This window comes from Saccostrea echinata, unplaced genomic scaffold (assembly GCF_033153115.1).
Source record: "Saccostrea echinata isolate AGI-Se365-2 ecotype Australia unplaced genomic scaffold, CSIRO_AGI_Sech_v1 ptg000015l, whole genome shotgun sequence".
Classification (NCBI taxonomy): domain Eukaryota; kingdom Metazoa; phylum Mollusca; class Bivalvia; order Ostreida; family Ostreidae; genus Saccostrea; species Saccostrea echinata.
Genome location: NW_026889764.1, coordinates 9,275,102 through 9,347,190, shown reverse-complemented (window position 1 = coordinate 9,347,190; position 72,089 = coordinate 9,275,102). Strand labels below are relative to the sequence as shown.

The 72,089-nt window shown below is 33.7% G+C and overlaps 3 protein-coding genes and 1 long non-coding RNA gene across 4 annotated transcripts in view; 1 reads left to right on the top strand and 3 right to left on the bottom strand.

Moving 5' to 3' along the window:
* Positions 1-7,713, bottom strand: part of LOC133188074 (glutathione S-transferase P-like) — an 11,535-nt gene extending 3,822 nt beyond the window's left edge. Inside the window, exons 1-5 of the mRNA XM_061323462.1 lie at positions 7,581-7,713; positions 6,895-6,987; positions 6,369-6,598; positions 4,839-4,974; positions 2,207-2,359 (exon numbers count right to left, since the gene is read on the bottom strand). Coding sequence (XP_061179446.1) covers positions 2,207-2,359; positions 4,839-4,974; positions 6,369-6,598; positions 6,895-6,987; positions 7,581-7,713 — 745 coding nt within the window. The remainder of the gene's footprint in view (positions 1-2,206; positions 2,360-4,838; positions 4,975-6,368; positions 6,599-6,894; positions 6,988-7,580) is intronic.
* A 4,378-nt stretch (positions 7,714-12,091) lies between these two features.
* LOC133188072 (medium-chain acyl-CoA ligase ACSF2, mitochondrial-like) lies at positions 12,092-13,786 on the top strand. Its single transcript, XM_061323461.1, has one exon. It carries the CDS (start codon positions 12,092-12,094, stop codon positions 13,784-13,786), a length of 1,695 nt encoding a protein of 564 aa, XP_061179445.1.
* Positions 13,787-17,541: 3,755 nt separating this feature from the next.
* Positions 17,542-43,032, bottom strand: LOC133187493 (phospholipid-transporting ATPase ABCA3-like). Its single transcript, XM_061322893.1, has 19 exons — positions 42,726-43,032; positions 41,370-41,591; positions 38,510-38,754; positions 38,146-38,374; positions 37,596-37,769; positions 37,243-37,424; positions 36,603-36,731; positions 36,289-36,418; positions 36,051-36,205; positions 35,502-35,657; positions 34,374-34,584; positions 31,108-31,357; positions 28,621-28,751; positions 26,695-27,711; positions 26,065-26,271; positions 25,116-25,609; positions 23,745-23,932; positions 21,412-21,582; positions 17,542-21,111 (listed from the first exon to the last, which is right to left on the bottom strand). Exons 1-19 carry the CDS (start codon positions 43,009-43,011, stop codon positions 20,628-20,630), a joined length of 5,061 nt encoding a protein of 1,686 aa, XP_061178877.1. The 5' UTR covers positions 43,012-43,032; the 3' UTR covers positions 17,542-20,627.
* Positions 43,033-56,668: 13,636 nt separating this feature from the next.
* Positions 56,669-59,829, bottom strand: LOC133187822 (uncharacterized). The gene is made up of 3 exons (XR_009721255.1): positions 59,663-59,829; positions 57,769-57,886; positions 56,669-56,778 (listed from the first exon to the last, which is right to left on the bottom strand). It is a non-coding gene; the product is annotated as an uncharacterized LOC133187822 (long non-coding RNA).
* Positions 59,830-72,089: the final 12,260 nt, after the last annotated feature.

Below are 72,089 nucleotides of genomic sequence, written 5' to 3'. Positions count from 1 at the left end.
CCTGATGATGCTTCCATATCAAAATGACTAATCATGGCTTTGCAGTTCTTCATCAGAAGAAATCTTCCTATATATTTCTATTTCAGACTTTGATCCTCCATTGTGGCCCCACCCAACCCCAGGGGGGCAACATTTGAACAAACTTGAATCTACACTACCTGAGTATACTTCCACATAAATATGATCAATCAGGGCTTTGCTGTTCTTGAGAAGAAGATTTTTAAAGATTTTTCCTATATATCTCTATGTAAAACTTTTATCCTCCTTTGGGGCCCCATCCTACCCCCAGGGGTCATGATTTGGACATACTTAAATCTATACTACCTTAGGATGCTTCCATATCAATATGATCAATCATGGCTTTGCTGTTCTTGAGAAGAAGATTTTTAAAGGTTTTTCCCATATATTTCTATGTAAAACTTTGATCCTCCTTTGGGGCCCCGCCCTACCCTCAGGGGTCATGATTTGAACAAACTTGAATCTACACTACCTGAGGATGCTTCCATATAAATATGACTCATCATGGCTTTGCTGTTCTTGAGAAGAAGATTTTTAAAGGTTTTTCCCATATATTTCTATGTAAAACTTTGATCCTCCTTTGGGGCCCCGCCCTACCCTCAGGGGTCATGATTTGAACAAACTTGAATCTACACTACCTGAGGATGCTTCCATATAAATATGACTCATCATGGCTTTGCTGTTCTTGAGGAGAAGATTTTTAAAGGTTATCCCCATATATTTCTATGTAAAACTTTGATCCTCCATTGTGGCCCCGCCCTACCCCCGGGGGTCATGATTTGAACAAACTTGAATCTACACTACCTGAGGATGCTTCCATATAAATATGACTCATCATGGCTTTGCTGTTCTTGAGAAGAAGATTTTTAAAGGTTTTCCCCATATATTTCTATGTAAAACTTTGATCCTCCATTGTGGCCCCGCCCTACCCCCGGGGGTCATGATTTGAACAAACTTGAATCTACACTACCTGAGGATGCTTCCATATAAATATGACTCATCATGGCTTTGCTGTTCTTGAGAAGAAGATTTTTAAAGGTTTTTCCCATATATTTCTATGTAAAACTTTGATCCTCCATTGTGGCCCCGCCCTACCCCCGGGGGTCATGATTTGAACAAACTTAAATCTACACTACCTGAGGATGCTTCCACATGAGTTTCATCTTCCCTGGCTTTGTGGTTCTTGAGAAGAAGATTTTTAAAAGATGCTATTAATTTTTCACTAATTCTTTATTATCTCCCCTTGAAAGAGGGCGTGGCCCTTCATTTGAACAAACTTGAATCCCCTTCACCCAAGGATACTTTGTGGCAAGTTTGGTTGAAATTGGCCCAGTGGTTCTTGAGAAGAAGTCGAAAATGTGAAAAGTTTACAGACAGACGGACGGACAGACGGACAGAGGGACAGACGGACTACAGACAAAATGTGATCAGAAAAGCTCAGTTGAGCGTTCGGCTCAGTTGAGCTAAAAAACAGTATGCAGTATGAAGCGATGCTTACTTTTTTCAGAAATGATTTTTTTTTATGTCAGATCGTAATATGAAGAAATTATAACACAGAGAAGAGGAAGAGTAATAATTTATTATCACAACATAAAATTTAAAATATGAAGTGTATATGAAAATAATATTTAGTGTCATGCGGAGTTTATCTACACAATCTGATTAAAATTTTATCTTCTTATCCCCTCACGGGATTAATGTACTTGAGTAGCGATTTACGTGACAGGATGGGTGGGAATTTTTTAAGAATTTTCGAATGGAATATATATTGTAAATGTATTTTAGAAAACTAATTTATCACAAAAAGGCCAAAATATTAGGAAGAGCGTATCTAAAAAAAAAAAGAAACAACAAACTTTAATTAGCCCTGTATAATAACATGTAGGTACATGAATGTATCTGATTTAACTTTGAAGTTAAGGGTACGAAAACCCTTAAATTTTTATTGCGTCTTAATTGTGCAATAATATTTCATGATAACAAACCGACGTCCGACATAAGGCTACAAAAATGGCAATAGAAGAAGATTTTTATTGAATATCATGTTTATTTGTTAAATTAAAGCCCTAAAATACTTTACAAACAACCTCTATATATAGAACTGATACTTTTAAGCATTGGACAAGCATTTAACGCTTTCAAGTTTATTACAAGAAATACAACACTTAGCAGTGTCAATAGTACTTACTTGGTTTGACTTCCAGCCATTCTTCTCTTGTAAACCTCTTGTCCTCGAACTCCTGTCCTGCTGCTGTTAGGGCTAGTCTAATCACCTCGGCACGCCCTTTGCCTTCAAAGTACATCAGTTTATAGGTCGGCATCTTGAGCGTTACACACTTACCTGGTCAATTTATTTTTGCTCTATTTAAATTCTCTGTTCTGTGTGTTTAACCTTTGCTACAGGGTGGTACAAAGATCATAGTTTTTCTTTTTATATATAAAGATCTTTATATCCCTGTGTAAATAGAAATTGCTAATTTTTGGTTGTACAGAGCAGAGCGACATCTATGAATTACTTTGCTAAGCGTTTTTCTTTCTGTTCATTTAGTATATTCAGAACAGTGAGGTGAGACAAATACGAGTTTTTCTATATGGCTTATTTTCATTGGCTATAGAATAACCTTTTTAATTCATAATATTTTTTTAATTGCGTACAAATGATTAAAGTATATTATATATTTTGTAAAACTTACAGTATTTCTCGAAAGTAAGAAACTACACTATAGTTAATGTAGCACTTTTACAAGTACATGCAAATGAAGAACACGAGATCTCATTAAAAAGTAAATTGAGTTTAAGAAATTCTGCACATTTAAGTATTTTGTTTTCCACTTTTCAAGCGGCAGTGGTGACTTTGGAGAGGACACCCCCTCCTCCTAATACTAAAAAAGTTTTGATAAAAAATATGCTACAAACTTATATTATTTACAAGTATTGCCAGTTTTTGCTGTTATTGAACTTTCCCCATTTTCACATTAATATCTTATTACTTATTTCATAAACTATTTCGAGGGATTTATTCTCTATTGAGAAAAAAAATCACACAGTATGTAGTGAAAAATTAAAAAAGAAAAAAAATCCTCAAAGCTTTCTTTGGATCTGACTGTTGTTAGTGAAATAAAATACTAAGGTGTTTATATAGGGTATCTGGACCATTCATAAAAGTAAAACAAAAAAAAAAAAAAAAGGAAATAAAGCTAATAAAGCAATATTTACAAATCTTTAGGAAAACAAGCTTGTTTATATAACCTATTAATACGTTTTCAGTTAGATTTATTTGATAGAATTGCTCAGTCTATATTGTTATGGATATGAGGTATGGGGATTTTCGAACACTGCCAATGTACAAGGAGTGTATTTCAAATTTTCCGAATTATACCTGAACCTTAAACAATCTACTACCGACAGTATGGTGTATACCGTATAAGCAGAATTTATAGCGAGAATCTAATTTTGGCATTATTAGCAAGGGTGCTGAGATTGCTAAAATTGAATATAGCTAACAATTAATTGCGTTTTATTTGTAATAGCTTCTTTAGTGAGCATTTTAAAATCGCTAAAATTACTTCTCGCTAAAAATAAAATACCAATTTTTAAAGACAAATCGCTAAATTTGCATCTCGTTAAAATTTCCACATATACGCTATTATGAAGTTGGCCGACATCCTATGTCTATTAATACAAACTCGTTTTATTTCTGATTGTTGTAAACTGGAATAAGAAACAAAGATACTGAATGTACTCTTCAAATTGATTGATGTAATATGAAGATATAACGACCAGTATTCAAGCTCAGAGTCCATTAAAACAATACACATCGGGAGCAGAGCAAACACGGACTTCCAGAAACATCAGAGGTGGGATTAGGTGCCATGGAGGAGTGAACATCCCCTGCCGACAAGTCACATCCGCCGTGTTCTCCTTGTCATGATCGGGAATTAACGAAAAAATCCGTTTACAATTCAGTGTGTAAATAATGGTCTAACTGTTAGTATGAAAACGCATTGGTATTATAAATGAATATACTAATTGCTTAAATAAATACTCTAACCAAAATTTACTTTGATTCTTTGATTTACTTTGGAACTTTACTCTAGAAAATTTTTAGACTTCGGTCCTTAGCATTTCTTAATTATCCGCCAATGTTATAAATTTTAGCAATAACATGACTCTTAAAATACTGGTAATGTTTCCTTTAATATTATACAAAAAACTTGCAAGTTAGACTTCGAGAAAATTATATATAACAATCGAAAATTCATAGTAAAAATACTTTAATTTACAATAGTTAGAACTTTGATACTGTAGTAAATTATAGTAATCATATATATGTAGAGAAGTTATGAATTAAAAAAAATAACAATTCTTTTTAAGAAAACAGTGTACATTTATTAGGAATATTACTAAAACATGTTCCCCGATCTAATGAATACATAATCAATCACGCTATAAAATCTGTTTTAATTTGTCACCATTGTTTTCGTTATTCTCTGTATACAATTGTAAAATTGTGTTGAGATTAATAAATTGAGTTTAGATTTTGTTGTGAGCGATGGTAATACAGTATGAACACTGGAGGTGTCGAAGTCACGTTGGTGATGGGTGAGTTGCGTTGAAATTTATGGTGGGAGAGTAGTGTTACAAAGTACCACTGAAGATAAGTGAATTTCGAAGAGATCGGTGATGTCTGAGTTGAAGGCTGTAGTGTCCATGTTGGTTGATTGCAATTAGCGATTTGTGGTGATGTCTGATGAAAAAGCTGGCAGTGTTACAAGAATACTTTGATGGTTAACGTCTTTTTAATTATGGTTTTGTTAGAAAGTTCTCAATATTTGGAATAGCTCTAAATCTTTCCATAAATGCATTTATTTTCGATGGTAAGGTAAATGGATGTTCGGGAAACAGATCTTGCATCCAGTCTATAATACTAAACAGATGGACATCTGCTATTGATACCTATACCATAAAAAATACATATGCCATTATGTATTAATGATGGTCAATCCATCCGCCATTGATGTTTATCTGCGAGAACTGTAATGCTAATACAACTGATATTGCCTAACCTAAGCTAATAAATTCTATATCAACTTTAAAAATCTTAATTTGCATAAAATTATTATTATTATTATTTTAAAATTACATGTACGCTTTTAGTCAAAGTAGCAAGTCATTTATTACAAGAAAATGCTCAGTGATCTCTTAAAAAAGATTCTATAGGTATCCCTGTCTTTTCATTGAAATCAGTACATACTAAGTTGTATCAGTTGCTGTAAACCAAATATACTGAATTTCTTTAGGTATATCAACTGAAATTGACAGACACACAGTCAGATGCTTCCTGATGTATCAGACATTGTTTGCTTGTTATGAAGATTTCCGAATCAATGTGTTTTAAACTGAAATATATTTTTAATGTTCATAACATACTGCCATTATATAAATTTAAAGAAAATTTCTCGTTTATCTTTTAAGTTTCAAGCAAGAGCTATAATGAGAAAAGTTACCACCGGGATAACTGGCTTGTGGCAGACAGGCAAATATATATCTATCCTAGAATTAATTTTTGTCCATTTTCCAAAAACAAAAGGTTGATTAAACTTTTTCTGAGCACCTTATCCTTTTAGTTTGAACAAAACTTTCTTCAAGTGTAAATTTCCTAACACCTATGCTCTGACTATTATTTTAAGTGTTCAATCATATTTATAATTACAACTTCTACAAAATTCTTATAAATTCAATCGATTATAGCGAGCGCAGCGAGCTCAATAGACTAACGTGTAAGAACAGAGAAAATTCGGAATGAAATCTGTACATACGTCAGGCAAATTTTCTGGTGCAACATTCCCAGAATTCCTTCGCTACCAGGGTTCCATGCGAAATTCTTACAAAACATTCAAAAGACCAAGGATAATTATTCATTACCGAGAGATACGTTTACTTTTCTTTCTTTACAGAGGGCTTAAAAGAAATAAAAAATAATTACATCCACTCTACAACGTATTTCATTTATTATTGCACAAGATCTTCAGTCTCGTTCAACCAGACACTCGGCTGTCTCCGTAAATTCCGACGTCATGTGACGTCATAGTCTTGACTGTGTCTCTGCGGTTTGACGTTTGAAGAGGCGGATCCATCAACGTTAGAAGTGTAAGCTTTGTATAGGTTTTTGATGGTACAACTGCGCTCACCCCAACGGTCACACCGTAAAACATATTAATTAGGTCTAGATATTGAGATACTTTAAAACGCAAATTCAGCTTACTCTTATTCAGTTGACTTATCGAAATAACTACGTTGAAATATAATTTATCAATCAGCTAACTACCTATAAGTAATTGTATGAATACCTGATCTCCAACAAAGAAACTGTCGCCGGCCTTATTTTCTTTGAGTGCACTTTCCATGATGTCTAAGAATTCCGGAAGTCGCCATGAGAGAATTTCCTGTCTGAGTATGATCCTTGCCTCCTCAACTCGCTCAACGTAAAACAAGCGCTCAAGGATATACACCATGTCCTCAACAGCACCGGATATGACGTCGATTCTTGTACTTTCCTTGTTTGTTTTGCCGTACAATCCTTCCAAGGAATAAACTAGTCAATTAATATACACATACCAACTTAGCAATCTATCTCCCCCCCTAACGACAACAGTCAAAGCTGAACATCTGAAAGCAGATTTCTTTCATCCATCACTCGAGATAGGATTTTTGATATATGTTTTTTCATATATTGGCAGAAAAAGTTTTAAAATTTACATAACCAGTTAGTGTTATCACAAGTTAACTTTGTGTTCTTGTCCTGCATATACCAAAAGCTTTATACGTGCCTTATATATGAATTACTAGCATACTTCATGATTTTAAAGAATTTACCGTACTCCCTGCCCAGGTATCGTAAAATTGCACCACTTTGTGGAATGATCATTCCCTCAACCTCCAGAACAGGCAATCTCCTCTGAGGCATTGCTGTCGAGAAGGAAATAAAGACATGATACTACATCTTATTTGTATTAGCTGCCAATCTAGAAAAATAAAATTCAGTCTTATTTTTTTTATACAGCTGTTTGAACCTACAGGATTCAACAATAAAACTGTGAACGGCGACATCTGTGTATGTGTGTGTGTGTTTTAAGGGATATAATTGTGGCCTATATTGGTGATACAGATTCATCAAATAAAATTCACGAAATTTAATTATTTTGATATGCATGTACACAATGACAATGCATTCCAAATAAATGGGAAAGCAACCGCCAAAAATGTATCCTTTAAAATTAATAGACTCTACCCGTCATGGTTATCGTAACAGAGATTTAGAAATTTTATCAGGTAATTCTTATTTTTCATTTTCTAAAATTGAACTTGGGTCTTGATATGATTGAATTCGAAACTTTAAAGTAAAAAAAAAAGATTGAAAATAAAGTTTCAGGAAGTACCTGCACATGTATCTGTTGTACCAAACTGGTAGGAGAATATTAGGCGCATCCTCGACAAATAATGATTTGAATGGTGGCAATTTGGAATACAGTTAATATTTCATAAACTAAACAAATACTTACTTTGTTTAATTGTTTCCCATGTCTCGTGGCTTATTCTAATGTCCTGAAATTCCACACGAGCTAGGTGGAACAATAAACGAATTGCCTGTCCACGACCTTTGCTGTCAAAATAGATTAGTTTATATTTCGGCATATTGATTGAGATGCTACTATGTGTTTTAAGTCAAAAACAGAAATCGATCATTTCATACATGTACTTACAGTAGCTTACAAAAGATGGTGGTTTAAAATGCATAAATGAATCTTTTTTCTTATTATTCAGACAATCAAAATCCAGGGTTTAAGGATTGATTTCTTTTAGTTTTATATTTCAATCCACTTACCCATTTTTAAGACGATGGTTTGAGTTTGTAATTTGCGTTAAGTACTTTAGGATAAAAACTTTAGAGACCATCTGTAACACACAGACCAATAAACTTTCTTTGAATTCCTTTAAATCACTGATGTGTTGTGAGTGACATAGATCATACAGTATCAACACACTTTTTATTTCCTATATGTGTCAATTCTGCTCGTAATTATCAAATGTCAACAAGTTAAAAAAAGTAGATTATGTAAACATTTAAAAATCAGATGTTTTACGCTAATTTTTAGACATAAATACGCAATTTAGGTTCGATCCGCAGCTAGATTAAGGACAAACATAGGAAATGCGCCTTGAAAAATGAAAACTGTTGATAATAAGTTTTGATGAATGGGAATTCTCCTATATACATATGTATGTATTGGGTATATACATACACATGTATGTATCTAGTGCGACCACAGCGACGTCACTTATATCAGCTGTTTGTCACGACAAGCTTAAAACTAGAAAAAAAAACTGATAACGGCTACATAGACCGTAAAAGTTCATCAATATACGGATATCATTTCGCTATGAAATTGATTGTGTTTTCTTTGAGACAAATTCCTTAACCTGAAAAGTGCTGGGAGCAACTTCCTTTTGCTCAGGAATTATGTAAAATTTAGACGTCTTTCGATTACGTCCTATATGGAAATACTGTTACTGAATAAACCAATACCACAGAAACAGCTCCCAGCAGTTTTCAAAATTGCAGGGATAATAGCTACACGTGTTTAAAACCCATAATTTATATAAGATCAGGCCCCAAGACCATAAACTGAGAATAGACTTAAGTCAAAATTTTGATTTTTAATATCTTGAGTTTTATTTAATGTATTTGCTTAAAAATTTGTAATTTTACATAATATTTAAATTCAAATATATGATAAAAATTTTGTTTCATTATCAAAATTATTTCAAAAGTTATATTGGTTTAAAATTCTGACTTAAGTCTGTTCTCAGTTTATGGTCGTGGGGCCGGATTTCGTTGAACTTTTGACATTTTCTAGGGGCTGTGACTGCCATTCTAGTACGTTACTATACAAGTGTGCCTTCCTACGGCTTTGTATAAGGTCTATACATTTTCAATTGAATTGGACTATAAAAATATTGATTTGAATTGGACTATAAAAATATTGATTACTACATTGAAAAATACGTCTCTATTTTGGCCAGATCACGCTTGATTCATTTTAATTTTCATATTAACAAGATATTATGATAAAACAGTCATTCTACGATAAATGGACCAATTCAGAGTGTAAAACATGAAAAAAAATAATTGTTTCAAATAGCAAAATGAACATAATTATATGAAGGACATATCAGTGAACTCGAAAACAAAGAATTGTCCACATATCTGGTATCTTTAACTTTTTACAACAATTTCAAGATACCATTGATTTTAAGGTTATGTTTCGGAAGTTAATGCTTGAACAAGCCTTATTATTTTTTTTAACAAAGCTGAATTTGACCAATTTTTTGTGTCTGATGTTCAGTAAAGAACGCTAAAGTATGATTAATGAAGTCTCGCATGAATCCGAATTTAAATTAAATTTTCGGGAAAAATATCGTTACGGAAGTTAATCGTTACAGAAGTTAATTCCCAGCAATAAAAGCTAAAATCCTCTTCAATAGTTAAAATCAAAGTTTGTCTTAGGATATTAAACAAAAGTATGAAGCATTTCGCACCCAAAATAATAAAATTTTTTATACCTTTAATGCAAAAACTTTCCTGAATTACCGTTACGGAAGTTAAATTTTTAAGAGAGACAACTATTTTTGTCTTATTCATTTTGTTATGTCGAAAATGTAATCGTCTAAAATTGCTGACTCGCAACTAGAATCGATGATTTAAGGTTCCGTTATCACTTTCAGATAAGTTTCAGTTCTTTTTGAAATCTGCATTCTATGCGTGAAATTTAAAACAAAATCGTTACGGAAGTTTATCGATTTTAAGCGACATGCTTATTATTTCGCATGAAAGGAGATCCATGCATTTCTTTGCGAGAAGTGGGTTGATTTCATTTTATATAGGATAAAAGACATTTTTAACATTCATTGCAATCTATTCGGAACGATTTTACGACTGAAAATTTAATCTTGAAATTTGTAAATAAATGAAGCGACATTAAGATTTGCGGTGGAAAACGTTTTTCAACATTACGTTATGTTCATATTAAAACTTTAACTGATTATATATCGGTGAATATTAACAAAACCATGTATGTTAAGTCTTAGAGTTGAAATCGACCTTCAAATTTATAGTTTAGGTATTACAAGGGTAAATTTGTAAGCGACATAAAAAATTCTTTATTGGTCATCTTTTTGTAGAATGACTGAATAGCTTGATCCACGCCTCAGTGAGGCAATAGTCAGTGACTTCATCTCAGTGCAGCGAGATCAAGATGCCTTTCATTCTGCATTCGGATAGTGTTATTATGGCAAGATAAATTACACATCGATTTTTCTCTACCTTATTTATCAGAAACAAAGTATTTTAGTGTGTCTAAAAAGCGATAAATATTTTAGCTCAAATAGATGACTAAGGTGGTAAATATTCTAGTATTCTTAAAAATGAACGAATCAGCAATAAATGCAAATTTTGTGTTATAGGAAAGCAGATCCATTATTAATTAATAAATTTTTAATAACAGAAAAAACTGTTTTTTTTATTTTTTAAAAGAAAAAGTACATTATTTGAACAAAATTTTTTGTACTTTTTGGTTCTGAAGATATATCTACTTTAAATTTAATCGGAAATGTATTTTTTTTAATAATAACTTGGTCAAGTGTATGTTTGCAACTGTTATATGTTCTTTTCTTAATCATGAATTCTTCTATTTTAATCCATATTGTTTTCTTTTTATATTCATGTTTTATTATCACATGAATCGGAGTACCAATGGCTAGTTAAAAGGTGAATATACGTTAAGATAACCCGGGTGACAGTCTACTGCATACCTAAAAGTTCAGACAAAAGTTCAAACAAAAGTCAAGAACGTTTGAGGCAATTTTTTTTTTTTTTTTTTCAATTGGAGAAGAAAGAGGTAAGAATAGTTTTTTTTAAAAATATAGTTAGTTTGAACAGAATAATTCTTTAAATTTATCTTTGGGCATTAAAAGAATAGAATCAACGCAATTTATGTATTTTGTATCTTTTGATATTCATATCTATTACTAGTATCTTTGAATCGACTCCCAATATTCACTGTCTGAATCCATTATCATTGTAAAAGGAACACATATTGATAATGTGTAATTGTTTGCTGAAGGTTCAGGCTAGTAGCCTCAGTAGATACATGGCCTTTAACACAGTTGATAATTTCCGCGACCTTTAAAGTTAATGTGAAATTTAGCTGATTTAGAGCATAAAATCCAGGCCTCTTTGAGTCACTTCCACAAATAAGGACGACTGAATATAAAACGGTATGGTCATTTCTTTATTTCTATCAATTCCTTATTTTGCTTATAAATCTATTTAATTTTTGTTAAAGGATGGATTAAAACGTGCAGTAAACATCACAGTATTAAGAAGTACATTTTCCTTGAAAAAATCATTATAGGAATATAAGTCGTCAAATTGAAATTAAGTGTCACGTTCTTTAAATCAATAAATTTCACTGAAAAAAATTCCCTGTTCATCTACTTAAGATGATGTATTTATTCGCATTCTTTCATGGTGTTGTTAAACGTTGAAAATATCAAAGAAAAATCTTTACGTCAAGATTTCTTCGAAATTTGGACCTTCCGCCATCACCTAAAAAATCATATTCTATCAAAGAATTTTGTCATTTTAATAACAGTTCAGATCCATCACGTGTTATGGATCACGTGCTAAGACTAGCTTTTGCTTTATGACTACAGAGACTTGAAACAATTTTCGTAAAAACAATGAAAATGAAAAAGAAAAAAAATCTGCAAAGGTTCTAGACCACAACCAAGATTCGGTTGAGCATTGTTAAAGCTGCCACTTTTACAGTATATAATGTTTCTCACTTATCTGCGTTCAGCGGCTACATGTATCATTATATCTAGTAGGTTACTTCCGGAAGACATCAGAATTATCCTTATGATGATACGCTAGTATATCCAATCTGAATGTACATGTACCTTTCATATTCCCGTGCTAGTTAATCTCTTTTTCAGAACTAAAGTATTCGTAATGACTGAATTCAGCTATCTGTCTGCTCCAAGGACTACCCCATATATTTATAGAACTGTCATTGACGTGTTCAATGAGACATCAAAGGCATATCCGGACAAAGAAATTCTGATATACCGAGGAATAGATGGGACCAGGGAAATTCTGACTTACCGCCAACTACAAACGGAGGCAACAAAGTTTGCCCGTTACCTAGTGACCAAGGGAACCAAAAAGGGGGATAAAATTGCCCTCTTTGGGCCAAACACACTTGAATGGGTGGTCGCTGAATTAGCCATCATCATGGCAGGCGGTGTTGTTGTTCACGTGACACTCAGCATCACTGACGTCAGAGACTTATGGGAAATATTTTCAATTGCAGAATGCAAAGCTTTCCTGATTGATCCTGGAAAAGGTGAAAAATATTTGGATATGATTTTTCAGCTGATTGCACTATTTCGTCGACGACGTCCTTCAAGAGATTACAAGGACATAGATTCAAACGATCCAACTCTAGTATTCCTAAGAAAGAGTGAACATTTGGCATCCTACGAAGACCTCCCTGGGGTACTACAGATGAAAGAAGAACAAGTTGAATTTCCCTCACTTTTCCCCGAGGATGAAATTATGATATTTACAACATCTGGAAGCACTGGAAAACCTAAAATGGTGTCCCACACGCATTTTGATGTTAACAACGTTGAATTAGGACCTGAAAGACCCAAGGATATTATCCTGGCAGGGAAAACATACAACGATCGACCGTTTGCGTGGGGAGCAGGTTCTCCAATCTTAGCTGTATGTAAGGGGGAAACTAGAGTATTTTGTGATTCTTCGATAGCCATTGAAGGAAGCAGTGCCATGAAGATATGGGAAATAATCAAGGAAGAGAAATGTACCTCAGCACTTTTAATGCCTTACTTCCTTGCAGATCTCGTCGCCCAGAAAGAGAATTATAAAGATTTGTTCAAACTTCAGGCAATCATCACAACTGGACAACCGATTGACAATCACCACACTCATGTAATTGGTGCATTCACTAAGTTACTTATTTTGGGATACGGATCAACAGAATGTTCGATGATATCCATTCTTCCTCCGATTACCTCTGTTGGTAAAATACTTTACGGTGATGTCGGAAAACCTATACCAGGCACAGAGGTCAAAGTCGTTGATGAAAATGGCAACGTTTTGAGAAAAGGCGAAACTGGGGAACTTTGCATTCGAAGCAGATATCTCTTTAATGGATACTACAGGAATAAAGACTTAAACGGTGAAGCTTTCTTGTCAGGAAAGTGGTTCCGTTCCGGCGACACTGGTCACGTAAATGAAGAGAATCATATTGTGATAGAGGGGCGGATCAAAGATGTCATATCTCGAGGTACGAGAAAAATTATGCCGTGCACGATCGAAGAAATCATTATGCAAATGAATGGTATAAAACGTGTAGCGGTGGTGGGGGTACCTGACAAGCGTTTATATGAAGAAATTTGCGTCTGCTACGTCACAGAACCAGGTAATGACATTTCACCATCCAATGTCAAGCAATATTGCAAAGAAAATTTTGGGGTTTACGAATCCCTAGATGGGCTCGGGGAAATGCCAGCATACTTTCTCCGATTCTGTAAACTCCCTATGTTTGAAGTTGGGAAAATCAACAAAAGGCGCGTGCGATCCGATGCTATTCAACAACTCAAAACTCAAGGTCTAATGTAGGTGTCTTCTCAGCTACATTTGAATTTAGCAAAAGTAACGAAATAGTAGGACTATTCTTGATCTGTTGAACGTATATATTTAACATATTTTGTATTTTCCGCTGTGTAAGTTAAGTACATTGTTCATGTTTTATGTATATAATTGTATTATTCAAATGTTGTAAAACTTGGTAGTAAACTAATGTCTGTTCTCTCTACTAGCTCCGTTTCCAACAACTACACTTAGTTACGAGTATTTTATATTTAGGCCATTCAAAGTTTTTTTTTTCTCTCTTGAGCGTCAACCCACCTTTCAAAAACCTACCTACATGTACCTATTCACAAAACATAACACAAGCCAAAAAGGATGTATTCGTTATAACAAAAGATTTGACCTTTGGGAAAGAACTATTTTCCGGAAAAAGTCACATTTAAAAATCAATGTTCTTTAGTTGTTTTCTATTGTATATTTGTCTAAATTTTTCAAATTTGCATTTTAAACGTAATTTTTATTATTTGCAACTTTGAAATTAACCTCTAAAGTTGGTCAAAACAATATTTTGTCCGTTAAAGCACTAATTTTTGTGTGAATTTTGGCATAGAAGTCCTTCAGGGCAGGCCTGCCCCTAAATTAAATTATGAAATTTTGATAGATTTTGATCTAAAGAATGATTTAAAACGAGATTTTTTTAGGGGCACCCCTGCCTTAGGGTCGAAATTCGTGAAAAACCTACAAAAATGCGAAAAACCTAGTTCTATCATACTAGATTACATTTATGGAGTGCATTTTCATAGTCATTATAGCACAGAGAGATAGACCGCAGATTCTTACAATGGACCTTTTTTATGTCCTGGTTCGAATCCACCTGTTGGCACACTTTTATTTTTATTTTTTTCAAATTTTACACCTGTATAAACACGAACTTAAATTTTTTATACAGGCTTTTGCATTTTACTTCCACTTTCTTCTTTAAATGTATGTTTGCTGTTGATATAAAAGACATTTATGGAAATGCAGATTATAAATTCTCTTTAACTAAACGCAATCACCGGAACTGTATACCTCAGTGTAAGCACACTTTGTTCGAGGACACGAATCATTCACTTTGTGTTACTCGATACTGCAGGTGTCCCGAAAAAAAAAATCATGCCGAGCAAAAATTGCTGTGTTTGTCTTTCAAGAACATCTCTGGTTAGTAGAAGTGTTGTGCCAGTGGGAGAGATACTGCGCTATGCAGAGTAGATGCAGTTCATTCCTCGGGAAAATTGAGTGCATTGGCGACATGTTATGTCAAAAATGCAGGAGGAAGGTTTACATATTAGAAAAGAACGTGGTAAGGTCAGTTAATGTTTTATGTCCTGTTGCCATTACCCAGGCATCAAGTAAGGATCCTCATACAAAGGATGTATATGTAAATACCGATGTAGGGTCATATGAACACACAGTTGGCTAGAACTAAAACGATACATGAGAAACAAGAAACTACACGCATGTGGCCTAAAGTCAGCGACCGGAACGGATGTCGATAAGCTTTTTCTAAAGAATGAAACCAATATCGGCCTTATAGGTCAACGCATATATATACCTAGAAGTGATCCTTTAAACCGAGACTTTATAGTCAGAAAAATGGCATCATTTAAAGGATTTGATTTCATTAATCTAGTTTTCCAATAGAGAGATCTATTCCTTAGCAAAATTAAGGTATTAAGTGCATAAAATATACCTAATATGACAGATTTTTAGACAAATGTAAAAAAAAAAAATGACAGAATTTAAAGGATTCGACAAAATGAATCAATGTTAAGACTCACTTTTTTTGGTTGTTTTATTTTCTGATCAGGGGTGTCAAAAATGTAAAAGGTAAAGATAACGAATAGTGATCGATCTCAAAAACGCACAAAGAATACAAATATTGGAAGAGGGCATTAAACACGGACCCCTGGAAATTGCAGAGGTGCCTAGGAGGAGTAAGCATCCGCTATTGATCGGTCACACCCGCCATGAGCCCTATGTATTGATCAGGTAGACGAACTATCCGTAGTCAATTCAGTACAGAAACAAAGCCTAGCAATTGTTTTGAAACAAGACAGTCAAAATACTATGGCATGTCAAACGTTGCAATATTTGATCTTTTCCATTTGCATTGTATAATTTTTATTTGTATTGTTTAATTTTTCATTTGTATTGCATAATTTTACATTTGTATTGTATAATTTTTCATTTTTATTGTATAATCTTTATTTGTATTCTATAATTTCCCATTTGGATTCTATAATTTTCCATTTGAATTGTATAATATTTATTTGTATTCTATATTTTCCATTTGTATTGTAAAAAAAATCATTTGTATTGTATAATTTTTTATTTGTATTCTATATTTTCCATTTGCATTGTGTAATTTCTTATTTGTATTGTATAATTTCTTATTTGTATGTGATAATTTTTCATTTGTATTGTATCCGCGGATTGTTTATTTATTTCGTTACGAATGACTTCATTGGTCATTAGTCTGTATAAAGTGTTCAAAATGAGCGAGATGTTTCAAGTGCCCAACACAAACTTAGTCTGGTACCCTTCCACATTCCAACAATTCCGTTCGCGCACTCTCTATAAATACAAACTAAGCTCCACTATTTGCATGCATGCTAAGGGACGACCATTTGATTCTTCCGGTGTGGGGGGGGGGGGCTTTTGTCGAATCCGATTATTTATTTTCATTCTCTCGCAGGAGAGAATGTTTATTACCAATATGACCAGAGACAAGGAGAAAAAGGAAAAGGAAAAAATCTGCCCAAACCCGAAAACTCAGTTTCCTAGGGGTGGGGGTAGGTACCACCACTCAAGGTAAATTTATATATTTTCTCGGTCAACATTTCTAAGGACATATTTTTTATTTGCCATCTGCCAGCGCTTCCTTTTTAGAATCCAATGGTAAATACATATGAGCCCGGTTTGCTTTGAGCACCCGGAACATCTCGATCGTTTTCAACCCGATACAGGCTAAAACTTGACCAATGAAATCCTTCGTAACGAAACAAATAAACAATCCGCGGATACAATACAAATGAAATATTATCGCATACAAATAGGAAATTATACAATGCAAATGGAAAATTATAGAATACAAATGGAAAATTATAGAATGCAAATGGAAAATTGTAGAATACAAATGGAAAATTATAGAATACAAATAAAAATTATACAATACAAATAAAAATTATACAATACAAATGAAAAATTATACAATACAAATAGAAAATCATAGAATACAAATAAAAATTATACAATACAAATGGAAAATTATACAATACAAATAGAAAATTATAGAATACAAATAAAAATTATACAATACAAATGGAAAATTTTACAATGCAAATGGAAAAGATCAAATATTGCGACGTTTGACATGCCATAAAATACAACCCAATGATAGGTTATATTTGCTAATAAGATCATAATAAGGACCATAAAATTTACGAAATGATGACTTTAAACGAGGTTGTTGAAATCCCTGTAACATCAACTTATCAATGAGTAGCCTGCCTCGCTTTAAATGAGTTTTAATATATTACTTTCAATAACACCATATTTACTGAAGATTGTGTACTTTCACTTGCACTCTAAATATCAACGGTTATTGCATGTTGTCGCTGTATATGAGCTTAACTCACTCTTCTTGTATGACATGTACATTTTAAGATGATCCTGAAAACTTCCGTGTTTGTAAAATACAAGTCCATTTGGATCTTTTCTGCGGTGAACAAAAACAACATATACAGCATTTGCAAGTATTTATTTCAAATTACAAGCGTTCTAAATGTTCATAAACATTCTGGTAAACATTGATCAAATTTCACGCTAATTTCTGACCCTCCCTTCTTTTCCTATACACAGAAACAATGGCTTTCAAATTTTCTCTACATTTATTATTTGTTAGGCTTCTGCTGGTGGACTGTTAGTCCTCGAGGGTTTCTACAGCCCAGTAGTTAAGTACTTTGGTACTAGCTTGAACATATGGATACTAGTATATATTTAATTGCTAATTGGATCTTTTCTGCGGTGAACAAAAACAACATATACAGCATTTGCAAGTATTTATTTCAAATTACAAGCGTTCTAAATGTTCATAAACATTCTGGTAAACATTGATCAAATTCAGGAGAAAACTATTGTTCACCCTTCTAAATGTTGCCAATTTCACGCTAATTTCTGACCCTCCCTTCTTTTCCTATACACAGAAACAATGGCTTTCAAATTTTCTCTACATTTATTATTTGTTAGGCTTCTGCTGGTGGACTGTTAGTCCTCGAGGGTTTCTACAGCCCAGTAGTTAAGTACTTTGGTACTAGCTTGAACATATGGATACTAGTATATATTTAATTGCTGTGGTAAAGTTTAGAAATTTATTTCAATATTAAGGATTATCGCCCTCATGCATAGCTCTTATCCTTCGACGTATTTGGCTCCAGTCTTTGGCACCCCCTTTTTTCACTTCTTCAGTTTTTTTTAATTTAAATATTTCGGATTTCCAACGTTTCGGCATGAGCATCTCTGAAGAGACATAATTTGTCGAAATGCGCATCTGGTGCATCAAAATTGGTACTGTATAACATTTACATTGCTAAAAATGTTTACGATTGAAAGTAACAGACCCTGTCTTGTAATACAGAAAAGTCTATCGCAATACAACACCCATTAAGTATTTAAATTTTTAAAATAGGCAGTTGAAAAACTAGAAGTCTCTGACGAGACTGTAGCTCTACTGGTTGTATTTATAAAGGAAGATAAAAGTAGCACTTAGACTTGAAACTTTGCAACAGCAAAAAATAGAACAATGATCTTTGGTTTAATCTTTTTTGTGGCAAGATTTATTATTATATCAGACTAAAAATGTAGTAGGAGTAGCCTTTTAAAACAATTTTACAGAAATTTTGATTTAAGTAACTATGGCAACATCATTCAACAAAATCAAAAAACAGTAACACCAATTATGTATCTCTGTAGTCTACTTGTATGCCATATTATACTGAAATCAGACAAAAAGTGTAGGAGGAGTAGCGTTTTGAAAGTATTTCAAGAAAACTTCTATTTTTAGTAACCACGGCAACACTGTTCATCAAAATCCGAAAGTGGTACAGAGAATTATATATCTTAGTGTAGTTTACTTGTGTGCTAAGTAATACTAAAATCAGACCAAAACTGTAGGGGTAGCATTTTGAAGGTATTTCAAGGAAATTTCTATTTTTAGTAACCATGGCAACAATGTTCATCGAAATCAGAAAATCAATATAAAAAATTATCAATATAAAGAATTATGCATTTTAGTGTAGTCTACTTGTTTGCCAAGTTATACTGAAATCAGATCAAAACTGCAAGAGGAGTAGCATTTTGAAAGTATTTCACAGAAATTTCTATTTTTAGTAACCATGGCAACACCGTTCATTGAAATCAAAAACCGATATACAGAATTATGTATCTTACTATAGTCTACTTGTGTGCCAAGTTATATTGAAATCAGATCAAAACTGTAGGAGGAGTAGCATTTTGAAAGTATTTCACAGAAATATATATTTTTAGTAACCATGGCAACACCATTCATCGAAATCAAAAACCGATATATAGAAATATGCATCTTAGTATAGTCTACTTGTGTGCCAAGTTATATTGAAATCAGATCAAAACTGTAGGAGGAGTAGCATTTTGAAAGTATTTCACAGAAATTTCTATTTTTAGTAACCATGGCAACACCATTCATCGAAATCAAAAACCGATACACAGAATTATGCATCTTTAGTATAGTCTACTTGTGTGCCAAGTTATATTGAAATCAGATCAAAACTGTAGGAGGAGTAGCATTTTGAATGTTTTTCACAGAAATTTCTATTTTTAGTAACCATGGCAACACCGTTCGTTGAAATCAAAAACCGATACACAGAATTATGTATCTTATTATAGTCTACTTGTGTGCCAAGTTATATTGAAATCAGATCAAAACTGTAGGAGGAGTAGCATTTTGAAAGTATTTCACAGAAATTTCTATTTTTAGTAACCATGGCAACACCATTTATCGAAATCAAAAACCAATAAACAGAATTATGCATCTTAGTATAGTCTACTTGTGTGCCAAGTTATATTGAAATCAGATCAAAACTGTAGGAGGAGTAGCATTTTGAAAATATTTCACAGAAATTTCTATTTTTAGTAACCATGGCAACACCGTTCATTGAAATCAAAAACCGATATACAGAATTATGCAGCTTAGTATAGTCTACTTGTGTGCCAAGTTATATTGAAATCAGATCAAAACTGTAGGAGGAGTAGCATTTTGAATGTATTTCACAGAAATTTCAATTTTTAGTAACCATGGCAACACCGTTCATCGATATCAAAAACCGATACACAGAATTATGTATCTTAGTTTAGTCTACTTGTGTGCCAAGTTATATTGAAATCAGACCAAAACTGTAGGAGGAGTAGCATTTTGAAAAATTGTTTACAGACGGACAGACAGACAGACAGACAGACAGACGGACGGACGACGGACACCTTACTATCGCATAAGCTCTTCTGGTCTCTGACCAGTAGAGCTAAAAACAGCTTTTATGCATTTGACATCATAAAAAGTATTTGTATTAACATTGATTGATCAAAAAGGCAATTCCAACAATTTTTAAATTGCTTGCGAAGAAAAAAATTATTAAAAATTGCAGTAAAAAAGATGATGCAAAAAATAGCAAGGATCTGTGATCGAAAGATGATTTATCAGCATACCGTCACAGATTCCTTCCCGTTAAGGCAACACTAAGGAGAACCCGCCTGAAAAAATACAAGCAGCACACGATACACCTCCTAAACTAAGCCTTCATACAATTTGTCCACCTGGAACACCGATGACTTGTCCTTGAAAAGCAGGTTTTGATCGACAACAGAAACAACAAGGACAAGCCCCTTTTTTGTCTGCAGGCGGCACCTGCATCCTCGTGAACCCAAGAAAAACCTGCTCCAAGGATGTCTGATGTACTGAATAATCTTCTACGTTATATTCAGATTTTGTTTTCTCCATTTCTTTGAAAAGTTTTGCAAGCGATAAATTCCTATGCGGAATCTGAAAATCTAGGTAGCCCTGCTGGTCATCAAATACTTCGGTTCCTGGAAACTCTTTGACTATATGATTACGTAACGGACCAGAATCCACTGCGTTTCCGTTATTGTCACGTGCTAGTCTGACGGTCAAGGTATAACCCTGTGCAAATTTGTTCTTCAAGTGTTGAGGACTGCCAAAGCAGACAAATCTTCCATTTACCATGATGACTATCTTAGTACAAAGAGCATCACACTCCTCCATACTAAAGACAAACAAAAAAAAGAAATAGTTTAATTTTTTTCACATATCTTCCCGAGATGAAATCAACGTTATTATGGCAGCAAGTTAAGACGTAACCTTTTCAAATAAATTTATTAGTTGAACATAATTAGTTACTTTGATGCTTATCAAAATATTCTAATTTTTACATACATTACAAATCTTATCTACTTTATATTATTTGATATTATTGCCAGTCCTTTTAAAATATCAGAAATTTATTTTATTTTATCTGAAAAATGAAGGAAACTTATTTGCCAAAGTCAAAATCAAAACCGCTGACCTGTGTGATGTCAAGACAAGAGTTCTCCCACTTGCTCGGACTTTAGAAAGAACATTCCACATCTGTCTTCGTGCCGCTGGATCTACGCCTGTTGTGGGTTCATCCAACATCAAAAATGGAGGATCTCCAATTAGCGCAATCGCAGTGCTCAACTTTCTTTTGTTTCCCCCACTGTATGAAAATAGCACATCAACAATAACTTATTTCAAAAGGGTAAAAATCAAACCCAGGAGATAAGTTACAAAAATTCTTGATAAACTCCTTTTTTCCTAACATGTAACATTATTGAGTACAAAGGAAAATGCAGCACACAGGAAAATGTAACACAAAGTCAACCTATTATTTAGATGGACCTGCATGTTACTTTCAGATTTCTATTAAGAACAACATATTTTTCACTTACATCCACAAATATTGGTCACTTTCAAAATATTTTTTTTCTACAATCTAAACTAACGAAAAGAAACAACAGTCCTAAAGATCTCAAAATCTCTAAAGATTTCAAAATTATTGCGTGTTCGTCTTATAAGCACTTTTTAATCACATTCATTTTTCAGCTGCTCTATTACATTTCATATTTGTAACTTTCCCGTCTTCTTGACCTAAACCAGCAATTGGGACATTGCTGTGCCAGAACAAAATAAAAATCTTTGTAATACGTATACGCAGCATTAATTTAATTTCTATTTTGTTAAACATTCCACCTTTAATGGAAAACAGACATGTTTGTACATAAATGTGAAAGATATGTAGACTCTTCATTGAGTTTATAGGGATTTTAGTATTTAAAGAAGCATTTATACATACAATTGTGCCAAGTTTTAGAACTTTTAATTGTTTTTTCCCAGTGTGTGTCACCTAGAGATTCACACTTTCAGCTTGACGTTGTACTTTTCATTACTTTGATGAAGAGTTGATTACGCATATTGTCTGTCTACTTTAAAATATAGTCGTGTAAAACAGCAAACAAGATTTTTCAAACATTAAATCCATTTTCTGTATACAATCATTATTTCCTGTCCGCACTCTTGGATATTAGCCCTCTGAGGGAAAAATGTGTGGAATTCGACATTTTGGGTATCAGAGGGTTGCTTATTTTCCAGCAAACATTTGATTTATTAAAGTTATCAATCAAATATACTTTATATCATTGTATTTAAGATGGTAACTCTATACATCTTGTTTATATACTTGATAGCATTAAATTGTTATTTACTAACATAAAAAAGGACAATTGAAATAAAAACCAAACAATATTCATTTTAGAAATGTTATCCAGTAGAAGTCTTTGAAAACCAATGTTGTTATATCTATTAACGTCTACATGTATCACAAAAATTATTTACTGTAGTAATAAATTTTAAACTTTCAATTTCTAAAATTTACATTTGCCAATGTCTTTCCTTATCTTGAAATTCAATTTTCAATGACATGCAGTTGGTCACATGATCAGACTTTGTTGCGTATGGAAAGCAAACTGCACGAGACATTTGGAAAGTTTCGAATGTGACGTCACATGACGTCGTAGGTACGACATATTGGATTTCCATAGCAAAGTCTAAATAGTGCCTATATTTCTTTGTAACACGAATAAAAAAGTAAAATATAAATATAAGAAATAAAATATCATTTTTTAGAGTTTCATTGGGTTATGACATGAAGTCGGTACGTGATCAAATCTACTATGATATCTTATTTCTTAAGAGAGTTCATGTCGAAAACCTTTATAAACCATAATGCTGACTTTGAAACTTAAATATGAAATAGTATAAACGTTGACACTTTGATTTATCATAGTGATCACTATGAAACCTTTGATTTACTACAGTGTTCACTGTGAAAACTTTGATTTACTATAGTGATTTTAAAAACTCTGATTTACTATGGTGATAACTTTGACACTATTTGATTTACTAAAGTGATAACTTTGAAACTATAAAAACTTTGATTTACTATAATGATTATAACTTTGACACTATAGTGATAACTTTGAAAACTTTGATTTACTAAAGAGATAACTTGGAAACTTCGATTTACTATAGTTAACTATAGTTTTTTTTGTTAGGAATAGTCTATTGTTCATTATATTTATTCCGTTACTTTGGATTCATGAAAATAACATTTCGTATAATGCTTGTCAGCCATCAATAATGCGTAGAAAAATTAATCAAAATTTGTATTGCTGTTTTGAAAAATGAGAAAAAAATTAAAATGTTTATAAAGATTGATTGGAACAGGCTATGATAGAAATTTTCATAGTTCGTGCAACAACAAAAAGTCCGAAGGAAGAGTACACGTATAAACTTTTAAAACACTGCTCAAGGTACATGTACCTGTATGTGCCGCACAATTTGTCAGCATATTCTGTAAGGGTGACTGCGTCCAAAAGATCGTTAATGACCCGTCTGATTTCTCTCTCCCTGACCCCTCTCAGTCTTGCATAAAGGGTAAGAATTTCCCTTCCTGTCAAACTATCGATCAGAGCGTCAAATTGAGGGCAGTATCCAAGACAACGATGGACCTGGGGAAGGAAAGTCATCAAGTATTTTATTTATGTTTATTAATATTAAGACATATTTCAATTTTTTTAATTTTTCGGCACCTACTTACTTACTTAATTTTTCCCTTGTTCATAGATTTCAATTTCGTTAAGGAGGGATTCTTATCTGGTTTCTGACTAGACGAAATATTTCAAGTATATTTGCTTGTATGTCCTATATACTTAACTGTAATGTATTTAAAAGATCATATTTTTCTTTACTCTTCATAATTGTACAATTTTAGATAGAAATGGTAACCTGAATTTGAAATCCAGCAGGGACTATATTTTTGGAGTAACTGCGGCGTATGAAAATATCTCCTTTTCTGCCTTTCAGAATCATTTACAGAACAATACATTTAATTAATTTTATTTAACAATCAAAGACTTCAACAAATTTTGAAATGTAACTTAAATTAATAAATAATGCCCTAAAGTTCAAAATATAGCAAATAATAATGATTTTCTAAACAAACAACAATCTTGCTAGCTTTTGAAAACTTCCAGCCTAAAACAGATTTGGGCAAAAAATCAGTAAAACGTGTTTTTTCTCTCTTACTAAACGATGAAAACTTGTTGTTTTTGTATTATTTTGTATATCTATATGACAACTTTACCATACGTAAAAATAAGAAATATTAAAAATAAGAAGCATATAAAAATATCAAATATATCCTAAAATATTAAGAAAAAACAGAGGAAATTCGAATGAGTCAATATCTATTTAAGTTAAATAATGTCAATTAATTTGGTAGAATCATCTGATAAAACCGATATGATTACATCTTTTTGCGCAGAAAGAAAAACATTTTATCTTTTAAAATAGAAGTAGGCATCACTTGATTAGCAACAGTTTTTTTTATTTAAATGTCAAGGTAAGGGATAATGACCTTGACCTGGCCTTGCTTCTGAAATAAAACGATCAAATTTAATTTAATTGATACCATCACTTTGTGATAATGTTTCTTAATGCTATGAAAATTTCATTAATTTTTAAATACAAGAAATATGAGAAGATTCCCTCCTTAAGCAAAAAGCATCAAATCTAATGTTACATGATTTCACAATTATTTCTCCCGAGTTTTGGCAAAAATTTAGTAAAATATATAAGGATAAAACTTTCCCTTTCAGTGTTTGAAACATTTGTATCATGAAAAGTGCGCACCTGTCTTAGATGACTCGAGACGCTAAAACCGTTTATGTAGGCCTTCCCGCTAGAAATCATTATATCACCAGTCAACATCTTAAAAGTTGTCGTCTTCCCTGCGCCATTCTGTCCTAACAGTCCAAAGCATTCTTGTTCAGAAATTCCTACACTTATTCCCTTCACTGCATAAAAGTGATCTATGAGGCCATATGTTTTCTTCAAGTTTTTGATTATAAGTTTATCGGTTTTCATCAGATCGCTCTGGTTAGTCGAGTTTACTCTCATAGCTTCCTCCAATACGTCTGAATCCTGGCTAGTGTATTGATCACTCTCCAAATCTGCAGTGCCACTTTTTGAACTACACAGAGTTCTATACAAAAGACGGTTTACTATTCCACTATCCAGGAGAAGCACGAACGTCATATTAACGACACACTGTACTGCCATAAAACACAGGTATCGACCACACCCTTGATAATCCCACTCTAAGTAGTTTTCGTCGGGACACTGTTCTGTAAATCACATTTAAAGAAAACAAATTATGAGATAATTATATTTCATAAAATTTATGCCAATTCAAAGCAATATTTTTTATCACTACAAATAAGTCATGAAAATTGTCATTTATTAATATGAACAATATGTGAAACGGTAAATTCATTACTTTCGCTCACTTCGGATTCCTCCTTTTTTGAGTGCCCTGTTCTACGTCCATGGACAACGTATATTATTACGTAGGATAGATATTTGCCAACACTAAATTTTTTAGAAAGATTTTTGGCGAAATTTGTGAGAACAGTGTGAATTCTGCTCAGAAGAGGGAACAATATTCTTGGTTATAAAAATTGAATTTAAAGAAGCATAAGCCTCAAATGATTCTTTTTTCATAAAGTTAAAATATTTGAAAAATAAAAGTTTTACATGTACTTAAAACAGGTAAGTATATGTTTGAGAGATTGACAAATACCTTTCATCCCAGTAAGTGCTGAAAGAAGCGAACCAAAGTCTTGTTTACATTTAGTTCGAAGCGAGTATCGGACATAGATGTTCGTAAACATTTTTCCCAAACAGAAATGTGGCAGAAAAATCATAAACAAATCATCCATTGTCTCTGCAGCGTCTCTGGTTTTTTTACTCGGATAGAGAAATGTGACCGTTAGCAGAGTAAAGAGACCTGAAAGCAGAAGACCAATCATTATGACAAATGAGACTCAACTAGATTCACTTATATAAATCAAGTCTTTATCTACAAATGTAGATAAAAATATCAAAATGAGATTCAAACTGAGCTAGCTTTCAAACACGACATAGATCAAGTCTGTCTCTACAAATGTAGATAAAATTATTAAAAATAGATCCAAAATTGGATCTTGGTTTCAAGAATTTTACAATTCAAGGAATTTTTGACCTCTTTTTAAATTAAGAATTTTCCATCTGCGTATTGAAGTTTCCATTACAACATCAATTTTCAATTTTAAGTGCACCTCAAAAGGAAATCTACACGGAAGATAACGGATAAGCAAGTGGTAGTGTATTTAAGGAATTTGTAAAATAAAAACTGTAGTGTTCTTTATGAATACAGTTATAATTAACCCACCTGCGACAGTGTTGATAATTATCATAGCTACCGTTCCACCTGCAGGCGATCGGAATATAAAATGTAGGAGATACATCCATGATATTGATGCTAGGCCAAATAGAAACAAACCCAGAAACACAATTCCAAGTCTGTTCTCTTCCGTATATGCTGGAATTTGGAATGCAGCAAAACAAATCAGAATGAGAAAAATTGGGACCAGATAATGAATAAAATCCCAGGTGAGATTGGCCAGCCAGAAAACCCTGGAGCCGACTCCACTAACCTTTTGTAAGTGTTTGGCGCCAGAAGATTTTTCTCTGATGTGAAACACGCTAAAAGAAGCCACTAAACAGGAAAGTCCAAATAAAACACAAAGAGCAAGACTTAGTCCTTTGAAGGTTGCAAATCCTGAGCTCTGAGCTGAACGCTTTAATTCCTCACTTGGTGGAAATGGGTGGTTTATGGTTTGTATGCTTTTAGCGTTCCCACAGTAGAATTTAAGAAGGAAATCCATTGTAATAGACAAGCTGATACCACTAGCATGAAGCGCTTCACCGTTATAATAACTGATGATCTCATTTTGGTCGAATCCAAAACCAATTACATACCGTGAATTAAAAGTTCTCTGTCCTATTTGCTTCATGCGATCTAGCCAAAACTTGTCAATGTTAAACCCGGATGAATTATTAGAGTCGTACTCAACCACATCCAAGCCCTTTTTACGGAAATTTTTTGAATACTCCTGAATCATATTTTCAGATATTGCTGGGGAATTAATTCCTCGAGTCAATGTTGTTATGGAGTTTGGATAAGGTTGCAGATCTAATGGTAGTGGTGGATCGGGATGGGGTTTCAGGTTATCAATTGACTGGTCAGCAAGCAGACCAAATATTGCAAGTAAAACAGGCACAGTGAGTTGAATTATGATCATAAATCGGCTTCGCCATGTATGTAATGCTTTCTTCATTAGTAATCCACGGAATTGTTGGAAAATGGCTGATATTCCGGTGTTCTTTTCAAACCCTTTGTTAAAATCTGAAAAAAAACAAAGTAAAGAGTATGATTTGATCTTGGTAAATAAGCCAGGATTTATTAGTCTGTTTACAGGTCTAAATCAAATGTAATTAAAACCATTTATGATACCTTCCTCTTGATTTTTTCATCCTTGTCAAACTCAACCACTCTTTAACCTTCTCCGGTATGTATTCTCTTAAGCATTTTTTGTTTTTTTTTTTAATTTTCTTTTTATGTTAGAAATAGGGAAGGGGATGTCCTTAGTTAAGATACTCAAAGTATTTTTTAAACTACGTAGAGCCATTTTACTTGTGGTTATCTAGCCCTTTTTTCCACGTGTCCAACTGCATTGAAGAATAATGTTTTGTTAACACTTTCACCATTTCGATACGCCAACCCTCCCTGTTTGAATATCGCTTTCGCCACAACATATGAACCTTTTCGTTATTTACTTCAAATACAATTTATCATTGAGTCAAATGCTGACTGACGTTTTTCATACTAATTGTTAGGCCATTATTTACACACTGAATTGTCGACGGATTTTTCCGTTGTTTCCCGATCGTGACAGGGAGCGCACGGCGGGTGTGGCCGGTCGGCGGGGGATGCTCACTCCTCCATGGCACCTGATCCCACCTCTAGTGTTTGGAGGTCCGTGTTTGCTCTGCTCCTGTTTTGTATTGTATAATGGACTTTGGGCTTGAATGCTGTTCGTTATCTCCATATATTTCATTACTTAATGTGTAAAAAAGGATATTTTTATAGAATGTTTAACTTTAAGGTGGGTACTAAATATAAACTATTACAAGTTTCATTGAAGAAATCAACAATTTTACTAACTGAAAATGTCACACTGACCTGGGTAACATTAGTTTCCTACACTAGACATATAATAGAAACAAAAAATAGAAATAAAAACTACCAACATACCTATCTCATCATTTCTTTCTGTGGTGTTGGGGTGTAATGACGCGCCCTCTGCCATATCAAGTTGCACGAAGTGAGTGTCCGTTTCGTCATCATTGTAAGCTTTGTTACCGTTCCCAGCATCGTCTTTTACCCTGAATTTTTTTCAAAACAGACATACATTTAAGGTCCAACAGAAGTAACGGGACATTCATCAGGTGAAAGGTATTTCGCATAATATTGACATCACAGTACAAAGCAAACTTTCATAAATTTTCATAGTTTTGATGGAGCAGCATGTTAAAGATGCATTATGGTAGAAGGCACAGTACATGTGAAGGTATGCCTATATATATGTAACCCAATAAATTCATTTTATTAGCCGACCTGTTTTTATATTCCTATGACATGGGAAGAAAACACTTGTTAGGGCTTTCAACTCGACATTTAGATACATCGACGATGTAATATCAATTGACAATAGTTATTTTCATTCATATGTTGTCGATTCGATATATCCTAGTGAGCTTGAAATAAAAGACACCACATCTGCCATATCTGCTTAATATTTGGATGTTTTATTGACTATAGACGATAAGGACCACCTAACAACTAAATTGTATGAAAAACGAGATGACTTAAACTTTTTTATCGTTAATTTTCCTTATTTATGTAGTAATATCCCGCTATCACCTGCATGTGGTGCTTACATCTCTAAAGTTATTAGTTACTAAAGAGCATGCAACAAGTAAAATCAAGTTTTAAAACGAGACAAGCATCCGAAAGATAGCTAGGTTGATGTTACAGGAATTTCAACAGCATTTTAACAGCATTCCGTAAATTTTATGGTCGTTATAATGACCTTGTTTGTAAATATAACCTACCATTGGGTCGTATTTTGGCTGACTTGTTAGGCTTTTGTTTTTATTCTGACTACGGAATGTTCCGTCTACCTGATCAATACACTGGGCTCACAGGGGTGTGACCGGTCAACAGGGGATGCTTACTTTCCCTACGCAGCTTAACCCACCTCTGAAATTTCCAGGGGTCCGTGTTTTATGCCCTTTTCACAATGATATTGTTTATAGATATTTTGAGATCAATCACTGTTCATTATCTTCACCTTTTTCAGTTCAATATAGTTTTTGAAAGGTGCACAATTTCATATTACCCCATCATTTACAACAATGAAAGTCTGACCCCCAAGAAAAACGATAAAGGCTAAGATATAAGTAGACACCAACTGACCTTCATCTTCAATATATTTAATAAATATATGGAGATAACGAAAAGTCAATTGAAACAACACAAATCGGGAGCAGAGCAAACAAGGACCTCTAGAAACATCAAAGTGGAATCAGGTGCCATGGAGGAGTAAGCATCCCCTGTCGACCGGTCACACCCGTCGTGTGCTTATTGTCATAATCAGGCAAACGGAAAAAATCCGTAGAAAATTCAGTGTATAAATAATGGCGTAACAATTACTCAATTAGTATAAAAAATCTCAATCAGCATTCGACTTATTGATAGATTGTACTTGCGAAAGGATGCCTTGAAACGAGACAGTTGATATCCTTGTTTCATCAACGTGTTTCTCAATAACTTGTCTCGTATTAGAAATTGTACGTGGGGCATGTAAGAATCGGTGTACAAAATCTCAAGAAACTATTTATCATAGTTCACACCACAAATAATTTCGAGAGAGAAGAGTCAACATGACGAACAATAAATAACAATTAGGACGACAATTCCGTAGGAAGAAGATCTTGTTGAATTGTATACAGGGAAAATTCTGCATCCGTTTTTGTAGCCCTTTCACCCTCGTTGCAAGTGGACGAATTTAACCGTCTTGGCGAATTGAAAAAGGGGCTGAATTGTTTGCAAGTGTGAAAGGGCGAAAATAACCCTGTAAACAATATTTTCCGGAAATGTTTATTGTATAAGGGGAGAGTGAAAAGTGTAAAAAAAAAAAGATTACGTAATGAATTTGATTTTTTTTCATTGCTTTTGTTTTGACCTAAACCATCTGTTTGACGGAAATTTGCTACGGACAGACACAAAGACAGCTAGACATACAAGGGAAAAACATTATACCCTCTCTCCATCGGAGGAGGGGTATAATTATCAGCAAATCATTGTAGGATACTGAAAGGATAGATACGCAGTATCTTGTCTAAGTTTTTACCTATCTGTTGGTATGAACCGGCTAAAATATTAGACAAATGATTTATCCTATTTTTTTTTCACTTTCGACTATCAATAAAATATTCAGACAATTCAACGCTCAAACTTTCATTGAAAAGATATTCGCTTTTGCGTCATTTCATTGAGTGAAATTATATAGTAAGCTAGAAGACGTATTCACACATGCATTACCTTAAAATTGTTAAGATCAGAACATACACAATATTGGACGCCACAAGAACGAAAAGTGAGCGAAATTTGCCTAAAGCAGAAAAAAACTTGAAAAAGAAATCTTGGACGGACAGTAATTAAACCACTGTTTCTCACTTCAAAAATACTTCTTCCATCGTTGTCGCAGACATTCCAAAGCTACTGATCCCAAATTTTGGGGCATTCTCCTCTAGTTCTGTGAACAGGTCTTCAAAAGAGGGTGACCCTTCCGTGGGAAGAATAAAAGACAACTCTGCGCCGATCTCAGTTTCCAAGAAGGCTGAGGGAATGTGTCCTTTTATTGCGTCCAATAATTTAGCAACATCACACTGTGGCTCCTTTACCATTACTAAGTGATACCCAGCACCTGTAAATTACATTTAAAACTGAGTAGATAAAAACTAAATTAGATGTGAAGGAAGGGTAAACAGATGCTAAAAATTATTTTCAAAGAATGTAGAAATCTTTATATGTTTATATTTAAAGTATGAAGCACCTAAAAGTGACATAGTTCCATTAATACAGTGCATCGGTAAAGAGAAAGTGCATGGAAACATGTTTTGATTACAAAAGCTATGCTGTCTCTTAAGTTGAAAATTTTTTGCTTAAAACGTCATGGAAAAAATACCTATAATGTAATATTCTATGATAACATGAGGACCATAGGCTACTATCCTCACCTCATTCACTTTTCTCTTTCTGACAAATAAATATGTAAATAATGCAAACCTCTTATTATGAACTATTTCGAAAACTTTAAAGTATGGTATATCGTTTTTTGATGTCTTGTCTACTTTGTGGCCTTTATGTTTTGCTAAATATTTTTGAGTAAAACCTTGGTCTCCACCATAGACCACTCTCGCCAAAAAGGGTTATGATTTGATTAAATACTTCTTGAGAAAAAAAAGGTTTTAAAGATTTTACAAACATATATCAATGAAAAAGATATTGCCCTAGGTACCACTTTTTGAACTTGCATGAACCCTTAATAATTTAGAACCTTTCTTATAATTTTTTGGCCCAATGGTTTTTAAGAAGTGTTTTAAATAGCCACATCATTTCTGTTTATTAATTACAGAAGGGCCGCGAGCCGTTTGAATAAAGTTGTATACCCTTTGCAATTGTCCTGTAGCCCTTTTCACAAAAAATCTTAAGTTTTTGCATAAGATTTTAACTTAAGGGGGCCGACTGGGGTTTTCATTGCGCAATACTTCGCGCAGCATAGTAAAATAAAGCGTATTTACTCTTTTAAAGCAACTAGTTTTACATATTTTATAAAAAATAACAAATTTAGGAAATATGAGGTCAAAAAATCTAATTACGTTTTTAATTAACTGATTTTTTTTAACGATTTTTCAAATGATGGGTAGAAAGACGTCGTAATAGTGTGTTTTTGACGTTATGAATAACCGAAGTTCTTTAAGTGGGGTCATTAATTATGCCATAAAATAAAAAGTATAAAATGTATGCTCTTGGAATTTTAAACATAGGACATTGAGAATATAGCAATCATTGTTACTATTTTTTATGTAAATCTGTTTTATCTGTCATGTTTTGTTTTACTCTATAAAAAAAAGGAAAATATCATGAATTTTGACATTTTGAGATGCCCCCTCTGGAAACCAGACGGTAGAATTTTGTGTTTCTTGCACAAAATGTACAATATAGTATTACCCATCAAATAATAAAATTTGAGCAAAAAGTCTATAGTAGTATTTGTATAGTTTGCTCCGAAGTGCGAAAAAATGGTATTTTCCTATATAATCCTATAGTAAATGTACCCGTATTTTGAGACGGTCCCTGAAAAATAACCAGACGGTAGATTTTCACTAAACTTGGCATGTATACTGAAGTCAATGTAAGGTATATAGGGTATAAAATTAAAGAGTTTCTCTATAGTAGTTTTCACACAATAAAATCCCAGTCGGCTCCCTTAAGAATATCTTACGACAAATCTTAAGTGCGTTTCACGAACGCATTCGTAGCAGATTGAACTTAAGATTTTACTTACGACAGACTTCATCCCAAGCAACGACTTCAATATGCTTTACAATCCTTAAATAAGTGGGTGAAAATAAAATAAAACTTAGTTTTCAACAATTGTCAGCATAACAAACATTATTGACAACAAATATCGAATGCAATCATTTGTGAAGCAAGGAAGTTTAAAATCTGACGTCACAATTACAAGTCTGACGTAAAAGTAGGTCATACGAAAATCTTAAGTGAAACTTACATCGTAAATATTTTGTAGTGTATTTCATTTAATTTTTCGACAATGATTGTGAAGAAAATATAAAATATTATTGTAAGTTGCTTTACAACGTTCAATTTAACGTGTATTTTGGTTTTTGTGGTTATATTTTTACAATTAAATCTGTTTTAAAATACTTAAGAGAGGGTTGGGGCTCTTGTTACGACAGATTTTGCACTTACGACTTTCTTAAGAATTTTTGTGAAAATGATTTTTATCGTAAGTTTTCACTTAAGATAAAAATATGTCGTAAGATTTTTTTGTGAAAAGGGCTACTGGAATGCTAGCACCATGTTTACATGAAATTGGTCAAATGGCACTGAATAAGACAAAAATGTGGAAAATTCACATTTGACAGATAGACTGAAAGAAAGTGTTTGGGTATAAATATTTTTTTGAACTCTTGGAGAGAGTGATATAAAAATCCGTGAGCAGAGTTTTTACAGATATAGAAACAAACGATTTTACAAGACATTTATACAAAACAGAAAGCCATTGTCATCAAACAATGTCGAGTATGGTCATTTGAAATTGGGTTTAAGATAATAAATATCCATGATTATTTAATTATCATCATTCTCCTCACACGCGCGATATTTCAGTATGCAAGAAGAAATTATTGAAATTGAAAGGTACATGTAGCATCAATTTTGCAAATTTCGTAAGCAAACATTTAATTTTATTTCATATAATTGAAATTTCAGGTACCTTTAAATCTTTCAAAACAGTTATTTTTAGTATTTCCTTTCTCGAATGAAACAATATTCAATCAATCTTTTTAAAGATAACAAATGCCTGCAAATTTCTATCAAGTTACAACAAAATCCCAACACTCAGAGCATGTGCTTATATATCCTAATCTAATTTTTTTTCATCTAATTCGTACTCAAAAAAACGTAAATTAACGCTTAACTTAAATTTCTCTTAACATAACAACTATGATAGCCCAATATTCACAATGATTTCCCCTATAAAGTATTTCTTTTTGTTCTCTTTCTAGACCCTCTAACAAAAGAACCTCTGGAAAGAAAACGACATTCAATCTCATCTATGCCACGATTCAAATGCAATGAAATACATGTATTTAATATATGAAATATTTGTTTCTTACAGTTCACCTTTAGCATACCATAAAGAGTCTTTAGGAACAACGAAGAACCACAACACTTGACTACTCCGTCGGCCATTATAGCAATACGGTCACCAAGAACATCAGCTTCATCCATGAAATGAGTAGAGAGTACTATAGTTCGATCCTCTTTAAATTTCTGAAGGATATCCCACATTTGGCGCCGTGCCCCAGGATCCATGCCTGACGTAGGTTCGTCTAGTATAATTACCTGAGTTACAATTATATATATATATATATATATATATATATATATATATATATATATATATATATATATATATATATATATATATATATATATATAATAATTGAAATAAAGTCTCAGTAATCGAATAGCACAACAACATAAAAAAATGAAACAAGTGGCCCATGGGCAATATCGCTCAACTGAGCACATTGGCTGGGAAAAAGCACAAGTCAGTTCAGTATTGAAAAGTTTACATGAGGGAACTTAAATTTTAAACTACCTTAGGATGCTTCCATACCAATATAACGAATGGCTCTGCTGTTTTTGAGCAAAAGATTTTAAAGATTTTTTCCAAAATATTCCTTTGTTAAAATTGCACCCTACCCTCGGGGATCATCATTGACATGACTGAATCCACACTACCTACTCTCTTAGTAAACTGTAGAAAAATGTAAAATGTTATTTTTCCCAAAATTTTAATTAACATTTGAGATATTGGCATTCTTTAATTAGAAAAGTTCAGCTGCACCAAACAAATTGCACTAAAATTGAATTTCTACAACCATACAAATATCTGCAGGAGCATATCTGGAATTTTACAGGTTGTATGCCAAAAATTGCAAGCGAGTTCCAAGGTCTTTACGGCAAAAAACTAGTAAATACCAGAAAGTTATGAATTTTATTGTTGTCTATAAAGAAGCTAGTCACTGGTTCACACAACAGAACTGTCTCATAAAGAGAAGGAAACACAACACTATTACGTTAAATGTGCGTCTAATGACCAGTGTTCAAGAAGTTTTTGTATTTTATGGATATGTGAGTAAACTCCATCAAAATCCTTAATAAAATGTTTTAACAAAAATAAACGAAATGTACCCTACAAAATAACTAGACATCTATATTAGGAAATACAAAAACATAAAACATGAATTTTGTACCTTTGAGCCTCCAATAAGTGCTATAGCTACGGACAGTTTCCTTTTTTGGCCACCTGAAAGGGTTCCAGCCAGATCATTTCTTTTCTCTTCGAGTTTAAAAAGGGACAGCGTTTCATTGATATCTTCATTCATTTTAGTTTTATTGCATCCCTTAAGCTGTTAAGAGAAATCTCAAAGTAAATATTTCAGTCACAATAAACAGTATATGTCAAATTTTTACATTAAGGGGTGACGTCAGACAGAAGCAAGGAATACTGAATGTGTATTTAAAAAAGCGGGCTTCATATTTTAGCGGCTTTGGCGCAGAAAACGATGCACTTATTTATGAATACCGTTAATAAATCATTTGTAAATGCAATATACGGCACGGACATGTACAGCGCTAATTCATGATTTCGCCAACAACTCCATACCCAGTGATTGCGCTAATTTTGAATACGCCAATTTATGTACACGTACAGTATTCTACTGGAAGTCCAAACTAATGACGATTTGTGGTTTTAATCTGGAAATGATGAGATAGTCCTTTAACAGACTCATTTATATTACCTTATGATAAAATTCTAGGTGTTCCTTTACAGTGAGAGTGTCAAACAAAATGTTGTGCTGAGGACACATACCAAGACTTCCCCGCACACTACTGATGTCATCATTTATGTCATATCCGTTTACTCTCGCAGATCCGGAAGTTGATGGAATAAATCCTTAACAAAACCAATTAAGCAATTAAAAAAGATATATTTAGAGTGAAGTTTTTTTTTAAATTGATAAATGCTTAATGTCTTACCAGTCAACATAGACATGGTTGTTGTTTTTCCTGCACCATTATGTCCTAGCAGTGCAGTTATCTGCCCTTGATAAATATTAAGAGACGTATCTTCCACAGCGACTGTTTCTTTCATTCCTGTTTTGTAAACCTGTAAAAACCATCATTTTTTTTTTCAATAGAACAAGCCACCAATTGCAACTTTATGAGTATTTTATTCAGTTTTTGTTGATATACTTAGTAACTGTGTATTCCATGCATTATAAAATCTTAAGACTTATTTGAATGAATGCTAGTAAAAAGCTTTGAAATGCCACAATGACTGATGAACTTACCTTACGTAAATGTTTCATGCTTATTCCAATCTCCAGATCTGACGGTTCTTTTTCAAAATATTTCGGATTATGTTTAACTTCATCATCTGAAGCTTTTTGGGTCTGTCGCCCGCCGCACCAGTACGTTTTCTATATAAACATTTGTTAGAAAATATTAACCTAAATCAAATCAAACCAATATGCGCTTCTAAAATAATGATTTTTTTCTCTTTCTACAAAATTAGTGAATATTGGCGATTTCTTGAGGACAGTTTGCTATAATACATAAGTGAGACAAAAAAAAGAAGACAAAATGAGTGCTACTTTCATAATATGCATCAAATTTAACTTTAAATTTACAAAAAAAAATGGAATATAAAATAAATATCAAATAGAGCAAACCGAGCTAAAAGGGATTTTAAACTAGGTATACTGTCAATTCAGTATATGCTTTGTTTGAATGTTAGAGAATATGGGCAGAAATTTGCCTTAGTGTGTGTCTGTTTTCTATTTAGATAGGTGGCATATACACAAAGTCACAACACCTTTTATGATATCAATTCAAGGAAAATATTTACAAGAACTTCTCTCTCTCTCTCTCTCTCACACACACACACATAAATGGAACTGCAAAAAATAAATGAAATAAAAATAATAAAACCGTAAATGGAAAATAAAATGGTTGAGGAACTCCATATTCTCCAGGCCTGACGCCATCTATATACCACGTGATCAAAAGATAGATTGCACTATCCACCCATAGCATCAAGACGGCATCGCCAAAGGTAAAATCACCATCTACTGTTGGTGGTTTGGTGAAGGTATTCCACTGAACTCCATTACCTAGATAGTGTTTCAAGATTAGCTCAAAATTTAACTTGCTTATATTTATTGGCAGATTCCCAATCATAATATCTTATAATCAATTGATAAAACCTTTAAAACTAAAGACAACGTGTTCAGGGCATGTGTATAAAGTAACAAATAATGTAAATAATCCTATGGAGTCGATACCTCTTACTTCGTATTCTGACGCAGATGTAAACCCAAACGCCATGGCCATGTTGTTTATTAAGCATAATGCCATCTTCTGTGATCGTGTCATGTTTTCATACTTTGAATCAAGGGCAAAATTTGGAATAATTGTGGCAAAAAAGAAAAATCCAGCAAAATACGATGCTGTATTTGCTAAAAAGAAAGAAATTCAAACATTTCATAAAATCGGAAGTTGTTTAAGATTCATAAAACTAGGACTTAAATAGAATAGCTAGCAGTGTACCTGAGCAGGAGATAATCCCACATTTTTTTTCATAAGACGAGATCACATCTCTGTTTTAAGACAATTCATGTTACTTTCTTTATTGACAATTAAAAAATAAACTTATTCAGCCACCTTTAAAAAGATATGCCATTATCGCAGTACATGGGGGGGGGGGGGGGTATTTTACTGTATTTAAAAAAGGTGCATCATTTTACATGTATTCCATACTGTGTTCTCTTTACAAAAAGCTTGTTCCCTTAAATCAAAAAAACATCATTGGTATGCTTCTAAATATTAACTCACCTTTGTTAAAAAATGTGCTGAATAAAAAGCAGTATGACACAACCGATACTGCATAGGACAAGTAGAAAAAGAAAATTAAAGAGGAACTGGAAAATTCAAACATCTTGTTGGTTCCAGCTTGAAAGATAAGAACGGTGATGGCAAAGGTGATGATCAGATAGATAAATCCTTTAAAAAACCAGGAGAACCAGTAAACAAAGGAACTCAGTCCCATCATCCTCATCGTTTCCTGTAAAATTGAAATGGCTCTTATTTACTCTTTTTTTTATTCTTGTATTTTTATAAAGATTTCTAAAATTTCTCCAAATAATGTTTACTGATCAGTATACATAACATATACTATGATATCTTGTAAGCGGTGTACCTTCAGCTTCTTCTCCCGGTCATACACAATTTCTTTCGTTAGTTGCAAGGCTGACAAAATGAGACCAAGAACTGTGGTTGTAGAAACAGATATCCTGATAAACTGTCCTAAACTATTCTTCAAATATGGCGGGTAAGGCATCCGCTGCATACTGATGTCCATCAGATTAAGAGTGGAATTGAAATATTTGATTATAGCAGCATCTATAGATTGTTTGATTCCAAGGAAGCCCCAACCTATGTAATCTAAACAGTAAATATTAATTTAAAGTACACCAAATTTTCATTATGATTTATGGTACTTAAAACTAAAATGTTCGAATATGTACTTATTCAAAATAGATTTATTAGCATGGGTGAATGACATCGCCATCTACAAAATATATAATTTGTTTCATGATGTCAATATGAGATATGTTTATTATTCATAGATGTAAAGTTGTCCACTTTTACTACATACATCACTAGGGCATCTTAAACAATGGTGATTACTACGAGAGTTTATCGATTAACAATTATAGTCATTTTTATTTATACGCTAATATTATACTTTCATGTAAATTAGTTGATCTGATTCGTCGAGAAACATTTGTTAAAAAACACTATTACCCGCTGAATAATGAAGTCACGCCCTCCAGCATAGCAACAGTCAACATTGCTTGACGATGGGTGTTATTAAAAAAAATACTGACTGCGCAGAATTTATGCGCGCAAAGTTCACTGTAATATGTATCTGTATAAAACATTCAGTAAAATATAATAAATACTGCATGTAGTTGAGTGTAACATTGAAAATGTTCACCCCAAGAAAACCATTGTCATCCGAGGCTGCGCCTCGGTTGACAATGGTTTTCTTGGGGTGAACATTTTCAATATAACACTCAACTACATGCAGTATTTATATAATATTTTTGATATATCTCACCGAACTCGAAATAAAAGAAAACGCCTCAGAGTCTGACACAACTTCTACATATTTAAATATTTTATTAGCGTGGTACAGAGACAGACGTATATAAGATATCGCGAATTTTAGAGTTTGTGTTTTTACATCTTCACTAGCCAAGGGTTTCTGATACGCTACTCTCCTCATAAACCCTTGGCATACGGTGCTGGCAAAAGACTGGATTGTTTTCGTCACGTGATAACGATTCTTACCAGGTACGCACAGATTGCGTCATCGACAGAAATAAAAAGCGTATTGAAAAAAAATCATGTTTTTAAAGAATAATTAACAAGAGGATATTGAGTTATGTTGCTTTGTTATTTAAATATGTTAAAATGCAAATCTACATCTTCAGTATTGATTCTTAATCACATATGTTGCACGTAGCTTAAGTTATTGGATGACGCAATATAGCTATTCATAGAATGGCATGTAATCTTACGGATCGTTGTTTACTTGCGTTTTTCATTCCCGATATTAAACAGTCAAGATATATCCGCAAATATCGTCATTTACAAAAAACAATTGCTGATTGGTCGAACGATGTCGACCAACTCCAATCACAACTTGATAAAAAAAATCCCAACTTTTTTTAACACCGTATGCCAAGGGTTTATGAGGAGAGTAGCGTATCAAAAACCCTTGGCTAGCGAAGATGGTGTTTTTATTGTGAAAAAAAATCGGGATTTTTTTCATTAGCTTGAAATACCATCGTGTCTAGAGAACTTGTCATTGCGTAATCCGAACTATGGTGGGACTGGCGAACGAAAGCGGGAGACATCTACGGTAATGGACAATTCCATCTTTATGACATTTAAGATAAGGACATTGATTGCAAACTAACAACTAAAATTATGATTAACATGATGACTTCAATTTTTTTATCGTCAACTTCCCTTATTTGTGTAGTAATACAGCATTGGCACCTGCATATGGGGTATACATGTATATGGATGACAATGCACCATGCCATAAATCCAAAATTGTTAAGGATTGGATGGCAACTAACAACCTGCGTTTACCGATCTGGCCACCACAAAGTCCTAATCTTAATCCATTCGAGAACCTGTGACGCGATTTAGATGCACGGGACAATATTCCAGTCCAAAGATGCCAAGACCTTATAAAAAGTATGCCGCGAAGAATACAAGCAGTTATTGAAGCCCATGGTGGATACACCAAATATTGACATTTATTCACTATATTTTGATAGACTGAACAAAAAATTGTAAATCTTCATGATTTTTTTCAAATGTTTTGATATTAAATCATTTACAATTCATTTTCACATTATAAATTAAATTTTCTTCATGGTTAATTCTGTTTTTTATATCTTTATAGACAAAAGACATTCAATTTCCTGTGTGTTTACTTATCTATGGTGGGCAGTGTATTTCTCAAAGTTGATTCAATACATTAGAGGATGTTCTTTGTATGAACAATTTCTAAAACGAGTAGGCTACTGATAAACAAGCTATGATACAAGGGTATCTACAATCTCGTTTGATGTCAACATTTCGCAAATTCTATGGTCGAAACAATGACCTTACAAATATAATCTGGTGTTAGGTTGAATATTGACAGATGTCTTTCATACACATTGTTAGGCCATTACTTCCATAATAAAATAAAACAGATTTCGGTCATGACAAAGGGCACACAGCGGTTGTGACCGATCGACTGGGAATGCTTACTCCTCCATGGTACCTGATCCCACATCTGTTTTTAGACGCCCATGTTTGCTCTGCTCAAAATTTGTATAGTTTCCATAGTCTTTTGAGCATGAGTACTGTTCATTATCATCATATATCATTTTCCCAACTATCGTACACACACTATTTTCGCATTTACAATGTATCAGGACAACATTACAATAGTTACTATTTTCCCATTTATCGGACAACATTACACTTACTATCTTCCCATGCAGGTCCAGGGTTAAAGGACTTGTCAGCGAATTTTTCTTCTGTTTTCCATTCTCCACTCATACGCACAGAGTATGTAATGACCTCTGGAAGACCGGACTCATACGAATGAGACGGGTCAAATACGATTCCAGTTGTACCATACGAACCGTAGCCGTAATCATTGTCAGAGCGACGTAGATATTCTAATAGATCGGCTTCACTTTCAAATCCTGAAATCAAAAAATGTGTAGTTAAGCAGTAAACGTCTTTTCTTAGTAATAGTACAATATTATAGTGAAAATATTATTTCGGCACTTTTTTCACGCTGAATCTTTGAAAAGTACACTTTTTAACAGTTTTGAGAAGACATTTTTATTAACACGCATTTTTCGCAAATATTTACACCTAATATTTGTATGAAAAATAATTGAAAATTGTGAGCAAACGCATATTCAGTATATACTTTTCTCCATAATATTTTTCAAATCAGCTATCTTAAAAAATTGTTTGTTTGTCCTCTCCCGACCGAATGGCCCGACCCAAAACTTTTTACCTCCAGGAAACGATTTCTTTCCTTTTTATCCCTGAATTAATTATTCCGTCAATATGTATGTAGATTTTTTTTAAGAAAAAAATATTTCCCACCTACCTACCGACCCGATTATTTAACCCTGAGCCGGGAGAGTGCAAACAAACATTATTTTAAGGATGGCCTCATAAGCACAATTTATATATATTCTATTTATCATGTTGAAATTTTTATATTTAACTCCAGCCTGCAAATTCAGATCAATAACAAGCCATTGAATAAAATGGATTATAATTTTATTCTTATTTAATACTCAAATACAAGAGGCCCAGGGACAACAACGCTCACCTGAGGTACTACGTTCTACCGTTCTTTTCTCCCATATATCCTATGTTAAACTTTGATCGCTTATTTTGGACACACCTCATCCCCCCCCCCCCCCCACACACACACACACACCCACCCACCCACCCAATTCCCCGAAATCATTATTTTAACAAGTTTAAATCTACATTATCTGAAGATGCTTCCATATAAATATGACTAAACTTTCCTGGACATGTATAGTAAGTTATAAGAAGAAACGTAAATTGACAGTTTTATATAGGTTAACTTGAGACAGTCGTGCCTTCCATAATTTCCTTCATTCATTTAGAATATTGAAAACATACCTTTTAGGTTAAACATGGGTTTAGAATATCTATCTCCGTTGTTTTCTGGAAAAGAAAAACCCATTTTAGTATATTTATTCACTCACAATATTATCTTTAAACTATAATGAGGTACAATCTAAATATCTTTTTTTTATCATTATTTTAATATCAGAATAAATTACCTTTCATAATTTTTTGTGAGTTGTTGAGGATACTTTCAATAAGCGTGGTGTTCGGGACGTAAAGGATTGTACTATACGTGTATCCAAAACTGAGTCTTTCCTTTTCATATGTTTTCGCCTCTACGGTCTCAAAGTTGTAATCAGCTAGATTTCTAATAATAATCAATAGCACGGGAAAGGCCAGTGGAAGTATTATTTCAAAAATTGTCACACAGATTTTTCGTCTCTGCAGAAGTATATTTTTCCATGACAATAGCAGAAACTGTGTGAAGAGTCCGGCTACCATTTTTGGATAGGTGTGAAGGATTTTTTTTTACTCTGTATACGAAGAAACAGAAATACAATGAATAAATATGCATGCAAAATGTTTATACTCCTAATATATTCAGGCACCAAAGTTACTATGTAATTTAAAAAAAAAATATTTATTTAATTAAAATACTTATGCAATTAATTTGAATATTCAAACATTTGAGTATTAATACAGTCATTAAATTTGAATATCTACATGTTTGAATGATTTTAAGGTGGAATAACCCTATATTGACGGAGGTAAGTCTAAAATTGACATACATGAGTACCTATATGTTTCCATCATAACATTTTAACATTTTAATCTTCAACAATTTTCTGTTAGAAAATTGTCATCATTACAATAGTCGTTGATATCAAAGATTAGAGTAAAGGTGTTTTCTCATTTTAACATTACAATCATACAAATACAACTTACTTTTTGTTAAAATTAACTTTTGATGGATGATATATATAAATACAATATCTGTTAATATGTATGAAGACGGTTTACTATCATTACCTTACCCCCTATCGCTTCCACAAACTGTTATCTGCATTCAATATTCTATATACTTATGCTAAATGTAGGCTAGTGGAATTGAAAGTTTCAGGGTTTCCGTTAAGGATCCAAACACTTTTTTCCATCTGATGATAATTTAATTCTGGTTAAAACTGAGAGACTATTTGATTGGATTAAGAAAAGTATAACCTATGTTGTCTCCTTCACAATATGAGAACACTTGACGTTATATTTAATTTTAACATATTAATGCCATTTTTGTGGACAAATCTTTTAATTTCCTCACTTAATTGTTGGAAATTAAATTACCGGTATAACTAATTTAATAATTCTGGTTGTGAGGCGCCAATTGATTGGATGAAAAAAAGTTTATATCGTATGATCTGTGTACCCTATGCCCTAGTATTACGTCACAAACATATCACGCAATGGAAATGAAAATTAAAATTTTAATTTGTACATTTTTACATTTGTATGCAGTTATCGAAGATAATTTGTCTAAATTAAATTATAAATTGAATTTTAAGGAATAAGTTATATTCGTATAAACTAGGTTGAAAGTTTCATATTGAAGCAGTTTATAAATTGCCCCAACCTGGTATAACTTGTTGTATCTTTTAAATCCATGAATTTAGTAGTTAAACAAGTAATATTTTATAAACTGGGGTTAAAACAGTATACGTCATTAAAAAAAAATGATTCGCGGTTTATAAAGCATAAACTGCGACCCCAGTTATACTAGTATGATTGGGTAACTTTGGATATTCATACCTTAAATAATCAATAGGTGTTACGCATTTAAATAAAAATCAAACTTTATAGCTAAAGTTATGTATGAAATACCTTTGAAATAATTTTGCATGAGCAGTGATTTCTCTGTAACATTCCTTTCAAATAATTTCTAAGTTTACATCTTTATGAACAACAATGATGATTTGTTTTTCTTAATAACATGTACTTAATACTCTGAGAGCCAGATGGCGTCCGGAAATGAAGAAACTTGAAACAATATTGCAGTCGAACAGCATTACTTTTAAGCTTCATTAAACTGAGGAAACTTGTGTGATTGAATTAAATTGATTGGCTTGGATGTTATCACGTAAATACGTTTAAGTGAAGTATTTCAGTTTAAAGAGGCTTTGTCCTGATACTATTTAAACAGCTTACAGGTATATTTTTATTGAAAGAAATTAATGACATGTATGCTGACTGAAAAGAATTGTTTTCATTTATTTATTTTTTTTTTTTAGATTGAAATACAATTTTAAATAAAATCGACACAAAAATTGATATCTTCGATGTTGAAATAAATAAAAAAAAATTACACATATTATCTTTTTAAAGATAATATATATGAAAACAGTGATCAAATTTTTTTTTTTAAACAATACGATATAATAAAATGTAAAACTTAAAAAAAAGACATTCTGCCAAACTTGACTAATTTAATTGACCTTGCACACAAGTCTTAACTAGCTAAAATAACTACATGTAGCTAAGTAATAGTACTTATAGCAATATAACACAAAAAGTGACCCGTAGTGTTTTTCACGTTAAAATATGCATACATATGTTTATTGTTGTGACGCTTCTTATCACCTCAGGATTAGCATGGTTAAGTCAGGTGTCCTTAAATTATACATGATCCATAGTTTTGTCATCAAGACTAAAGACCATTTCAGTAAATCAGTGCAGATCGCGCGGAACACGTATCATAAAAAAGCTTGTAATGCATATGCATGCACTACATCTGCACAGTTCCGTGTTCGTATTTTTACAGAAATGTAGAGTGGAGTGTCTATTCATGTCGAGTCTATATTCATGTAGAGTGTATAACATAACCCAGTCACGGTAAATTCAAGTCTAATTTTAGATTCTCATACATCGCGTCACGTCCCTGCAAGGTTAATAAAAGAAAAAAAAACATAATCTGCATAATATGAATTCCCTGCCAAGGCAAATGCATAAAGAAATTAATGGCGTAAGAACCCTAAAAAATAAGTGTTTACCTTGTAGAGGTCTCTCTTTATACATATGTAGTGTCTGTTTCATACTGGCGCGGTTGCAGGTTAACAAAGCATCCGGGAAATACCATACACCTTTCTATAAATAACAACCTGTGTACGTTTTTTGCTGGTTGAAATATTAATCCGGAAGTACGTTTTCTCTATTCATAAACAAAACAATCAATAATTTATGCAATTATCAATTTATGTTAGAAGTGTACTCGGCAGTTAGTCATAGCTCACAGATATTTAACGCATGCCAGAGTCAATGTTACAAACGACAAGCCCCTACCGTATATAGACTGTAAAATGGGTTTTAATGTAAAGTTAAAATAAACTTATTCTTAGAGCCCATTTTTCGGGGGATATCCTACTCAAGGGCCAGTTTAGTTTTCCGGGGAGGATAAATTAACAAGAGACCCAAAGGCCTTAACGGCCACAGGCGCGTAGCCAGAATGGAAATGATGTGTACGCAGAGGAAGGCAGGCCGGGATGGGGTGGGGGTCTTGAGCCCCCCCCCCCCCCCCCCCCCAGTGTGTCAAGGGCTCTGGTCAGACACGTAATATAGTTTATGCCAGCCAGGAAAAAATTACAGCTTTAAAAACTTTGACAAGCAAGGAAGAAAGAAGTCAAATTTGGAGTCCTATTTCTTGTGGGGTTTTTTTTTTGGGGGGGGGGTCCAACTTTCACAAACCAAAGTTTATTAAAACATTACCAAATTACCATGATTTAACAATGCTACAAGAAACCGTGGGGTCCACCCTTTCAATGTACATTTTCAATAGTAAAAGGTTAGGTTTGAAAATAAGCTGGGGTGGAGCCCCCCCCCCCCCCCCCCCGCGATACTATGTGTCTGCTGATGAGGGCCTAGATTTAAGCTCCTGAGTTTTACCAAATATTTCATTCATTTCTTGCAAAATAGAAATTGGGCCATTTAGCTTTTATTTAGGAAATAAAAGACATAGTAAAATAAAAGACATAGTAATATTTATAGCAGTGAATACTTTTCGATTTAAATTAATTTTAAATTATCATGGCTGTATGATAAAATTTGAAATTCTAATTTTAAACATATTTCTTGGATGGTACTGAGATTTTTTTCTCCGAATAATTCTTTTTTTTTTCTTTTTTTTTTTTTTGAAATTGATGTGTACGCACTTGCGTATTTGCGTATAGGCAGCTACGCGCCTGGGCCACCTGAGTATAATACAACACTAAAGGATCCATAGAAGTTTAAAACAAAATAAACTGACAGATGAAGCTATTTTGTACTAGAATTTCAAAAATACCTTGATCTTCTTGGGGTCCTCCTTGGTTTTCCCAAGTCTTACAGGAATGAATGCAAAATATCCAAATAAAATGAACACTTTCCTAGTGTGTAAGATATGCAATATATACAGATATGTGTTTTGTACTTGCCTAGTGCTACAATTAAGTACACAAAGAGAGACTTGGCTATACGACATGGCTATTTGCCAGTATTCACTAACTACAACATGTACCCTAGTCACCCTATCTCTCTGATTACTCGAGTGGGGTCTGTCAGCTAACATCCGCAACTGTACTCGGCAATGCTGGTACCAGACATCCATGACTGTACCTGCTCACTAATATCAAATACGGAATGTCAGAGTAAGTTTTTTTCCGGATTGTTCAACGTATTTAACTATATGTTGTTAAGTATTGATTGTTTTTTAATGAAAAATACGAATATGGAGGAAAGAAAATTTCTGATTTCCAACAAATCTACTTTATGGAAGGCTGTAATCGCCAAAAGGTAACGATAACTGGCTTAATGAATATATAGAGGAAACTACAATTATGTAAACTTGACTATGCCTAAATCCATTGTATGGATCGCTATAATCTCTAAAAAGTAAAATTTACTACAGCGTAGATTTTGTATATCTATGACTGTATACCTGTGCCTGATATACAACATCTGCGACTGTACCTGTGCCGTACATACACACTACCACTGACTTAACCCGCGCTTGATTAATAACATCCACGACACGAAATTCTGTGGATTTTCTCCGATTTAGATTTAGACTGAATTCAATCAAAGCGCAATTAACGCTAATCTTTATACATGTATTACCCATTACAGTGAAACCGAGACAAACGATGTCAGCAGTGATTAGGGAAGGATCCAAAACTTTTACAGATAACCGTGGTGTGCTACCTGAAATATGCAGGGTATGGTATTAAAATAATTGATCATATTAAAGGAAATTACTGCTATAATTGTCTATAACATCCGAAGAAAATATTTGCATAAGTAAATATTTTTATTAGATCCACCTCTCTAAGATTCTGCAATCAATTGTCTGGAATCAATCATAATTATTGAGCACGTAGGAAATTGAAATCATGCCCCCAGCCCCCCCCCCCCCCCCAAAAAAAAAAATAAAGACCTGACTCATATTGTTCTCTGAACATAAAGTTTTAAAGCTTTAATTTTAAATCTGTAAAAGTTTTGGATCCTTCCCTAATCACTGCTGGCATCGTTTGTCTCGGTATCACTGTAATGGGTAATACATGTATAAAGATTAGCGTTAATTGAATCAGTCTAAATCTAAAAAGGAGAAAATCCACAGAATTTCGTGTCGTGGATGTTATTAATCAAGCGCGGGTTGAGTCAGTGGTAGTGTGTATGTACGACACAGGTACATGTACAGTCGCAGATGTTGTATATCAGGCACAGGTATACGAGGGGTGATCAAAAAGTTTGCGAACTAATTGAATTACTTCCGTAAAAGAAATAAAATGAGGTTTCAGTGTTCATTATTTTTAAAAGTAGTCCTCTCCGATTTTAATGCACATCTGCCATTGTTCTGCCCATGCGCGAATCACGTGATCCAGGCGGTCACGTGACATGCTCCGTAGCGGTCTGTTCACAGAAGCTACAAGATTTTTCCGAGTTTTATATTTCTTACTATGCAAGTTATACTTTTAAAACAAAAGCAGTCCATCTGTCAGAAATTGCCACATCTCGGCAATAGGATGGGTGGATAAGGATATCCCTTCCCAGAATTAGCATGGTGACCATCCCAACTCGAGTCCTATTCTCGGGAGCGTCGTTTATCCAATGTGGATAAAGTATGGGCGCCTTCTTTTTTCCATATTTCCTATGTTTAAAGTCTAAAGTAAACGATATTTTAAGGATTTAATAATTATATTATTGTTAAGATATTCACCTATTATTTTAATTTTAACTTGGCCATCTTTCATAATAAATTGCTCAACTAAGGACACATCTTTTCCCCGGCTTGCTTTCGCTGAGCAACAGAACAAACATCATTTTAACCATCTCCCTGCATTCACTAAAACAATCAATCCAATTAATGATTGAACTTCTGGTAATGTGCTATTCTGGTAATATAAGGTATGAACAGACACCGTTGGGTGCATCAAACAGAATTTATTCCAGACAGGAAAATTCAGACATGGCGGGTAAAAATACAGAGTTGACAGGGACAGATAACCCTATTTTCATTATTAGATAAGTCGTACCATTGCTAGATAAGTCGTACAACAAACATAGATAGAAGTACATTACATCCCCCTCACTAAAATTAAAGACAGTTTTTGGTCACTTAACATACAGATACAGAATGTAAAAATTTTAAAGTTTCAACTGTTCATGGCAAGAGTCTGGATTTTGTTTCAAACACTCAAAATAAACAAAAATAATAATAACACTAAGTAATATAGCAGAACTTGTGTTCTGGCAGCTGCACGGGGATTATTATGCCCCAAAGCACAGTGCAAACTGCTAACTAGACATGCAACCAATATAAAAAGTCACTAACAGAATTATTTACAAGCACTTCACAAATCAAGTTTCTCTGGAGGTTTAACGATTCATCCAGATCTGGTTTGGAGTGCATTTTTGTGATTGGCGGGTTTGTCACTGACTTGGGGTGTAGCAGTATTTTCTATAGTAGGCTCATTGGGACCGCTGTCTTCCATGGGCATGTCCTGTTCATCCACTTCATCCTGGGGATTTTCACTTGATTTGTGGAGGTGAACACGATTTCTGCGATAAAGTCTCCCTTTGCTTTTCACTAAATAAGATCTTGGTTTGTCTGTTTTCTCTACGACAATTCCTGGGGATAAGGACTTAGAACCAAGTGTTTCCATTCTGACTGTTGTTCCATTGTCTAGGGGTGATAACTCCTTCACATTTCTTCTCCTGTCATAGTAAAGTTTCTGCTTGGCTTTCTGTGCATTTAGGTGTTGCTTTACTTTTCTGAGGTCGTGTGTTGCTGGTTTAAGTATATCTTGTGATGCTGGAAGTGTGTTTCTAGGTCTCCGTCCCATTAATAGCTGAGCTGGTGACAGATTAATGTTTTCTAGAGGAGTTGTTCTGCAAGCTGCTTGTCGTCACACTTTGTCCATAGGCTTTTTATAGTTTGTACTGCTCTTTCACCCTCGCCATTCGAGCTTTGAAAATGGGGGCTGCTTCTTTCATGTTCAATTCCAAGCTCTGTGCAGAAGTTTTTGAAGTTAGCTGAGCTGAATTGTGGTCCATTGTCTGACCTGAGTTTCCCTGGAAGTCCATGGCATGCGAAAACTGTTTTCCTGGCTTCTGTTATTCCTGTAGTTGTCTCTGATCTGAGTTCTACGGTGTCAATGTATTTTGAATAGTAGTCCACCAGAATCAGGTATTTCTTGCCTCTGAATTCAAATACATCAGCTCCAACATGAGTGTATGGAAGATCTGGAGTTGGTGTTGGCATCAGAGGTTCTCTGTTTTGCTGTTTCTGATACTCTGCACAAGACGAACAATTATTTACAGCCTGTTCTATGTCGGCATTCATGGCTGGCCAATACATGACCTCTCTGGCACGACTCTTTGACTTGACTATTCCAAGGTGAGACTTGTGTATAAGGTTAAGCATCTCTTTCCGCAAGCTGGGTGGGATGACTATTCGACTGACCTTGTACACAATGCTGTCAAGAACGGATAACTGATCCCTTGAGTCAAAGTACTGTCTGACTTCATATGGAGATTCATTCTTTGTGTCTGGCCATCCTGTTTGAATGGTGCTCAAGAGAGTTTCAAGTTCACTTCTTGTTGATCTCTGGATTTCGGAGTATTTTTCAGGTGTTATGGATAACATACAGACCATATCTGCTTTCTCAGTCTCATCTTCACCACTTTCCGCTAGGTAAGCCCTTGACAGAGTGTCTGAAATGTACATCGTAGTTCCTTTCCTGTATCTGACAGTGATGTTATACCACTGCAGTTTTATCATCATCCTTTGGATCCTCATAGGAGCTGACAGTAAAGGTTTTTTGAACAAAGTTTCTAAGGGCTTATGATCACTGTACACTGTGACCTCCTTTCTGAAAATGTAGTTGTGAAATATTTGACAACTGATACTATAGCTTGCATTTCTTTCTCAATTTGAGCGTATCGTTTCTCCGAGTCTGTAAGAGATCTAGAACCATAAGCTACTGTGCGGCCTTCTTGTATCAAAACCGCTCCAAGTCCGTCTTTGCTCGATTTGCATTCGATGTCGACCGGTTTGTTCACATCAAATAGAGCTAATACTGGTGGCTTGGTACACACGTCTTTAAGTCTCTGGAAACTTTCATCCTGTTCATGGTTCCATTGAAATTCCACATCAGACTTGAGAAGGATTCTTAGAGGAGCATCCAAATCACTCAGGTTTGGAATAAATTTCGACAAGTACTGGACAAGTCAAAGGAACCTGCGTACACCTTCCTTGTCATGTGGAGCCGGCATGTTTAGTATAGCCTTGATTTTGTCCGGGTCTGGTTTGAGTCCCTGGTCCGACACTATATGGTCCATGTATGGCACACTAGATTTACGAATCTTGCATTTTTCAAAATTCAGTTTCAGATTGTAGTTTGTTGCCCGTTCCACAACTTTTCTAAGTATGGCGTCATGTTCCCCCAGTGTTTCACCTGCAATAGGATGTCATCTATGATTGCAGACGCACCTTTGATTCCGGATATCATGTTGTCCATGATCTTCTGATAGATTTCTGGTGCAGATTTTATGCCGAAGGGTAGGCGGAGCCAACGATATCTTCCTATCGGCGTGTTAAATGTGTTAAATGTTGTCAGGTACGAGGACTTCTCATCCGAATCTGCAAAAATCCTGATTTGGCGTCCAATACTGAGAATATCTTAGCTTTCGGTATGTCAGATACGACATCTTCAATAGTCTTCATGGGATGATGCTCCCGTTTTATGGCACGATTCAAATCTCTTGGGTCTATACAGGTGCGTATCTTTTCTCCCTTTACACTCACTACCATTGAGCTGACCCACTCTGTTGGCCTGTCCACTTTCGTGATGTATCCATTAGTCTCTCAGCTTGTCAACTGCCCTGGGCTTGATTGCTGCTGGGAGTTTCCTTACAGGATGAATAACTGCTGGTACAGATTCGTCTATACTGAGGTGGTACTCTCCGGGTAGTGTTCCTGTAGTTTCTATGAGTTCTGGATAGTCTCTGGATAGTTCACTTTGTGCACTTTCTGTAGTCTCAGTCACAGCTGATATCCTAGTCTGCGAATCAGGGTCGGCTTTGTATATCAATCCAAGAGCGACTGCAGTATCACCACTGATGATATTCTCTTGATCTAAGTCGACCACTTCAAAGTGAACATTGGTTTTACGATCACGGTAGAAAACCGAAAGAGTTACTGATCCTATTGGTTTGATCTTATGATTGCTGAATGACTTAAGAGTCTTGTTAGAATTCTCGAGTTTGCATCCTCCCAAGTTTCTAATTTGAGCAGATGTGAGTATGTTAGTCCGTGCTCCAGTGTCTATCCTGCAGCGAACCTGCTGATCTTTGATACGGAGATGAACATCCCAGTTGTCATCCTGAGCAGACTTGACGGAAGTACACATACTAATGGTAAGTAGTTCTTCTCCCTCTGACTCTGTATCTCCCTGTACTGTGCTGACTTTGACCTGTTTCAGCCGACGACGACACACTTTCTTCCAGTGGTTTCGCTGTTTACAGTAACTGCAAATAGTTCCTAGTGCTGGGCACTTTCCACGTTCATGTTCCAGACCACAACTTGAACAATTTGGGTTGTCGATTTGTTTAGAGTGTTTTGGTTTTCCGGTTTTAACACTTTTGTTGCGTGCCGCATAGATCTTGGTGGGGTGTTTCTTATGTGAATGAGAGTCTATTTTCAGTACTTCCTCTCCTCTCATTAATTTGACTTGTGCTTGTGACAGTTCAAACTGTTGTCCAATTTCTATGGCCTTCTTAAGTGTGATATCCTGGCCTTGTTCTAACATCCTCTCTTGCACTTTCTTATGTCTGACGCCACTAATGATCAAGTCAATCAAAACGTCATCATTATCCGCGTAATCACAGTCCATAGCTAAGATTTTGAGATCCTTAACAAAGTTATCAAAAGTTTCGGCCTCTTTTTGTGTTCTTTGATGAAGTCTGTATCTTGCCATTCGCTTGTTTTTCTTGGGGCGAACGTAGTTTTCTAATTTCTCCAGAATTTTCTTTGGATCGTCTTCATCGTCATTTTCAAACACAAAAGTTTTGTACACTTCCCTACCTTCTTGTCCAATCCACATGCCGATCCATCCTGCCTTATGTTTGGCATCGGATTTCGCGAGTGGCCCTTTGAAGATGAAACCCACGTGTTGCTTGAACCGACAAAATTCCTGGTACAGATCTCCGGCTTGCCAGTCGAATCTAGGCTGATCGAACAGAAGCGTTGTCAGTTTGAGTTTCTTCTGACACCATGTGATATTCTGGTAATATAAGGTATGAACAAACACCGTTGGGTGTATCAAACAGAATTTATTCCAGACAGGAAAATTCAGACATGGCGGGTAAAAATACAGAGATGACAGGGACAGATAACCCTATTTGCATTATTAGATAAGTCGTGCCATTGCTAGATAAGTCGTACAACAAACATAGATAGAAGTACATTACAGGTAAGTCTTCTGTCTTCATAAACATTGTACAAATCATCATATTCTACTGCGAAGGAATTTCCAAGATATACGTTAAACTTTACAGCCGTTCGTTGCTCGAGTATAACTGAGTCAACCATTTTTTGTTACAAGTCACCTACATATTGACGTCATTTTTATATTGTGACGTCACAAACACGGAACAAAACATTATATAACATCTGCTATTTAGAGAACATGTGTATGGCTATATGTGTGTCAAATTTCATTTTGATCTGAATTGTGGTTTTGTAAATATAGAGATACAGTAAACTTCTTTTATAACGTACTCGGTTATAAAGTATCTCCGGATGTAAAGTAGCCATTCCGTAGTCCCGGCAAAGTGTCTATATATTTCATTTGAAAAAAACACCGCTTACAACGTATTTGTATATAACGTAGTATCGCTTATAAAGTATTAGAAATTTGGTCCAGTTACACAATTACACCTCTTATAAGGTATTTTGAAACCTGCATGGTTTCACACCTTTTCTATCAGCCCAGGGACTGTGGATTAGTCACGGTTTGTAGACTTCATAGCTTCTCCGTAATTGAGTGTTTTTACAAATGAGGTTTCTTTGTTGTTTCAGGTAGATGCATGTATTTATAATAAACTGTTTGAATAAAGTTCATCGATTAGATGTATTCATAATAATTTTTTTGAATAAAAAATCATCTTTGAGTCAGTAAATAGCAGTATAACCGAAAATGATATAATTAAACAAGTGAAAGGAAAATACAGGGATTCCATATCAGTAGACCGCGACAACAGCGAGGACGACGAGGCCATGCCTGACATGTGCATACCATCTACCCAGACGATCAAAGGGCATTAGTCCGAAGTTTTCACGACTCTGGCAACTCCGGAGACTTTTGTAAATAAATGTCCAAACAGACAAACATTACGGACTTTTTATATGATCTGACGATAAATAAATAAAATGTTACTGAATATTAATCTTTCTTAATATAAGGAACGAAACCAAATATACTTGTAAATCGTTTACAATGTATACATACTTTAAAATATAAAAAACACACTAGCAGTTTGAAAACTGTTTACGGTAAAGGTGTACTGAGTACTTCCGGTCTCCGTTTATAACGTACACCGGTTATGACGTAGGATTTATCACAGTCCTCTGAGATACGTTATAAAAGATGTTTACTGTAGTTCGCGAACTTTTTGATCACCCCTCGTACAGTCATAGATATACAAAATGTACACTGTAGTAAATGTTACTTTTTAGAGATTATAGCGATCCATGCAATGGATTTAGGCATAGTCAAGTTTACATATATTTTCCTCGATATATTCACTAAGCCAGTTATCGTTACCGTTTTGGCGATTACAGCCTTCCATAAAGTAGATTTATTTAAAATCAGAAATTTTCTTTCCTCTATATTAACACATTTCGTATTTTTCATTAAAAAACAATCCATACTTAATAACAACATATAGTTTAAGGGTTTGGTTTTGTGTGCAGCCAAGTGAGACTCACTAAAAATAAAAACCTTAATATCTCAAAAATTAAGCCTTGCTAACACTTGAAAACTGGTCCATGTCATCTTCATAATGAAAACAATCTCTGGGTATATGCAGTTTAATTGACACTTGCAGCAATTTGCAGCTATGAAGTGCACAATACACCTGCAGGACTGTGCAGCCACAGGTTTTAGTAGTGCACCAAAAAATCCAAAAAAATATGAAATAGTTAAAACAATTAAGTGGCTACAACTATTTGTGAAGAACCTTTGATTTAAAAGTAAACTCACTACAATAGGTACATTTCTTTAAATGCATACTTGTTAGTTAAACAAGAAAATGTTAGCCATGAAAGTAGTCCCAACCACATGGCAATGTGTTAAAAATAGAATTAAAGACACTCACTTTTGATCTAAAAATAGCACTTTATATGAAAGCCCAGATGTATCTAAAATATTACTCTATGGTGTGTACAAAACACAGGGAAATTAATGTTAGAAAAATGATTTTCTCCTTAAAAAGTATGCCAAATAAGATGTTAAAAATCTGCAGGGATAATGGAAGTGGGCAATTTAAATAAGAGGCCTGGCCCACAACATTCACTTGAGTCACCTTGGTGTTCTTCAGATTTCTAAGACATTCTTATCCCCCTTAATTCTCATAAAAACAAATCTGAGATAATATTGTGGCCCCACCCTGGGCCATAAGGCCATGTCTAATCCAAAACTGATTCCACAACATGAGGATATTTCATTATCAATATGGCTAACATGGCTTATATGTTTTCTAAAGTTTTTTTTTTTCACATTTATACATGCATTTACCAATTTATATGTAAAATCTGATCTCAGATTTATTTGAAGAAAAAAAATGAAAAAAATACAAATAGGGAATATTTTAATATTATTATAATAATAAGTCAGGCAAATGATTTTTACCAACTTGAATCTTCACTTCTTGAGGATGCTTGCATACATTATGAGTAAATCATTACCTTGTTGTTCATTAAAGGACAATTTTTTCCTATCTATTCCCATGTAAAACTTTGATACCCCTATTTTAGGGTTTAATTTTTATGGATGACAAATGGACAGACACCAGAGACTCTTTGATCAGAAAAGTTCAACAGAGCCTCTGCTCAGATGAGCTAAAATGTAAATGTCTTTGATTATTGTAGAAAAAGTCACCTAGAAGAACAAAAGAAAAGGATGATAAATGAACTTTTTTTTTATTCTTAATCACTTCCAGGATATTATATTTCTTTTAACATGTTAACCAGTATATGCAAGTTTGACTATTTTTTGTGAAACTTTCTTTAAAGATATAAGGTATAATTTTATAAATAAGCTTCAATTCTAACAATATAACTCTAATATAACTCTCTAAGATATTTGAGACCTGTGTTCTTAGCATGGGTTTGCACTAAACAATATGAATAAATTAGATAAAACACTAAAACACTAAACACAATAATATCCTGTATCAAGATCCCAAAATGTTCTTCATTGTAAACTCGTGGAAAGTTCAAATATGTATTTTTGTTTGGTCATCATATGTTCTTTTTCCAATGATGTTTGGAAAGTTCAAAGCATTTGTTCATACAACCATGGAATCAAAAATATTAACTTTCTTTAGTCATATCATATGAAACTAAATCATAGTCTTCACATGTTGCTGATATTTTCTCCAACACTGCTTTCCAAAAGATTAACTGTTGAGACAAACCAAGATGGACCAAAACCTCTGTCATTTGAATGATCTCCTTAACTTTGAAATCTGTAAAATATTAAATATAAGTAATTTATAATATACCACTAAAAAAACAATACTGTTGATCACTCTCAAAGAGGGAACTTGAATTGAAAGTTAAATCTTTACATCATGACTAAGTAAAAAGCATACAAAGACAGACATGTAAATTTCAGGGTCAAAGGCTACACATCCCTCAGCAATGATGGTCACATTGTAAATGTTGGTTGACACTGATTGTTGGACTGAATATATCTTATTTTAATTTACAAATAGTGTAGATCAGAGTAGTTTAATCCATATAGAGATATATGAGTCTAATCTGTATACAAAGAGATCAACCATAAATAAGATCAATTAAGGTAAACCCAAGTGATGGTCATTTCATCTTGCCTTGGGAAGTAGATGAGACAAGCATATAAGATCATAATTAAATAAAGCAAACAAGTACAAAATCTGAAGGTTAAATAACAAGTAAGGATTTGATGGCAGAATTTTAAAAACCTGATATGATGACATGTGTGTTAGTAAGCTACAAGAAGATGATCAGAAACAGTTCCTTTCAAAAGAGATTGAAGTTTTCAATTATTTAAAAATAACCTCTGATGTGACTTCTTTTTTCAGTCACTGTTTACCTAACATTTGTTTTTTTTTTTGGGGTTATAACGTGACATCACACATAAGGTTTGATTATTCATGATAACAATACTTAATTCGCTCAAGCAGCCTCGGGTAGGAGAGAGCTGTAGGCGGACTCCAACCATGGCTTGAGACAATGTGATGGACACATACACAACATTCACTCAAACAAAATCTTTCTTTTCATCCAACCGCATATATATTTCTCATCATAAAAATTGTACATTCTTTTATTCTGTACACATAGAATAACATCTGAATCCAATCATACCAAATGAAATGACTAGTCAGCTCACTGTGATTATAACACCTACCTTATACCCTTATACACATGTCTATTAAATTTACAGAATCATTTCAATGGGATATAAAACTCACCTTACAGGGGAGGTTTTTGGGAGGGCTCCAACACAGGTATCACATGATTATGAAATGCAGAAATTGACAGTCCAGAGAAAATATCTGAACAGTGTTCTTTTTTGTGAAACAAGGCATTCTGTAAACATGGTAAACATAATTATAATAAATTTTAGGAAAAAAGTTCAAAAACAATTCTTTTAAATCTAGATATTAATATTAATCTTTGTTGAACATGTTGGAGGGTGTCAGTGTTTTAACTGAATGGTATTTATTTCCTGAAACTGTGTCCGTTAAAACTTTTGTTCTATGAGACATTATAAGAATAGAGTTTTGCTTCCATCTCTCAAAATTATGTGAATTTGAATATTGTTTGTTATCTTCATATTTCATTTATAGTCTCTTCCATTTTTTTCTTTAAGCATTTTAACCTCAATATGTCAAACTATACCAGATTTCTTCATTTTTTTTATTGGTCCCATCAGGATAGAAATACAATGTAACAAGGTTTGCCTGTACCATTAAAATGCAGGTCCTCCCAAAAAAATAATAATAATAACCTTTGAGATAAAGTGGTGGCTACATGTACATTCATTTTTTTTTCAATTTTATAGAAAAAATCTTAGAGGTTTCTACAAGAATATTATGGTATTTATGGATCAATACCAAGGTTTACCCCCCACCCCACCCCCAGCACCTTATCTCTTCCTTACAAGTGCAACCAACAACCTAAGTCTAATTGAGCATATGAAAAACTTTCATAAAATGAACATTCAATTAAAAATAAACATGCTTGGTAGCATTTGATTCAGCATGCTCAATGGTAACTTAAGATCAGGTAAGACCCCCTTATTATACTCCCTTTTTGATGAAACCAATGCCGTTGCAGAAATTCAAGTTTTCAATCTTAACCATTTCAACTAGAGAATATTAATTATTAACACTTTATGCAATTTTCATCTTTAAAAAAACCTATTTTTCAATTTTGCTGCAGTCTCTTCATTTGATGAACATTGAACAATTTACATATCAAGTAATAAGCAAATTAAGTTGACATCCTTGAAAATTTTTATCGTTTAATTTACTTTTCCCCATTAGAACTACATATATATATATACTGCACTAATCTGCAAATCAGAAGGACCAAGTCCAAAATGATGGTTTGTATACATAGTACAAACTTATGTGAAAATTATTTATATAAATAATCAATAATACTTGCATCTCTTTTACAAAAAGTAAAACAAAAAAGCAATAAAATTTGAATATCAAAATTTTGATTTACAAATAACACATCTGATTTACCATATATGTGTACTACGTAGAGCCACTTCACTTAGCCGTCATTGGACATTTAACTTGGTGTGTCTGAGGCTCAATGAAGGATCTTACACAAAAATCGCTCATTAATGAAAACAAAATTCAGTTCTTTACTCTGCTCATAATATTTGAAACCCTGTTTTTGACTGAACTATATTTTTATACAATGACGAATACTTTTAGTATTTTGAAACATAGAAACATTCATTAGAGGAACCTTAAATATTGCCCGCTACCAAATTGTGGTCTGCAAGAAACACGTGGAAATTCTCAGATCCTTTGTATAACGTTTAATCTTTTTAAAATTGATGTGCATTAGATCGCAGGCGTTGTCATACTCAAAATGTATTACTGATACTAGGAGTTATATCGTATTTCTGAGATAAGGCTCATAAATCACAATAAACACAACAAATCGACTTACCAGCTCCTACTTTCACTTTAGCCGAATATCGCATGACAGACCTCAGAAATAAACTACGCTGAGTGATTATAGTTCTTAATTTTCGTGCAATATTTTTCAATATTATATGACATTGTCCTACATTTGTAGGATTAATATGCTTATTTGATAAAAGGTAATTAACAGCCTTACCTGCAAAAGAAATAACAGACGTTAAATTCAGTCGGAACTGCTAAAACTGGGCGCGTATTAATTTATCTGTCCATTGTAAAATCGAAGACGGAGCATTCCCTGATATGACGTAAACATCGATGTTACTTTTATAATAAACAATATTAAACATTTAGATCGAAACATTCTAATAGCTGGAAATGTTTAACGAAATATCTCTCTAATTGCTTTGTGTAATCGAGGTACTAGAGACATCAGATTACAGAAATAGTCAGTTAGTTTCAATACCGGAATGGCAGCCCCCCGATTTCGCATGGCGGACATGCCTAGTTGATGAAAAACAGACAGTTTTGGAAAAAGTAAGCACAGTATTGTTAGGAACGAAACAAATAGTTGTACCCATGACGTTCAACTATCTGCACATATACAACAAATGTCATGTTATTGTTTTGTTAGACCTGTAGCTGTGCAGTCCTGCAAGTGTAATATGCACATTATTGCTGCATGACACTGCAAGTGACAATCAAACTGCATACATATCAAGACAGCTTTCCAATGGAAGGTGTCATAGGTCAGTTTTCAAGAGTAAGCAAGAAGTATTTATTAAAATATTGAGAGTTTTATTTCGTACGCGTTTCACTTGGATGAACACAAAACCAAACCCTTAATACGTTGAACAATCCGGAAAATCTTGCTCTGACATTCCGTTTTTGATATTAGTGAGCAGGTACAGTCATAATTGTCCGGTACCAGCATTGCCGAGTACAGTTGCAGATGATAGCTGACAGCCACTGTTGGATTACTCATTCACTTCAATAAAGTATAATACAACTTTATGTAGACTCTTGCCAAGTAAGCTCTGATCTCTATGAATTTACCTGACAAAACTCCATCAATAGTGAAACAGGACACCACAGTATATGCATACTAAATAGAACTGGCCCTTTGCTACTTAAATAATCTGGTGCTTCAACCCGTTGGGTTGATGGCGTTCTTTATGCACCACTTTTGTTTCCAATAAAGTTTGATGTTGTATTATATCGCATTATCGCATCTGTATGTTGTAACAATATTGTGGCTGGGAGACCACTGTTGTGTAATCATTTATTGACTTGCATTTCTAGTCAAGAAATAGTTTATATATCAACAAGCTTTCCTTGATGCTGGTATGTCTCACAGCCAAATTGTTTTGTAACTGTTTAATGGATTTCATTTTTTTTTTACACTTAACATGTTTTCTGTTATAAATATTAGAAACAAACAGAGCTGCTATGTTGCCTTGGATTACCAGTAAGGTTTTAACATAAATAATCTTTATATCAATCTTTTATATTGCTTTCCAAGCAAAAATCCTACTTTGAGCTTGCTTTGTTTATTTAAACCAAACATTCATTTTAATTTTGTTTCTATATTTATAACACTTTTTTGTTTTCTCATTCAATCAAACAACCTGATAATTAAATTAAATACAAGGATTTCTTGATTGAACAAAATTTAGCAAGGGGGAGGAACTCTTATATGCGTCACATATCACAATTTTATACTCTGCTTGCCTCCTAGATACACAGGAGCAGAGAAAAGGCACATTTACTTATATTTATATTTCAAAATTTACATTTTATATTATTGCATTTAGTATGTTTGCTTCATACTCAGGGGCAGAGGAGAAGATTTTCGAAGTATTCATGCATTTTTGCTGTATACTCAATAGAGCCCCGCCCAAATACCAGAACTTCTGATCCAGGGGCCATGAAATTTACAATTTTGGAAGTGGCATCCTTCCTAAAATATGCATTTATTTTGTTTGCTTAATACCCAGAAGCAGAGGAGAAGGTTTTCAAAGCATTAATTTATTTTCAGCATGTATTTAATAAGCCCCCCTCCCCCAAACCCCTGACCCCGGGGCCACATCTTTTACAATTTTGGAAGAGACACCCTTCCTCATCATAACTATATACTTAATTGCATAACGTAATACTCAGGAGCAGAGGAGAAGATTTTAAAAGAATTAATGCATTTCACTGTATAATTATAGTTTTACAGAAATTTTATACAGCGCCGCCCTAACACCAGAACCCCTAACCCAGGGGCCATGAAATTCACAATTTTGGAAGAGGCACCCTTCCTCATCATAACTTTGTACTTAATACATCGGCTTAAAACATGGAATAAGTGACTTGTACCATAGTTTAGTAAAATTGATCATATTTATAACTCGTTTACATGTAGTACATGTAGTACAAATTTTAAATGGCATGTGTTATTGAAAAATATGCTTGTTTTCAATGAGATATCAGTGGCGAATTTTAAGGGGGGGGCGCACCCGGCGCCCCTCCCTAAAACTGTCAAAGTTTGCGTAAATCATAGTTTCGTCGAGAAAATGTAAAAATGTCTACTCGGTAGACCTCGTTTTTACCCTACAAAAACTCTACAATCCAGGACCCCCATCTGGGCTTCGCCCTGGACCCACTGGGGGCCTCAAAGCGGCCCTCAGACCCCCTGCCTACTTTTGCCCTAACAAAAAAATACTATAGTTAACTATAGTTTACTATAGTTAACTATAGTTTACTATAGTTAACTATAGTGATAACTTTGACACCATAAAAACTTTGATTTACTATAGTGTTAACTTTGACACTTTGATTTACTATAGTGATAACTTTGACTCTTTGGTTTACTTAAGTGATAACTATGAAAACTTCGATTAACTATAGAGATCACTATGAAAACTTTGATTTACTATGGTGAAAACTTTGATTTACTATAGTTATAACTTTGACACTTTAGTGATCACTTTGAAAACTTTGATTTACTATAGTGATCACTATGACACTATAGTGATCACTTTGAAAACTTTGATTTACTATAGTGATCACTATGACACTATAGTGATCACTTTGAAAACTTTGATTTACTATAGTGATCACTATGACACTTTAGTGATCACTTTGAAAACTTTGATTTACTATAGTGATCACTATGACACTATAGTGATCACTTTGAAAACTTTGATTTACTATAGTGATCACTATGACACTTTGATTCACTATAGTTAACTATAGTATTTTTTTGTTAGGGTGGCGCCCCCTCTTACTTCAATTCCTGGATCTGCGCCTGGATATGTTGATTTAATTGTATTTTTCGTATATTTAAAATAACAAAATCAAATAATTCAACTTTTAAAAAACTTACTTATTTCCTTTATTTTCCTGTTACTTTTTACCTATCCTCCTCGTGCATGGTAATACATACATCGCCTTCGTGTTTATGATTTAAAAATTTAATAATGTAAAGGAATTTGTATATATAGAATAGATGCAATCAAACTCAATTATTCAGTTCGTTTTCGATTTTATGTACCAAATTTTCTTGGTTGGTTATCAATAGAACGATATTGGAATCATTTAAGAAATAGCAACGATATCAATACCAATTTTAAGGTAATGTCTCGCAGGTCATGAGAATATTTTAGAAAAAATGAACAAAAATAACAAAAATAATCAAGCGATTTCCACAGGTACTTGTGGACAGGAACCCCCCCCCCCCTCCAATATGCCCCACAGGTCAAAAAATATTTTTATGTATTTTTTTCATAAATTATTCTTCTAGTACACATTTACAATGTATTCCATAAGAAAAATCCAAAAAATAACGCAGAATTAACGTTTTACTAAAAAAATCATACCCGCGGTATTATAAAATAGAGAACGTGTCACTTACATTTGTTTACACTGGACCCCTCTTGGATATCAGGCCCGAAATATCATTTACCTAATACATGTCACCGAAATGTGTCATGATATCTTGTTTTGGTAGATATTTTTGTCTTTAGTCGTGCTATTTAATTGCCCAGGCATCCCATAATAATCCGAGTATTCATCGTCAAACGTGAAAAATGCTACAAGATTTGGAAATGTCAGAGTAGAAATTACGGAAGTGATGCAAAAACGGCACCTAGCGTGTAACTCTCGAGTTCCGAGTGTTATAGAACTAAGGGAAAAGTCAGAGGTCTACGAAAAAGTTCGGGAAAATTTTGATAAAGAACTCGAAATTGATTCATTAGAATTAAATTCTGCTTAAGATTTTCGAGATGAGCGAGGGTAGTCGTCAATATTCCCTTTAAAGGATGTTATCATTGATACCAAGTAGCGGTTTAAAAATCGCTTAAACATTATAAACTTGACATGTAACACCCCCCCCCCACTCCACCCCGACCGCCTTCCCCATCTGCGTGGACATGGAATTTTCATTAAATTGTGTCCGCGGAAAGGTGGATATCCGTTAAACTAATGTGGTAGTAAATATAATATTTAGAATGATAAACTAGTTTTAAAAATAAGTAAAGAGAAATGTGATTATTTAAAACTGTACAAAAAAATCTCTTTTTTTTCCCCATTTGTTATGAATTCGCTACATGTATTTAATCAATATTGATTAATTTGGGGACGGGGGCTGTGCAACGTCATTAAAAGTTACAGTGTTGGAGAAAAACAAATTGACCGGTTGATGAATGGTTGTACAACCCATGCAATATTTAAACGTCAATTGCTACGTAATACAAGTTGCAATTATCTAACTATGACTGTTAGAAAAGACGTACCTAAAGAACTTTTTTAAAAGTCTTTATTTTATAGAAGTTAAGCTTCCGTTTGTTCAATTAAAATAATATCAGCTTGATATATATGTAATCAAGGCCAGAAATAAACTCAGCAGTGCCACGCGAAAGTAAACAAGAGCTTGAAAATTATTTTTTTTAAAAAAAGGGGGGTTCTGATTTTCATTCTTAAGAATTAATTTTGAAAAGACTCACATTTAAATTCCTTGGCAAATGATAATCATCGCATAAGAATATTAAAAAATACACATAATTATTAAGCTTAATATTATCGGAATTAATTGCAAGCATGTCCATGTAGAAGGGGAAGGGGGGTTACATGTCTTGTAAGTTGTAAATAAATGTGAATAAATGGAAAAGTGAAAGTGTGAAAGTGAAGAGTTTAGGTAATACTTCTCACAAGTACTTGTGGACAGGAACTCCCCCCCCCCCTCCAATATGCCCCACAGGTCAAAAAATATTTTTATGTATTTTTTTCATAAATTATTCTTCTAGTACACATTTACAATGTATTCCATAAGAAAAATCCAAAAAATAACGCAGAATTAACGTTTTACTAAAAAATCATACCCGCGGTATTATAAAATAGAGAACGTAAGTCACTTCCATTTGTTTACACTGGACCCCTCTTGGATATCAGGCCCGAAATATATGTGAGTCTTTTCAAAATTAATTCTTAAGAATGAAAATCAGAACCCCATTTTTAAAAAAAAAATAATTTTCATGTTCTTCTTTACTTTCGCGTCGCACTGCTGAGTTTATTTCTGGCCTTGATTACATATATATCAAGCTGATATTATTTTAATTGAACAAACGGAAGCTTAACTTCTATAAAATAAAGACTTTTAAAAAAAGTTCTTTAGGTACGTCTTTTCTAACAGTCATAGTTAGATAATTGCAACTTGTATTACGTAGCAATTGACGTTTAAATATTGTTCATCAACCGGTCAATTTGTTTTTCTCCAACACTGTAACTTTTAATGACGTTGCACAGCCCCCGTCCCCAAATTAATCAATAATGATTAAATACATGTAGCGGATTCATAACAAATGGGGGAAAAAAGAGAGATTTTTTTGTACAGTTTTAAATAATCACATTTCTGTCTTTACTTATTTTTAAAACTAGTTTATCATTCTAAATATTATATTTACTACCACATTAGTTTAACGGATATCCACCTTTCCGCAGACACAATTTAATGAAAATTCCATGTCCACGCAGATGGGGAAGGCGGTCGGGGTGGAGTGGGGGGGGGGGGGGGGTTTACATGTCAAGTTTATAATGTTTAAGCGATTTTTAAACCGCTACTTGGTATCAATGATAACATCCTTTAAAGGGAATATTGACGACTACCCTCGCTCATCTCGAAAATCTTAAGCAGAATTTAATTCTAATGAATCAATTTCGAGTTCTTTATCAAAATTTTCCCGAACTTTTTCGTAGACCTCTGACTTTTCCCTTAGTTCTATAACACTCGGAACTCGAGAGTTACACGCTAGGTGTCGTTTTTGTATCACTTCCGTAATTTCTACTCTGACATTTCCAAATCTTGTAGCATTTTTCACGTTTGACGATGAATACTCGGATTATTATGGGATGCCTGGGCAATTAAATAGCACGATTAAAGACAAAATATCTACCGAAACAAGATATCATGACACATTTCGGTTACATGTATTAGGTAAATGATATTTCGGGCCTGATATCCAAGAGGGGTCCAGTGTAAACAAATGGAAGTGACTTACGTTCTCTATTTTATAATACCGCGGGTATGATTTTTTAGTAAAACGTTAATTCTGCGTTATTTTTTGGATTTTTCTTATGGAATACATTGTAAATGTGTACTAGAAGAATAATTTATGAAAAAAATACATAAAAATATTTTTTGACCTGTGGGGCATATTGGAAGGGGGGGGGGGTCCTGTCCACAAGTACCTGTGGCGATTTCTGTACTTGTTTTTCATTTGTTAACGAAAGTCAGTCTTAAATCGCAGTTTTCAATTGATAATGATCGTCTAATGCTTTTTATGATTTATATTTTTTTTTTCTGCTTTTGAATTTGGTGTATCTAGTACGGATGATTGTTCGATTTAAAATATTTGGCTTGAATCTTTGAAATGCTCTTTTGTCCTGCCTTGATGGGCGGAGTTTAGAAAAGTGTGAGCTATGTACAGATAACCCGCACTTTTAACAAAAGCAATCATACCTAACTATGGTACAATTTTGGATATACATGTTATGGTGGCATATTTCTGCCCCCCTACATGCAAGATGAATTGTGCTAACATGCGAGAAAAGTATGTCAACATGCAAGATAATTATGTCTATATGCATAATAATTATGTTGACATGCAAGTTACTAATCTTTTAAGAGATTCTAAATTTAATGTTAACTTTCTAACGCCAGTATACGACATTATACAAGCAAGTTGCAACAGAATCATGTTGGCATGCCTTATTAATGTTTATGATATTTTGCATGTTGACATAATTATCTTGCATTGTACGTGTATGATGTCATATAACACTACTGGCTTTCAAAACCCCTGTCCGTATGAAAATCCCCTGTCTTTCTCTGTAACCTACAGCATTTTCACAATTATCTACGGTATATCTACAGTATGGTACGGTATGTCTCCTCTGCATATACAGTAATTCTCAGTATGCCACTGTATGTATCCCCAGCATGCCACAGTTACCTACAGTAGGCCCCAGTACGCCTACGGTAGGCCCCAGTATGGCTACTGCTTCCTACAGTGACCTACGGTATGCCACAGTATATGCCCCAGTAGGCCCCTGTATTGTTAACCGAAGCAAAACGGAAGAAGTATACACACTTCCAGAGGCACTGTTTGTCTAAGATGTGAGGTTGTCAGTTCAGTACACGGGGTTTTTCCTTTGAGAAACTTTTGAACATTATTTTATATACATAGTAATACAACCGAAGTCAACTGATACGGGTCTCGTGATCCACATTAGGCAAAAAATTCACGCATATTTTATTGCCATAAAGAAAATATCGAAATGGTCAATAATGTTGACTGATCGCTCTTAAGTATACATTTCTTGCTGACAAAATAACAAAAATACGCTATAAACATTAAAACTGTTATAATTATTAATTTCTTCGTACTTTTCATTATGTTTAGAATTCTTAAGAGACTTATAAGGTTATTCTGTAGTTCTGAAAAGTTTACAAATCACTGCTTCAAGCAAAAAAAAAAAAAAAAAAAATCATCAATTAATGAATTTTATTCATTATTTTTTCATTGTTTATTTATTTATTTATTTATTTATTTATTTATTTATTTATTTATTTATTTATTTATATGTTAGTTTATTCCTTCATTCATTCAAAAAATTTAAAACATCAAATTGGGAAGGGCATGCAATACGACCAATAATTCTGCAATGAAGATTTTATTCACTTATAGTACGGCTACATTAGAGACCTAAATGTATATACTAATATATGATATGCTCCTGGCTAGTGGCTACATGTGCTTGTAAAATATATTCCTTGGTGTTTTAATAAACTTGAACACGTCGTGTAACTAATGACCTATATCTTTAGTATAAGAGTCCCTGGTGTAAGTAAATCTCACCGATGCATATATTTGAAAAGCAATCCGCGTCGATACAGGAATGTAAAATTTATTTTATTTAGATTTTCTGCCTGCTCAGCGAGAAAAAAAAAGTCTTTTAATCTTGGTACATGTAACAATTCCAATAAATAAACATAGCTGTATACGACAGTAGTGGGTCTGTCATAGTATCTAATGACATAGTATCTTTAGGTAACACAGCTCTTTTTCTCTATTGTCAACCGATTATTTTTTTTTTATTCGACCTTTGTTCACTATCTTCAACTTTTACATTTACATAATAACATGCTGCCCAGGCGCGGATCCAAGAATTTTTCCAGGAGGGGGGATATTCCACCCCAATTCCAAAAAAAATTAACGCAAATTCCATTTCCTTAACGTGAAAAAACCCTGTAAATTTCGTGGTGGGATCCAAGCTTTCTGAAAGGGGGGGGGGGTCAAAGTCATTTTTTATTTGCTTCAATATAACTTGTTCGGAACCCCCCCCCCTTCTAGGTTAGAGCATGTTGTCAGTATTAATTCTAATTGGAGAATTCAATATTAAACGTATAATACAAAGTCATTTTATGCAAAAGAGGCACAAGTAAATTATATGTAATTGCTCAATGGGACGGACAGTGAATTGTGTAATCTGTATAAAAACTGTAGACATGATTTTCTTAGAAATATTGGCATTTCAAATTTACAAAATTACGATTTAAATGTTCTATTCAAATATCTATTAACTCATTTCCCACGTCAAACTGCGAGTATCATATATAATGCATATAACATACACTGTAAGACAATGAAAAATCAAACGCATGTAATTGATATATATTGCTAAAAGTGACTTATAGGTCCGATGGGCCGGGTGTTGTACATATATGCTTATTTGTCTAATGAACGTAAAATTATTGTATTCACAAGTCACTATAATAAAATATTTACTTACTTTTTGTATATATTCATGCGAACCCCCCCCCCTTTTTTTTTTGCTAGGGGGCAAAAACATCAAAGGGTATAACTACAAATATGTTGAATGTCGACTTAATAGTATAACAACATCACAAATGTTTCATCATAATGTTACGGGATCGAGATCCGGAAAAACTCCTCAAAAGAAATCGCAAGAGGCTGACCTTGACAGATGAATTAAACGAGGACGCATTTTTCTTCATAATCATCTTTCTGAATATATTACATGTATAGTAAGTACAAGCTGTAGTGTGTGTTTCTCATAGTGAATCCTAAAAGGTGCAATTGTCATGATTGTGCGGGACTTCATTACTTTTTTTTATTACTCAGTGGACACTGGTTGCCACAGGAATTTTATCAATAAAGTCAATAGAATCACTCGATTGACCAAGCATGAGCTATGCGTTCGCTTATTCGCTGTGCTAACGCATACATGTAGCTCATGCTAGGTCAATCGATGCTAGGTCAATCGAATGATTTAACTTTATTTATAAAATTAACTTTATTGATAAAACTGCGAACTCCTGTGATTGAGGCTGTAAATAATCTGGTAATACAACTTCCATTATCAATAACGTACGTAGTAATTGTCAGTGATTTGTTTTCCGAAATCCATCCAGTTAGAGGACAGCTTTTCCATGTAAGCAGACTTAGCAAGCCACTTGTTCCTGCTAAAAATCAGAAAATGGTATGGATTCTGTGATCGGGGTGGTGACAGTGACGATGCAAATGGACCTGATTACCTGTATCAGTCTAACGTAATAGTGTACAGTGTAATACTTTGTTGTGACTTGACTTCTACATTTTGATCAATGTGAATGGATTATGTTTACTGTAGCATGACATATTTTTAGATTAATGGAAAAATCTTTAGTTAAAACGAATTCGTTATTTGTGTCAGTGATTGTGATGTTCATATTACGAAACACAATATAGGTCTATAGCTGTGTTAAAAATATATTGAACATGTTCGACAATTTTAAGAAATGGAGACCCTAAAAATTATTTTGCCATGTCGTGGCAATTAAAAAAAAGTTACTCAGTATTTGATATTAATTTCTTTCTTTTTTTTCGGGGGGGGGGGGGTTATTTCTAATTGTCAGGGATGAATATACATATATATGACGTGTATATACTAAAAATGCATGTTTACAAAAAAAAATTGCTTTTATATTTGTTCATCTTAAGTTAATTGTAATTTAGAATTTGTGTTTCCATTCTCTTTGCAGTAAATCAGCACATAAAATCATAATAAGTAACTAGATTGAAGAACAGTCTTCGTTTACTGTTCATAGTGCTAGCTGTGGATACTTATGTCTAGAATAATGATAACGTAGTAAAGAGCAAGGAGTTCGTAAAGTAAGCATTATAGATTGGGGATTTAGGATATTACGATATTTATCGCATACTGTTAGACGAAGGATAAATGTACATGTATATGTATCACATTGACATGACATTAACAGGTATTGGTGGGGAAGTCCTTTCCCCAGCATTGTCGTGCATTTCATATCATGTGTCAAATAACGAATGTGAACAACTCCGTTTGTTTTGGCGTTTTTGCATTGTAGATGTATGTATACAGTCACGGAAATATAATTTTTACCCCCCCCCCCCCGAAACAGCGTATATGTTTAAGATTTCATTCGCTCTTATGTATATAATATAAATTTCTTTTACAGTATAACAGGATTTAATTCCTATTTTCACTGTTTAGTTCAATGAATTCTAATAAAAGATAATTCAATTATGCAAGGGACTAATTTAATTTCAATCCGTTTGTCCTTAATTACAGTTCAAAGAATAATATCAGACTTCGATCTCGCTTAGCTTGCGTTGGTCTTGGGAAAATTGATAACCCACTCTAATTTATGTTGAATAATTGAATTATTGATTTTAAATGTTTGATTATTTTGAAATTGCTGTCATGTCTTTATTTAATTACATGTATTTACAAACAATATAAACTTTTACATCTTCGGGCCAGTCTACATGCCGGGAGAATCGTAATTCATATTCGCACGTGTCACAATTTTCAAGGTCTATTTCATGCGCGGGTGTAAAGGGGTTATGTCGGATGTGAGTTTTGGCCTCCTTGGAATTATTTAAGAGAAGTGAATTTTCTGAAAATTTGTAAAGTTACTTTGTCCCCGGAAACAAGGGCTCCTCATAATAGAAAGGAGAGTCGTGTATCTGAAGAAAATTTAGAAACGAAAATGTCTAAAGAGTCTCCCCTCCATGAAATAGGTTTCCCAGGATCGAGCAAAGTGTAATTATAATAGTTGATGTAAACAACACACCCGCCCACCAAAACTTCTCTCGGGAAAATATTTCTGGATGTGCACCTGCGTTTTTTTTTTGTTTTGTTTTTTTGATATCGATCTACATGTATATTTTTAAAGGACAAAAAAGCGTATGCATCTGTAGTGCCTTGGTATTTATAATGGAGTCAGAAATTTGTCATCGCAGGTAAAAAAAACTTTCTTCGGTGTTTGATTTCTGAGAATAAATTGAAAATAACATGCTAGTTCGTTGCGCCAATTTGAATTAGGGTTTTTAAAAAGTCAGATTTCTTTTTTGACGCTCTGAATTGTTTAAGAAAAAAAAATTAGTCATGCATATTTCCGTGCCCTGTCTTGTGTCTAAGTATGTTCTTGAGGTTATAGTCAGAAAGAATGACTTTGATACGACACAATTTATAATAAATTTTCAAAATAAATGATACGACTTATAGCATTTCAGGAATTAATAAACTTCAGACTTAGTATTGAATTATCTTCTTTTTTTCCAAAGGTTTGACAGATATATCCAGGTGTTTTATATTCCGATTTTTTTTTTTTCACATCAATTAGCGTACGATACAAACTGCATATAAAGCAGAGTAAATTTTAAATTAGTAGATTTTGATATAAAACTGACGGAAGATTTTGGTTCATGTACGGATCTTTTTTTTTCCCTTATTTCTCAACTGTTTTCGCTGACCTTTGTTTAAAATAACTTCTTATTCATTTATTTTGCATAATCTAAAGTGTAATTATGTTTTTTTTCTCTCTCTCTGGACTCGAATTACTTTAATGACTGCTTATTTCAATGTACTTATGAATAAGACGATTATACTCATTCGTGCTTGCTTTTCAATGCATTTTACATTACAAATATATGATATTCTTAAAACAGAAATTGTATAGCCGAAACTTATATACATTTTTAATTCATGCGTTTCACCCCTTAAAGAAGCGCCTAAGAAACAACATCGATGTTGAAAGTATT

What these genes read in the sequence shown, in the direction of transcription:
- LOC133188072 (XM_061323461.1), top strand. Translation starts at nt 12,092, where the DNA reads ATGACTGAATTCAGCTATCTGTCTGCTCCAAGGACTACCCCATATATT.
- LOC133187493 (XM_061322893.1), bottom strand. Translation starts at nt 43,011, where the DNA reads ATGGTAGCCGGACTCTTCACACAGTTTCTGCTATTGTCATGGAAAAAT. An exon ending in CACTTATTGGAGGCTCAAAG is followed by an intron (nt 34,585 to 35,501) that starts GTACAAAATTCA and finishes ATTGTAACTCAG; the next exon opens with GTAATTATACTAGACGAACC. An exon ending in AGAAAGAAATGATGAGATAG is followed by an intron (nt 27,712 to 28,620) that starts GTATGTTGGTAG and finishes GTTTTTTTTCAG; the next exon opens with ATTTTAACAAAGGGTTTGAA.